The following is a 70,564-nucleotide window of genomic DNA, read 5'->3' as shown; positions in this document are numbered from 1 at the left end:
AGCCCACCAACCCAGGGAGAAATTACCCTAAATAGGAGATTGATGTATAATGCTGTCTCTGTGAACAGTATTGCTGAAAGTTCGCTGGCCGAGACTTCTTGATTGACATGAAAGCATTCATTTAAATATATTTTCTTTTGCTGAGTGCTGCTTGATTTTTAGCTATTGAATCTTGTCACATGAGGCTTGGATATACTTTGTTTGTAGTGGATAATATGGTATTTCTGTCTGTAGTTAGGCCAAATTGTTGTCTGTAGTGATCTGGTTATGGTTCAAACATGTCTGTTCTATTTTACCTACTGAAGTTCTTTGAGCATCAATTTTATTTTAATCTTCAGTGATAGAAGCTTGTTGTATCTGAAATATATCAGTAGATGTGTTTAGTGCTTTAAATTGGGGGTGCTGTGTCACGCAATGATTTGTCACAGAAATGGTATGTTTACTGTACAAGGCAATAAGTCATGCTGAGATACCATACTATTCTGTAAGAAGGAATGTTATCATTATGATTTTCTATCACATATATTACAAATTAAATCAAACATTTATACCATATATAGGTACACTTTGAGGGAAGTGAAAAAATTTCACAGAGTAATTTTTTAACTCTATTTGTTTTAAAATAGATTTTCCTACCTTTTTTTAAAAAGAAAAAAAAATGAAGGTATAATTTCTTTTTGAAAATTGAAAAGCAATAGCCTTCTTAGTAAACTGAAAAGGTTGAGTAGAACAAAGGCACTGGAACATATAATAAAATTCTATTTACTTTAGATTAATACTTTAAGAACTGTTTTGCTAACTTCATGTTTTAACATAAGTTATTGATTAAATGTAATTGGAGTTGAAAACCCAGGAAATATTTAGATTTTTTAAATTTTGAGGATAAAATTTAAAAATATACTGATTCAAAAATAAAGATTTCAGAGGAAATATAGTGTGTAGTATTTTTATTGAAATTATACTTTGTCTTCCCTTATTCCCTATTCCTGATTAAAGTGTATGAACACAGTACTTGAATTTGTGTTTGTGAGTGTGTGTGTGTGTGTGTGTGTATGTGTGTGTAAAACCATGTGCACAGCCTTTAGAGTCTACCTTTATTCTGATAGGTAGTTTCAGTAGTGTGGGAAGCCTTTTCAACTTATCAGCATAATTATTAATAATTAGAATTATTCCAATGTGTATTAAAGGGCCTCCTCTAATGTTATTTCTGCAAATACTCTTAAATGTACTAAGCATAAATCAGAGTACCACCCTATAACTTTAAACAGTATGTTAAATCATTGAATTACTACCTGTATGCAAAAATACAATACATTAAAAGATAACAAATGTAGCACTATGATTTATTTGTTTTTTTCAAGGTGACCTAAATTGTTGATTTTCATGCCCAACGGATTCTGAATGTATTATTCATACTGTCATTATATAGCAATTTAAACCAGAAGATTTGAAGTTTTATTTTCTTGCACTACAAGTAAGAGCATTTAGTCAACAAATTTATGGTTTATTTCCATGGGTTTACTTTTGAAAAAAAAACTTATACTTAAACTTTTGTATTATAAGTAAAGCTTTGACTTATTTTATATTCATATTTGTAATGTAATCTTTATTGTTTCAAAGAGTTAATATACTTTAATAAAAATAATAAATGTTTTAATTATTATATTATTATCTCCCTGTTAATAACTTTATTTCTTTGAGGATATTTATTCAAAAAGACATCACTTATTTGTGTTCAAATTCTGGGTTAAAAATTTTGTTGGCAAGCTAAGCATAGTGCCACACACCTGTAATACCAGCTATTTGAGAGGAAGAAGGATCCAAATTTGAGGCTATACTGGACAACTTTGTGAGACCTTGTCTGGAAAAAAAAAAAAAGGCTGTGGTATGTAGGTCAGTTGTAGAACTCTTGCTTCATGTGTGCAAGGTCTGGGTTCAACCACAGTACTACACACACACACACACACACACACACAAATGCTGGCAAGATACAAAGTATATATTGTAGAGTAAAAGTTATTTTAGATGTATGGAGATTCGTTTTTCCATCCACTTTAATAAATGAAAAATAAAGTAAGGTCTTATAGGTGGTATAACTGTGGATAAATTTGCAATTAAAATTCACTAGAGCTTCTAAGCCATTTAAGTCAAAAGAAGATATGATTACTATCAGAATAAACTAATGAATATCTAACAGTTGACTCTCTGAACATAATCTGGCACCCACCCCCACATTCACACACCATTACCTCTTTGACTTCATTGTGGACTGCTTTTTCCCTCATTCTCTCTGCCTCAGTCACGTTGGGCTCTTTGCTATTATTTGAAAACATATAATCGTGACCACCCCCGCTTCATCACTGCTGTTCCCTCTGCTTGGAGCACATATTCCCCCAGTGAAATCACATCTTTGTTCAAATAGTATCTAAGCTTAGTTAAAGTTTCCTTGGCAATCTTATTTCAAGTTACCCATTTCTAACACTTTTATCCCCTTTTCTTGTTTTATTTGCTGCCTAGTATCCTATATGCTTCATTTTGCTGTTTTTTTCCCCCATTGAAGCTTAGACTCTCCAAGAATTTTACTACGTTGTTAGTTGTGTTTAGCGGGCATTAAAAAAAATGCATGTATCCTGAGTAGCTATTCAAAAATTGCTTGTTGAAAAAGAAAGAGGGATTTTTCCCTCAGATTTTTGGATTTGGATAAATGTAATGAGATATCTTGGGGATGAGATCGAGTCTAAACATAAAATTCCTTTGTTTCATATACATACAAGCCTGAAGGCAATTTTATACAGTATTTTTTAGTGTTCCTGAATTTGGCTATGACATGTCACATGGGGTTGGGTATGGAATTTTCCACTTATTGCATCATGTCAGCACTTAGAAAATTTAACTTTTTTTTAAAAAAATATCTTTTTTAGTTGTAGATGGACACAATATATTTATTTTTATGTGGTGCTGAGGATGGAACCCAGTGCCTCACACATGCAAGGCAGGTGCTCTACCACTGAGCTAAAACCCCAACCCCAGAAAATTTATATTTGAGGAATTTCAAGTTTTTAGAATTTTGTATTGGGGTACACATTTAACACATACAAATCTTCAAGAGCACAGGAAGAGAATAATTGATATTACCTGTGGAATAGAAATTTTGAGTAATTTCTAAAAGATAGCATGTGGGTTTAGGAATAGATAAAATGTAATAATGTAAAATTACAACTACAGGGCTGGGTTGTGCCTCAGTGGTAGAGTGCTTGCCAACATGTGTGAGGCACTTGGTTTAATCCCAGCACCACATAAAAATAAATAAATAAATAAACAAACAAACAAATAAATAAATAAATGTATTGTGTCCATCTACAACTAAAAAAAGAATTACAGTGGAAGTGGAGTTCTAGGATTGCTCAAATCTCAGAGGTTACATAGACACAGAGTGCAGGGAAGCAGCATGGCAGTGAGGGCTGAACATGCAGTACATCACAGAGAGTATTCCACAAGAACTAATGCTACTGCAAAGTTAAGTTAGCTGAGGACAGAAATCCTCCATTGGAAGTCATTTTTGAAAGATCATTTGATAGATAATGGGGAAATAAGTCAAATCAGTTTATTAAATGCTATGTAATAGGCTGAAATTAGCCTAAAATTTAGTAATAAATAGAATATGATAGTATCACTGTGTACAGATACATAAGTGTGTTCTTTATAAGGTTGGTACTATTATTCCCATAATTCAAATGAAACAACTAAGTCTTAGAGTTATTAATGTCACATAAATAACTATTAAGTATTTTAAGTCAAGATTTGAGCCTATCTTCAACAAAATACTGGTTCTCTAAATGACCACAATTGTGAAGAGTTTTTTTTTTTTTTTTTTTTTTTTTTTATGGCGGCAGGTAGTGGGTACCGAGGATTGAACTCAGGGGCACTTGGCCACTGAACCACATCCCAGCCCTATATTGTATTTTATTAAGAGACAGGGTGTCACTGAGTTGCTTAGTGCCTCACTTTGCTGAGGCTGGCTTTGAACTGATCCTCCCATGCTGCGTCCACACCCTGCATCGAGTCATTTAAATATATATATATATATTAGTCGTTGCTGGACTTTATTGTATTCATTTATTTATATGCGGTTCTGAGAATTGAACCCAGTGCCTCACACATGCTAGGCAAACACTCTATCACTAAGCCACATCCAGCCGAATCATTTTTAAAGTTAATTTTTCACCCTTAGTTTTCATATAAGTTGGGACAGAATATACCACTTTTGAACAGCCTGGAATTTAGGATTACTGTTGCTTTGAAAATATTATTTAGACTAGACGTCAAATATACTCAAAATTGTAGAGAATAGCATAATTACCTGTGATGTTGATTAACTCATGGATTTTCTTGTTTAATGTACACACTGAGCCATCATCTCCCTTCTCCCCTTTTGACCTCCCTACTCAGCAATGATTTCAAGGAAAATCCCAGACATTAACTCTTTCTAAAGTCCATAGCATTTCTTCCACAAAGGTATCCATCTTGCCTGCTCTACACTTCAAGGTTTTCAAATATCTTATTTAAAACACTGGGAAATAAAATTACAATTGAAAGTTTTGGAGTTATTCTTTCACTTCCCAAAGGCGTAAGGATCAATTTTTAATTAACTTAAAGACAACAGGTGAATCAGCTAAACATGTTTCTTTTGATGCTTGACTGCCTCTTTTCTGCCAGTTGTTTACTATAATGAAATTATGAGAAAAACCTCAGAAATATTCACTTGTAATCATTTGTTTAAAAAATTTTGAAGACATGTCTTTAGTTATTGTTTGGCGTAGTCAGATAATGCAAATAATAGCTAATGGATTTGCATTTTTCTATAGATGATCTCTGTACCTTAAAATCATTTGCCCTTGGACCAATGTCCTATGAAGTCATGATTCCTATGTGTGCTTTGTGTGACATCACAGTGTAGGTGAATAATACTCCATGTGATGCCATCTGCCAAAGGCAGAGATGATGACAGCATGAGCGATAAAATGCTCCCTCCCCTTGCTCTCTTTCTGAAGTCGACAAACTCCATCTTTTCTCAAAAGTCTTACTAAAGGTGCATATCATTCTTTCTTCATTTCAATTTTAAAGCTTTCTTTGCTTTTTATGGAATAGACTGAGTGTTTAAGAGCAGCAAGTTCATTTTATATTTATATACAATTAATAGACATTTATAAATAGGTTTATGAATATTCAGGATATACGAGTGATACACAAGCAGTTTGGCTGTGAATATATCAAAGGTATTGAAAATAAATTTTGAAATATTACATTTTACTTTTTCAAAATTTGAGTTTAGGAGAAAGTTGAAATATAAGTAGCTCAGAATTAATTTTCAAGTTGAGCTCTTTATAGCTTTAGGTTCTACATCTAAAAGTCAGGGGTTACCTTAATACGTGTTGGTCAGAAGACAGGTTAGGAGGCATGAATCCTGAGTTGGTGGGGTTTGTACACTTCCTATGTTTTTTTTTTTTTAACTAGAGGAATTCTATTTATATTTTGTAAGCATCTGCACTATATTTTTGAAGAAGTGCTTCCCTATCTACAGTTGAAAATCAATAGTCTACAAAAATAGCACTCTGATGGAATCTTATGCCCTGGGGAGGGAATTCAGAGAATTACTAATCCAGACTAGAAATGGGATAGGTTCCACTTTAGGTGATATTAGGCTTGTGACCAGAATAGAAAGGACAAAAGTGAAGTATTATAATTAAGATAATATTCGTGGTGAACATGAAAATATTTTTAAGGATTGTAGCTTAACAAAAAATACAAAAAAAATGTGTTTCTCATTCAGGATAATTCAAATTTTTAAAAATCATAAACTGGGTGAGGTGGTTCACACCTGTAATCCAGCAACTCAGGAGGTTCAGGCTGGAGAATTGCAAGTTGGAGGCCAGTCCGCACCACTTTGCAAGACTCTCTCTTAAAATAAAAAATAAGTAAAAGGATTGGTGATGTAGCTTAGCAGTAAAGTGCCCATTGCTTTAATCTCTGGTACCAAACAAACAAAAGCCAATAAACAATCCCCCCAAACAATTCTCAACTTCTTTCAGATTGTCATTAAAGTAAATTAAAAACAAAAAAAAATACAAAATTAAAATCTCATTATACAAAAAAACAATAAAAGAAGTATTAACAGGTCTTCATTTGTTATAATAAGCATTTTAATAGAAAGAATTAATGCACAGAGTTACAATTTAAAAGACTGCAAACATACCAAATTGTACCAAGTAAGTGATGTCAGAGAATTATATTTTAATATTTAGAGCTTTTATGAGTTTATTCATTCATTTCCCCCCACATGTATTTATTGAAAAATGATGAAAATCCAAGAAAAAAAGAGTAACAGTTCCCCTCTCAAGAAAATGGGGGATGAAATTGCTGGGTCAGGTTTCAAGGCAAGGATGGACTTGAACTTGTATTTGAAGGAAAAAAGGACTTCATAGAATGGAGGGAAATTAAGGGGTGTTAGGCAGAGCAAGATATCCAATGTGAAGATGCCTTAAACCCTAAATAAATCCCAACTTTATGTATTCATACCTGAAGTTAGGGTTTTTATTGTTATTATTTTTTTTTGTTGTTGTTGGTGCTGGGGCTTGAACCCAAGACCTCACACATGCTAAGCATGTGTTATACCACTGAGCTATACTCCCAGCACCCAATGAGGGTTTTTGAACATCCAGGTTAACAATCAAGGAAGTTTTGATTAATGGTGTGTTAGGCTCAGTGGAAGATATTGAAAGCAGGGAACTGTGAAGTGTTGGCTGTAATTGTCTAAAAATTGAGGAGGCAGAAAGAATAGGACTTTGTATCTCAAGGTCTGACAAAAGGAAAAGTGGACAACAGTAAAAGCAAAGCAGATAAGGCACTGTGCTAAGCATAATGTATGGTTTCTGTTTTATTAAAAGTTTAATTAGGGATTAAAATCCAAGTTATATGGGTTTTAGGTGGGAGTATTATGTTCTGAATTCAGATGCATTTGACTCTCAGTTCTGCTCTCTGTCAAAAATACTATGATTTAATTTGGAGTTTCTAAGGCACTAACAGAAAAAGTGACAACTGGAATAGAGGCTGGTTTTAGGGGTAAAATGAGATTGTTTTGAGGTCTGATATACTGATAGGTTTTACAACAAGTATCTGGAAAGTGGCATTTTGCTTTAAAGGTTGGTGCAGTATTGGAAGTTATTTGTATAGATGTGACGATTGATAAAGACTTCAAGGGATATGATTAAGAGTTGAAGAAGGAAAGAGATGACAAGGGCTTGACTAAAAATAAGATTTTCAGGTTAGAAAGAAATAGGATCAGTTATTGAAAAGTCAGGGAAGGAGTAGAAAGTCATCACTAAAAACAATGATAAAGTGAAGATAGGGAAACATCATCTGATAAGATCTATCTGTGAACTCTTCTGAGATCTTAAAACAAATTGATAGAAATTAGCACATGTTAGCTAGGGAAATTTTAAAGAGAGGGCAAACTGGACCTCACAGCTTGATAAAAAAGAGCCAGTGGAAAGGGTTAAGATTGAAATACATTAGAAGAAAGGGAAAATATTTTGTAGAGGAAAAACGTTCTTAATTTGAAAAATACTGAAAATAGTAAATAACATCCATAATTAACCACAAAAGTTATGTAAAGGGCTGGGGATGTGGCTCAAGTGGTAGCGCGTTTGCCTGGCATGCGTGCGGCCCGGTTCGATTCTCAGCACCACGTACAAACAAAAATGTTGTGTCCACCGATAACTAAAAAATAAATATTAAAAAATTCTCTCTCTCTCTCTCCTCTCTCACTCTCTCTTTAAAAAAAAGTTATGTAAAATATGTCAAACACTTAAATTTTTTTTAAAGAAAGAGTGAGAGAATTTTTTAATATTTATTTTCTTTTTTAGTTCTTGGCGGACACAACATCTTTGTTTGTATGTGGTGCTGAGGATCCAACCCGGCCGCACGCATGCCAGGCGAGCGCACCACCGCTTGAGCCACATCCCCAGCCCTCAAATTACTTCTTCATATAGTTCATACAGCTCTTTCTAGGTCAATATACACTCCCAATTACATATCACATGTGTCATTCTTTTAAACATGTATAGAGTTCTTTTCTTTGCCAAGTTCATATTTTTTTTAGAGAGAGAGAGAGAGAGAGAGAGAGAGAGAGAGAATTTTTAAATATTTATTGTTCAGTTTTTGGTGGACACAACATCTTTATTTTATTTTTATGTGGTGCTGAAAATGGAACCCAGCGCCCTGAGCGTTATGGCTTGAGCCACATCCCCAGCCCGAAGTTCATAATTTTTATAGAAATTCATTAATTGAGGAATCTTTCTTGGCATCTTAATTCTAAAAACGTACTGCTGTGTTTTATGGACTTAACAATGGTCCCCAAATATGTTCACATTTTAAACTCTGGAACCTGTGAACACTGTTTTATGTGGCAAAAAGTGCTTTACAGATGAGATTATTATTTTACTCACCTTGGATGGATACTGATATGGGATTATCCTGGATTATGTGGTGAGCACAGGCTCATATCCTTATAGAAGGAGGGAGAGGGAGATTTAATGATAAAGTTGGGGGAAGCAGTGTCAGAGAGACAAAAGATGGTATGCCACTTCCTAGGTAGGAAGATGACAGAAGCCTAAGGATAGAGGTAGCATTCAGAATCTAGTAAAATCAAGGAAACAGATTCTCCCTTGTGTCTCCAGAATAAGCTAGTTCTGTTGATCCCTTGATATTAGCTATAAAAAACTCATTTTGAATTTCTGTCCTTCAAAGTATGAAAAGATAAATCTTAGTTATTTCAGGTAACCAAGTTAGTGGTAATCTAGTAAGACCTTATCTGAATTTAATTATGTCTGCAAGTAACCATTTCCAAAACAGCTCACATTCACAGTTAGGACTTGAACATAACTTTACATTTTAATTTTTTAGGAGGTACACTGGGGGATTGAACCCAGCAGCTTTACCACTGAACTGCATCCCCAGTCCTTTTTATTTTTTTATTTTGAGACAGGGTCTCACGAAGTTGATGAGACTGACCTCAAATATGTAGTCCTCTTGCTTCATCATCCTGAGTTGTGAGGCTTATAGGTATGTGCCCCTGTGTCCAGTTGAATGTAACTTCTTTGGGGCCTATAATTCAATCCATACACTCATTAAAATGAATCAGTTCAACCCGCAAGTTCTTTTTGAAATTTGAACCCTGAAATTGCTATTGCTTTACTCCAATGACAAAATTCTGGATTTGGGTTTTAGAAGGCCTCAAAGGAAATAGAAAAAGATGGGTGGCTATTTGAGGCTAATGAGCTTTATGGGGATTAGACTACATAACATGATTACATAACATGCAGCACATTACTCTTATGGAGTTTATAAAATGCAAAACTAAACAATATACTTTTACACACACACTTAGGATGTGTGTGTGCGATATCAATACATGAATATGCCTAAACAAAAGCAACAGAGTGATGGGAGGAGTATGACAAGATTCCACCATGTGATGTGTTCCCAAGTGTTTTTTATTATCCATTACTTAATATTTATGTATGTGTTTGTCAGCTTTTTTGTTGTCGTTGGGCGGCGGTTTACTGAGGATTAAACTCAGAGGCACTCACCACTGAGCCTCAGCCCTATTCATATTTTATTTAGAGACAAGGTGTCACCGAGCTGTTTAGCGCCTCCCTGTTGCTGGGGCTGGTTTTGAACTAGCAATCCTCCACAATCTCAGTTTTCAGAGCCACTGGGATTAGAGGCATGCGCCACCGCGCCTGGCAACTGTTCTCTTGTATGTATTCTTATGCAATGAAACACAGTACTCGAGTTAGGCTTTAATGTATACTTGTGCCTACATACACACAGTTTAAAATAATCAATAGAGATGATATAAAATTCGTTTCAAGAAAGGAGCGTCTTGCATTCAGCGTAGAAACTGACCCCGTCTCATCAAGCTTACTTTTCCAGGTGTTACTGAGAAAATCTGACAGATGACAGAGCATTGGGGAAACTCGCATTAATTATGAAAATTAAGTAAAGGAATCTGTACTCCTATAAGCGTCGCGCACTAACAAGCCAAGAGGCTTCCAGTTTGACAAAAATCATTCCCAGATTCCCAGGTCCCACGCTGCTTCACCACCTTCCCAATGAAATCCTTTTCATGCAGACTCCCAGAACTAGCAAAAGTTACCATATTCCAAAATGGCTGCAGTGCGCACGACATCCGTATAGCGCATGTTCGGAAGTTACGCAAACCCATAAGGTAGCGCGCTCCAGGAGGCGGGGAGGGTTTCCGCCTTTTTTGAAAATTGGGAAGATCCCGGGATTCAAGTAATTGCCGCGGTCGCGATGGCAGCCTTTGCCGTGGAGCCCCAGGCGCCCACTCTGGGTGAGTGAAAAACTGCTTTTCTTTGCTGGCAGCGCCATCCATGCTATAGGTTTGGAAGCGGGCAACACTGGACAGCAGTAATCTACAGTCTGGTATGCTGGTTTCAATTGCGAAGGAGCAGCCTCTGGGTCTCCCCAAGTTCCTAGTCGGTACCCTATTCAAGGCGTCGCCCCCGTGAACCACTGGAAAGCAGGAGGTACCAGGAGGGTGAGGAAATAGCTGTGACTGAACTGTGAGTTTTGCCTCCGTACACCGGCTGCGTCAGACTGGCCAGTACCTGAGACTCACTCCCACCAGCGCTGGAGACTGACGGCTGGATTTCGGGTTTCCGGGATTCCCGGAAGCGTCCTGGGGAAGGGACTGAGTAGCGTACACGTGGGTGGGCGTTGTCCCTGAGTGTGCGGTTACAGTCTGCTAGTTTGTCGCTTGTAGTTCTGTTTTGAGTCTTTCCCTCTCTCCGGCTCTGCAAAAGGAATCCGTTATTAATGGAAACGTGAATCGTGTGAAATAAAATCATCCAAGTGGTGGTAATCATTAGGTTGGCCCTCATAGCTAGGAGTTCCTAAGGTTTTTCCCGCCTTTACCTTGGGAAAGTGGCTGTTTCAGGTTTTTTCCTCTAATTAATCATGATATGATTTTTAAAGATTCATTTCCTTTTTTTTTTATTGTGAAGCCTTGTTAAAATATGTCATCTTTGAAAAAATTTATCCAGTTAATATGTTGATTCCTTTTTTTCCTTCTTGAGTTTTGCGAGTTTTGACAACCGTGGAAAATTTTAGAAGGGCGGGGGAACCTTTCTACTATCATATAAACTTACCTTAATATTAGATTATAACTTTTTGAGCTTGAAAAAGGAAAAGAGAGAAAGCAGACATGATACATATTATGTAGAATTATTTTTTTCTTTTGTAGATCTGAAGGTCATGGGAGGCTTCCCACGTCTTGTGTAATATAAGTTCCTTCTAAGAATAGAGTAACTTGAACTGTTTTGGCATGTCATAAACAATGCATAATGTCAATAATGCAGATACTCTGCTACATTAAAACTTGTGTTCAGACGTTGGTTTAGGTGTTTGTTTTTTATATATCTTAGCAGAAATTTTATTTTCAGCTCAAGGTGTTCAGTTCAACAAAGAGTGTTTTTGTGATTTCTGGTGTTGGGAAATGAATCTAGACCTTGAGCTTGCTAGATTAATACTCCACCGTTGAGCTTCATCTCTAGTACTCAACAAACACATTCTGGAGGGTATATTTGTTGGGCTTAGAAATGTGAATAAATCTATTCTTGTTTATTGCCTAGCCAGAAATCTGATATTACCTGATATTAATTGTTCAAGTCCACCTATTGCAGATATTCCAAGTATCTATTGTTATAACATTCTCAGTACTATACTAGTGTATTAAACCAAAAGTTTACTTGAACAAATTGTGTCAATTGCAGTACTTAATATTTAGGAGCACAGACTTTAAAACGAAATTTAAGACATATAGGTTTCAGTGGTTATGGTTCTCTCTTTAAGTGAAATTTAGCCCTGAGGGATGATTAGTGACAGAGTCCAGATTAAGAGCCTGTTGTGTCCTCTTCGCTCTGGTGCTTTCTACTGTATCAGTACATATTTACATATATCAGAATTTTTCTTGATCTAATTTATATACTTGCCATAATTTTTTTCCTTTGGGGGATGGGTGAAGGTAGGCTGTGGTGTTACTAAAAACTTTGTATTTTGTTTTGGCTTTCTAAACATGTTCAGAATACCTTTTCTTTAGTCTTTTTGCTTGAGCTTAATGTATTTTCTTTGGAAGTATGTAGATACCACATAATAATTGCACTGCAGAGTAATTACAATGTAATTATATTTCTTCATACCTTATTTCAGTGTTTATCCTTTTCTTGAATTACTTTGCTGTTTTCTTTCTGCACTTGTATCATTAATACTTATATCTATTATAATGAGAAATAAGAGGAAGAATAAATAATTGACAGGTTTTGGCTAACAAGAAACAAATTTTTGAGCCTCTTTAGAAGTTCAGTAAAAGTTAATAAAAGCCATATAAGGAAGATATCAAACATTTGACCTTTCTGAGTGCTGTGAATCATAGGCTTGTTACCGAGTTGAAAGTTTTCTTTTCATAAATATAAATTGTAAGTTCTTCATTTATACATTAATCACTAAGTTAATTAATATGTATACTGTAAATTGGGACAATTAATTTTGAATTGATGATTATGAGATATTAGTTCTTTCTTTAAATTGGATTTATATTAGGGAAACTTTTATTGATTATAGTGGTCCTAACTTTAATGATTTGAAAAAATGATCCAAAAATGAAAATTTACAACTCTTTTCAATATATTTCTGAATTGCCATATTTCACTGCGTAATCATCACAGGTTTTATGCCAAAGTTTTTTGCAAAAAAGTGGAGTGTGACCATTATGTGAAGCTTTTTTTATTTTTCTTTAAAATTACTTATTACTAAACCATCTTTGGCTGGCCATGGTGGCCACTGACTCCAAAGATTGAGGAGGGTCACAAGTTCAAGTCTAACCTCAGCAACTTAGCAAGGCCCTAAGCAACTTAATGACAGCCTGTCTTAGAAAATAAATAATAAAAAGTGTCTTTAATGCAAGAGTAGTATGCATGGAATGCTTGTGAATATCTTTTTACATGGCAGTGATGATTATGGTGAAATGCTGTAGGATGCCAGTTATCACTGTTATTGTATTAGTGTTTTTATGTGTGCAGGATTATACTTTTATTACATGATTCACTATTTTTGTGTGAGGGGAAAAAGAAAAAAGCTGAATCCATTGTTCATGATTTACCAAGACTTAGTGTAAAAATGTAGTATACTTTGCTTGTTTTTAGTTGTTGAATAGTAGAAACTGACCCAGAAATTGAAGTTATTCTGTTCATATAGGGATTTTTTTTAGATAATATATTAATTTATAAGTAAGTGTTGATTTTAAGACAGTGAATTAATATAAACAGAAACATCTGTGAAAGATTAATATGTTGAACACAAGATAATTTTACATTTTTCTAAAAATTTTACTAGCTTTGAAAATAAATTCAATTATGCTTTGTAATACTTAAGAATTTTGATTAAATTCTCAAACTTGTGCTTGATTCTCATAGTTTTGTTAGGTACTGTAATGCAAAGTTGTTTAATTTTTTTTTTTATTTTTTTGATTAGGATCTGAACCAATGATGCTGGGTTCACCCACGTCTCCAAAGCCAGGAGTTAATGCCCAGTTCTTACCTGGATTTTTAATGGGGGATTTGCCAGCTCCAGTGACTCCACAGTCTCGACCAATTAGTGGGCCCTCAGTAGGAATAATGGAAATGAGGTCACCATTACTTGCTGGTAGGTGAATTGCTTAAAATAGTTTTATAGTATATCGAAACTTGGTCGAATATTTTAAAAGAGCAGTGGTGCAGCATTCATTCTCATCAACTCATTTATCGATTTAAACAGGTTAAACAGTACCTCTATTATAAAGCAATTCCCTTATTTTAAGACTCTTGGAATAGAGGTTTAAATATTATAAGCTATTATAATTTCAAGAACCACTCATTAAAAATATGTGTGCTGTATTTCATGTGATCTAAGGTGCTGTATTACCACTAAGAAATAAAAAACAGTAAATATGATACAATTTTTAAGATGTCATTGTTTAAGAGATATATTTAAAATTATGTGAAGGGGTGTGGTACCTTTTAGAATTAATGAAATATATTCAGCTGAATTCAATTTAAATAAATTCATGTTAGTATATAAGAATAACACATGTCAAAGAAGTTTAATTAGAAAATTTGTAGACATGAATTCTACAAATAGTCATAATGAGTATGTTAACTTTCCATCACTGTGATAAGAATAACTGAGAAAAACAACTTAAGGAAAGATTTGGATCCTGGTTTCTGAGGTCTCAGTCTCTGATCACTTGGCTGCCTTGATCCTGGATCTCCAGTGAGACAGAACATGATGGTGGGAGGGTGTGGTAGAACAGAACTGCATATCTGATGGCTGCCAGGAAGCAGAGAGGGAGAGAAAGGGTCTGGGGACAAGTCTCCAAGGATATGCTTCCAAGCACCCACTTTCTTCAACTGGGTCCTTCAACACTTTCTACCATCTTCTAATAGTCTAGTTAGCTATTAATCAGGGATTAGTACAGATAAAGTTAGAACCCTCATCCTCTAATCACTTTCCAAAAGCCCCACCTCTGAATATTGCTGTGTTGGGGACCAAACCTTCTAACACATGAGTCTTTGGGGACATTCCAAATCTTAACAGTGAGTTAAGATTCTCATTTATGTATAGTTTTGTTTTTATGCAAAATTTGTATTGTCAGCACAAAGTATTGTAACCCAAATTGAACCCAAATTTTTACAAGATTTCTTTAGTAAAGTATGTTTTAAAAGAGAACTTTGAAGTGTTAGTTATGAGTAGTGAGAATTTAGTATAGAAATGGTAGAATCCCAACTGTGAGCTAATACAGTTTTAATAGTTGTTTAAATGGAAACCTTTTTTAATAGTCTTTTAAAGTATTAATTGTTATAAAGTAGTTAATTACCCTTTTTTTGGGATTGATCAAGGAGAATCATCAATTATATTTGAAGTAATTTTCTTAATTATTTTCTGGACAGACTTTTTATTTTGAACGTATTATTTTATTGTAGCTACCATCTATTGAGTGCTGTGACTCAGGCAGTATACTAATACTAATCATTTTATGAGCATGCCCTTGGAGACTTGTCCCCAGACCCTTTCTTTTCTCCCTCTTTCCTCTTGCTTTCTCTGCTTCCTGGCCACCATGAGGTGAGCAGTTCTTTTCTACCACACCCTCCCACCATAATGTTCTGTCTCACTAGAGATCCAGAATAAAGGCAGCCAAGTGATCACAGACTGAAACCTCAGAAACCAGGATCCAAAATAAATCTTTCCTCAAGTTGTTTTTCTCAGTTATTCTTATCACAGCAATGGAAAGTTAACATACTCACTATGAGTATTTGTAGAATTCATGTCTACAAATTTTCTAATTAAACTTCTTTGAAATGTGTTATTCTTATACTAACATGTAAATTCAGTTTATTTAAATTGAATACACATGTTTTGATGTGGTGTTTCATTTTTAAGAAGTCAACTTTAAAGGGTAGGTTGTCTTATTATTTTTTTTTAAGAATCGGCTTTAAAGGGGGTAGTAGTATCTCCCTCCCTATTTTTTTGGGGGGGTGCTGGGAATTGAACTTGGGGGCACTTGACCACTAAGCCACATTCCCCACCCTATTTTGTATTTTTAGAGACAGGGTCTCACTGAGTTGCTTAGCACCTCACTTTTGCTGAGACTAGCTTTGAACTCATTGATCCTCCTGCTTCAGCCTCCTGAGCCTCTGGGATTAGAGGCGTGTGCCATACTTTAAAAAAAGTATCTCCATTTTCCAAAACAGGAAACTGAGGCTAAGTGTAATGAATAATTGGTTGAGGCTCACTTATTAGGGACAGAGTGTAATGTTAAAGCCCTGGTCAGTCTCATTCCATAGCTTATGCTATACTGTTTAGGCACAGATATCAATTAGTCTTACAGAGGGCCTGGGCTGCTTCACTGTAGCATTGCTAAAGATATTTTTATGTTTAAAAAATTTGTCCTTTTTTATGTCTTTATTATCTACTTAAATATATTTCTACTTTGAGAAAAATAAATGAGACCCCCTTTAATTGTGGTAGTTAAATTCCATATTGGGGGATTATAGTCATTCAGGTATACATGGAATGACTTTTTTTTTTTTTTTTTGAGAGAAAGAGAGAGAGAGAGAGAGAGAGAGAGAGAAAGAAGAAAGAAGAAAGAGGAAAGAGAGAAGAGAGAGAAAGAGAATTTATTTTTTAGTTTTCGGCAGACAGAACATCTTTGTATGTGGTGCTGAGGATCGAACCTGGGCCGCACGCATGCCAGGCGAGCATACTACCGCTTGAGCCACATCCCCAGCCCTGGAATGACTTTTAAGTGACAAATAGGAGCACATTTTGTTTTTTGAAATGGGGTCTCACTATATTGCCCAGGCTGGTCTCTAATTCAAGTGATTCTCCCACCTCGGCCTCCTGAGTAGTTGGGACTACATGCCTATCTGTGGGCACAGTTTGTATTGATATATAAAGCATTTTGTAGATAAAGCAAAATTTACATGTTTTTCTAAAACTAAAATTCCTATTAACTACTTTTTCTGAAACCTTTTATTTAAGTGGTCTGTGGAACAGCAACATTGGCATCACCTGGGAGCTTATTAGAACTGCATGACCTCAGACTCCACCCTACACTTTCTGAATCAGTCTGAGTTTTACCAAGATCCCCAGGTGACTATTATGCATATGAAAGTTTGAATAGTCCTAGGAGACAAAGAGTTTGTTAGTATTTCAAGAACACAAATTTAAAAAATCTTACTAGAAAGATGAAAAATTCCTTTGCTTTCTTACCTGTGTTTTTCGTACATCTTAGGTGGGTCACCACCACAACCAGTTTTACCAGCTCATAAGGATAAAAGTGGAGCTCCACCTGTTAGAAGTATATATGATGACATTTCTAGCCCTGGACTTGGATCAACACCTTTAACTTCAAGAAGACAGGTGATGTACATATCCTCTTGGTCCAGATATTCATTTTATGTTTTTATGTGGCTATACAGTGAGGGTCAGTAATTTGAAAATTTTCTCTGTGGTTTGTTCAAGTGTAACTATGTTGCACAGAATAAGAATTAAGTACTTTTGCCATGAATTGTACTTAAAATGTAGTAGAACTCTTAAGTTTTTCTTCATGTATGTAGTTCTGTGGTTTTTATAGGCATGCACTCATGACTCCAACCTACTTAATATATATGTAGAATATGATTATGGTTTAAGTCATTCCAGTTGTTTAAGAAGATCAATATTTATACATAATTTTCTGAAAGAACAAATGAAAATCCAGGGTTTTGTCTACATATAAAACACTTGGCAAAGAATTGAGATCTTTTTTTGTGCATGTTTTTATTAATGTAAGTCCAATACCCCTTTTTTTTTCTTGTTTTCCACCATGCGACCAGCGCACTGGTTTCATTAATGAGGTTCTTGGCATAAAAGTTAGCCAAGAGATTGAAATAAAACACACAGACTCAGTTACCTTTTTTCTATGACCAGGTCCGAGACGGCTCCCCTCTCTGGTTCTTACCTCTAACCGCCCGGTAGGGCAGTAAGGATTACTCAGGGCTAGCAGGAGAGAGAGAGAGTGAACACACCAGGGAGTAGCCTTTTATTGGGGAACAAGAAATTCAGGGGAGAATTCCATCCAATGAAGGTTGAGGGGGGCCGCACTCCAAGGTCAGGATCAGTGATTGGCCCCCGGGGTAAGTGGTCAGTCACACCCCCACACGGATGGGCTCTCTCATCTGGAGAGGGCCGGGAAAGCTCCGACACAGTTAGCCAGAGTGCCTCAGACCCAAACCGGGAGTCGCCCAGTCACATATGAGAATGGCTCCCCACACTTGTTTACTTATTTTACTAAAATTGCTTCCTGTATATTTATGAGTTGATTGTTTAGTATGTTCCTGGTGTAGGTGTTTTGATGGTAGTGCTAAGTTTTGGTTGGTATAGGTGTTCTGATGGTGTTCTTTTCATTTTTGCATTATATTCAAAGTAGAGATTCTCAGTTTTGATGGGACTAACAACAATAAAGTGTCCTAATACTTAGATAGTACTTGCTTGCCATGTGCAGGCCTTGATCTTACAATTTCTCTCTTTTTTTGGAGGGGGTGGGGACCAGGAATTGAACTCGGGGGCATTCCATTGAGCCACATCCCCAGGCCTATTTTGTATTTTTATTAAGAGACAGGGTCTTACTGAGTTGCGTAGTGCTGAGGCTGGCTTTGGACTCGTGATCCTCTTGCCTCAGACTCCAGAGCTGCTGAGATTACAGGCGAGCACCACTGCACTTGGCTTTTTTTTTTTTTTTTTTTTTTTTTTGAGAATAAGGAAAAAGAAGGTTTATTGCTTGGCTAACAAAGGAGAAACACAGGGACTCTAGTCCTAAAGGCTGCAATTCTGCCCATCAGCAGAAACAGGGAGCTTTTAAAGAGGTGAATCAAAGCTGTATGTCATGTGTTTTCTGACTGGAGTTGTAATTTACTTGTTCATATGGCAGATAGTCATTTCTGAGATCTTCTGGTACCATCCTCTAAGTTGTTCCTATGATGGATGTGTGCTCAGGGACAGATAAATCTGCTTAGGATGGGGAAGAAAGGTAATCCTGTGTTTCCCCTGAGATTAGGGAGGAGAGAGATTAGGAAGGAGCAGGGAGAGAGGAAGAGAAAGCAACAGGTCTATTTTAAAAATAAGTTGTAGTGGCAGAGCAGCAAGGGTTATATTCAGAGTATAAAGTGGACCACTGTTACATTTCCCCACTGTCAATTTCTTTCTTTTCTTTTTTTTTTAAATACTTTTTAAGTTATACATGGACACAGTAACTTTATTTTGTTTATTTTTATGTGGTGCTGAGGATTGAACCCAGCATCTCACATGTGTGAGGCAAATGCTCTGCCACTGAGCCACAATGTCAATTTCATTCCATTTTTATGGAAAAACGAGTGACAACGTCTCCCAATTGCTTCCTACTGAAAGGGGGTGAAGTTGGGGGAAGTAACCCAAAGTCCTTGTTCTATATCAGGTGAGTGTGGATATTTAAGGGCATTCAGCATTAGAGCAGTAGAAGATGGCAGGTGACTGGACAAGGCATACATAGGGCAGGGATCAAGCAAGACAACAATAAAGACAGCAAATCATTACATTTTTTGTAAATGATTAGCACAAAAACAATTAGTAATTCATCCAGTCTCTGAAAACCATGAGGATAGTAACTCATAATCTCATCAGCTAAAAACAGATCATGTTCATAGTGTAGGAGTTTAGGAAGATTTGTAGGTCTTGGAAATGAGACTCAATTCAGGACAAATTTGTGACTCTTGTGATCATTACTAGGGACTCACAAGAACCTTTCCTTTATAACCTCCAGGTTACTTGTGGTAGGACTGGCGCAAGTGTATGTCTTAAGTTACATTAAAGAAACCGTTATTTTCCTTTGAAATGTCCATGTAGGACTGTGCTTTTAGGCCATACTCTTCTGCCAGGTATTTAAGACCAAGTTGGTCAAAACTGACCTTATTCCTATCTACTCTTAAGTGTCAGCTGAGATTCCTCAGAGATCATTCTTGGGGACATATGCAAAGCCTTCTGGTTCCTTTAGCTTTCTTCTACTAGTGAGGCCACTTGCCAGGAGGGGTTGGGGTCTGGCTGACTATATGACTTCTCTTGGAAGCATCAGGGACATTTCTGTTTCTGATGACTCTTCTCTTTGCAGAATGTGCACTGATTGGCTTCCTGCTTTAGGGTTCTCTCAATGTCTCTGATTAGTAGATTGGGTGACTCACCAGAGTTGCAGGGCCCAGAGAGGTCCTGTTGTTCTCTGGGTCCTGGCTGACCGTAAAGGGCAAGGGCTAAAATGTTGGGTGCTTTTTCCTTGGCCCTTTTACTTCCTTGACTTTGGTCTCCAAGTTTTTTATTTTAAACACTCAGCAAGCCAGTTTTAAAGAGGGAGTAACAAGTTATAACTTCAATTTCTATAATTTTACAGATACCCCTTTCATTTAATTGGGGTTTAGTGTTAATACTGGAAGTCAGCATTTTATACGATGGCACTATCTCAAATTAACCCAGACTGCTATCTTTTTTTTTTTAAATAAGCAGTACCTCTGCAAAATACTAATAGGCAACAGTTATAAAGTTTATAAGGAAAATACAAATTGAGATTAACAGTACAAAAATATATGCACTTTGTGTAATAGTTATGAACCAAGAAAAATAACTTTTATAGTCTTGAACCTTTACTTAGTTATATATTATATTCTCTGAGATCACAGTAATCTTTACAACAAAAATCAATCTTTTGAACACAACTTTAAATGAGATGAAGTCTAGCTTATTTTGGAGCCATTCTAACATGGAGTAAGGTGGCAGGCAGAGCCTTATCTCAGGTAAGGCAGGGTTTTTCACAAATAACACAATATAGCATTACATCTGAAGCATGAATCAAAGAAAGGCTAAGAGAGCTTTTAACTTTGTTTTTGTGGAAAAAGTGGAAGAATACTTTCATGTTTTACAGTGTCACCTTTAAACAGGTTAGGCTCTCCTCATTATGTTCCAAAAATGCATTTAAAAACCAATTCCAGTGTGAAGAGTAACACAAAATTGTATATATAACTTATTGACAACAGGTTACTTTATCTAGCTATAAAATATCAAATGATATGAATAAATATCAACCAAATTTGTTATTTCTATACAAATCCAAGAATTTTGCTACAGATAATTTTAGTTTGTGTAACATCAACTTGGCAAAGTGATCTCCTAAGCTTTACACTTAAGTTTAATTTTTTTTTAAAAGAGAGAGAGAGAGAGATAGGGAGGGAGGGAAGGGGAGAGAGAGAGAGAGAGAGAGAGAGAGAGAGAGAGAGAGAGAATTTTTAATATTTATTTATTTAGTTTTCGGCAGATACAACATCTTTGTTTGTATGTGGTGCTGAGGATCGAACCTGGGCCACACCCATGCCAGGCGAGCGTGCTACCGCTTGAGCCATAACCCCAGCCCCAATTTTTTTTTTTTTAAACAAAAAATACCTTTTGTTTTCATTTTATGTGGTGCAGAGGATTGAACCCAGTGCCTCATGCATGCGAAGGAAGCGCTCTACCACTGAGCCACAACCCCAGCCCCTTATTTAGAATCCAAAGTGTATGGTGACAATAATCACAGGTCTGCATGGGTTAAAAAAAAAAAAAAATCAAAGAATAGCCTTAATTTTTTTATACATTTAGGAAACAGTGTTAACTATCAGAAATTGACTTGGTGGAAGTAAACATATATAAGGCAGATGACAGTGTGGCCCTTCTATGTCAGATACAGTGTATAAAAGAACATTTGTTGCTTACCTTGCAGGTAAACTTAAAAAACTTTCATTTTATAAACTTTTACATAACACTTAGACAAGGCTCAGACAAATATAGTTCTCAAATGCAGGCATATAGCTAGTCACATATATTTTGGGTGTCAACAATATTGTTATAACCAAAATAACAGTTGTTTGTTTAACCAGTTACAAAGTAATCATTTAGGACTTTAAACAAGTAAAACCCTAATTTCTTTTAGACTTAGTTTCCCCAAGTAATAAAACCTAACCAATATAAGAAAATTATCGATAGATAAGAGTAGATCAGTGTTTCAGACTTTGTTTCATATTAGGACTATATATATATATTTTTTTTTGAGTTAATTATTCTATTTATTTCTGTTTAAAATTTAGTATACTTAAGCATACAGAATCTGGGGCTAAAGAAAAAGTACAAAATACATACTTTATATGTTCTTAGTCCATTGTATGTAGATCATTGAATCATAAATATACTGAAAACTTACACAAATGGACGATTTATCTTTTTTTATTATTAGTTGTTCAAAACATTACAAATTTCTTGACATATCATAGGACTATAAGTTAAAATAACCTCAACTGACTGCTAATTATAGCCAGTTTAATCACAAACAAACTTTTTGAGATTTACCATCCACGGACCTTCTGCAACTTAGTACTTTACATTCTTAGTTTTGTCCTCTTTCATCTTGGACTTTATCCCAAGAATATTACTTTTCCAGACAAAATACCTTTTCATACAGAAACATTTCTTTTACTTTCTTCTTACTAAAATATATTTCCATACCTGTAACTTTCTTTTGTCTTTTCTAGTTTTAGACCCTTTATTAATATTCTGAAATAGTCTTTATGAATGTTATCTGTGCATTTAACTTATACAACATATTTCATCCCAGGAGATGGTTGTATAATCCAGCATATGAAAACACTGTTTCTTAATCTTTTTTTCTCCCAGATTCACTCAAGGGGTTGGAGCACAGGGTATTTTTGAGCCTGACCTGTCCCCGTTATCATTATCACAATGCCATCAACTTTTTTTTTCCCCCCAAGAGAAAATGATATTTAACTAAAAATCTAATACATAGCCAAACTTTCAACAAGTATAAGAACAAAATCAAATCATTTTCAGAAATGCAAAGATGTTAAATATATATTTCCCACGTTCTTTCACTCAAGAGAATATTTTTGTCAACAAAATAAGGGCAAATCCCAAGAGAAGCCACTAGTTATAACAAATAACGGTATTAACTTGGGCATCTACTAAAGTGAAACCCTAGAAAACACATCTAGTAAGCAACACAACAGAACACCACAAGAAAGTAAAAAATTCTATATAATAGTTACATTAATAGAAAAAAATACAAATATGGAGACATGACATTTTAATCAACTAATAAAGTTTAAGATATCATTTAACACCCTTAAGTAACATTTAAAGAATAAAAAATTAATTGACTGACAATGGACTGAGAAGGAAATGTATTATTTGCTTACTGCTTGGTCTTGGACTAACAAATAGGTAGACCGTTCCAAGGAATATAGTAGTAACATTTTGTTGGATTTTTACCTTTTAAAAAAACTTATAAAAATGCAAAGACTTATTCGACAGACTGCATATATATTCAGAAAACAGAAAAAGAAAAAAGACTTCTTCTGTCCAAAGTATGCCATAGATATAGTGAACAAATAAGGCAAATCACAGATGAAGGAAAGTATCTACAGCACGTATAACTGATATAGGTAATTAGAATGTGAAAATAACAAATCAGACAAAAAAGAGAGAGTTAAAAAAAGAAAGACTCTGCAATTCACAGAAAAGGTAATTTAAATTATCATTAAATATTTCACAAGATGCTTAACCTCACTAGGGAAAACATGTATTAAAGACAATGAGATGCCATTTTGCATACAGCCAAATTAAAAGTCTCCTAACACCAAGTATTGAGGAAAATGAGAGTAACAGTTTTTCTCATACTCCGCTGGTTCATTAGAGAGTAAACTATATCAGTTGTTTGAACAGCAAAGTGGCAACAACCCTTAGGTTGAATGGACAAATTTATGGTCCAGCAACTCTACTTTTCGATATATTTCCTAGAGTAATTTTTACACAAGTGGAGAAAGAAATGTGTACAAAACACGTTCAGTTACATCCTCTGTAACTGAAAAATTGAAAATGACCAACATATCCATCTTTTAGAGAGCAAATTATGATATAGTAACAAGGAAATGCCATAAAGCCATTAACTTGACTTAATTAGAACCACCCATATAAGGACCTGTACAGAAATGATAAGCACCAATTCAGGAAGTGGAAGAAGAAAAATAGTACACTGGAGTTCTAACATTGGTTGGCTGATGGATATGCAAGTGTGTTAATAATTTTCTCCACATTTTTGATGGCTAAACTATTTCATGATGAAGAGGTTCCTCTATAACTGATGTTACACTTTCCTGTCCAAAAAGTCCAAGGATCATCCTTGAATTTATCCCTTGGAAGCTGAGATGGTAAAAACTCTACATCTTTTTTCCTTGGGACTTCCAGGCTATATTAGCTTCATCTTCTTCCAAGTTTACAGCTGTACCAATATACACTGTAGGCTTTACAGCTTCCTGGAATTTAAGTGGGAAAGACTGGGACAAACTGTCTATTCTATCTTCCATTGGTTTAGTAGGAACAGAGGGATCTGGTGTTGGCATTTGTAACAAAGTAGTCACTCCTTCATCAATCACATCACATGGGTGAGGGCTAAGTGGGGGTGGTTGAGGTGAATTTGCCATTTCAGTGCCATACATCTGAGGAGCCTTTGCTACATCATTAGTTCGGATGTTTAAAAATGTCACTTGACTATCTGAAACAATGCCATCAACTTTAACTGTTTCCCACTGTCAGTTGTACTCAGAGGCTTCTTTTGGGCCTTTTTCTTTTTTTCTTTTTTTTTTTATTGATTGTTCAAAACATTACAGAGCTCATGATATATCATCTTTCATACATTTGACTCGATTGGGTTATGAATTCCCATTTTTTCCCCAAATACAAATTGCAGAATCACATCGGCTACACACTCACATTTTTACATAATGGCATATTAGTGACTGTTGTGTTTTGCTACCATTGCTATCCCCTACTGGGCCTTTTTCTTATACTAGGTATATTGATATGCAGTGGAAGAGGCCCTTTCGATTCTTTTCTTTAGGTTTCCTTGAGGTCCCTTTGCAGAGGCTGCCTACAAAACACAGGTTGGTCTTAGTTTCTGTCTTTTTTTTTTCCTGGGTTCAGTTATTTATTCTGTCATTCTCCCTAGGCATTTAGTTTGCTGAAATACTATTATAGCAAGAATTGCTTTGCCCCAGTAATGAATATTCCCTGGCCAAATGGGTTCTCCTGTCAGATTTTAAAAGACTATTCCTGTCCCCAGGTCATAAACTGACAGTGCTAGAACCTATCAACTGCCACATTCTTTGTGGCCAGCAGCCTCCACCCTCCATGGGCCAAAGGGGATGGAAGGCAGGATAGAGCCAGGTTCTCTTTGGTCATTTTTCTACAGCCTAGGCAGCTTTTCTGGGATTTTTTTCCCTTCCAGTTTAGGGCTAGTGCTAGACAGGCTTATCCCTATAGGGGCCCATGCAGCCAAGATCTCTCTGCTGAAGAGACTACTGGGAAGATCCACACAGCTTGGCCCATGTCTTAAAGGGCCAGTAACAGACCAAAAAACAGATGAGAGGATCACCAAAACCAGGGCTGATAGATGGGAATCTTTAAAACAGGTAAACACTTAGAGATTTCTTCCATCTACTTTACCTTTGACAGACCAACTCCAACTGCAAGATTGCACAATAATCTAGAACTCTATTTAAATAAAACATTACAATAAAACATCATCTTAGACGTATAGGTGGCCCTTTCTTCAACTCATTTTACCTCTGACAGACCAACTCCAATTGCAAGATTGTATAAAAAAGAAATGTGGAGAGACAACCAGGGAGGAGCCCCCAAACCATGGCTGACAGATGGGAACCTATAAATTGAGCAGCTGTTTCCCAAGAGACTACCTATATAGAACCAGTGCAGTACTGGCCATCTCTTAAAAGGGACAGTAGCAGATACAAACAAAACAAGACAACCAGAGGGAATTCCCAGGCCCAAGGCCTACAAACAGATGAGCACCTAGAACAGATCAGAAGGGAGTACATATCCTTAGGTTTTTGAGTCCCATTTAACCATGACTCCTACATCAGTGGTGCCACAGATGTCCCCAGAAAGAGGGATCAGGTGTTCCTACAAAGAGGAACCAGGTGTGTGGAATCAAGTGTACACACCCAGGAACTTGACAGATGGCCCAGGCTGTCACGACTTTCCTGATTTCAGTCTGCTTTTTCTCAACGTGAACCGTGATGGTGAAACCTGTATTGTTCAGAGAGAGAAGGAGTGAGTTCCCTGAAACAAAAGGAGCTTCAGCAGCTGTTGGGATGGTTCCTTAGTCCCTCCCTCTACTCACTGGAACTGCTCCTTTAATTAGACCTGAGGCAAATTCACCCTTCTCTTAACTCTCCTGCAGTTGGCTCTCAGCAAGTTTGCCAGTACCATGAATCCTCAGCATGGATGTGTGATTCCTTGAAGAGCCAGGCCTACCCAAGAAATCTGGTGCCAGGGGCTGCTCTTGGGTCTTATATGGGGTGTCAAATTTGTTTCCTAAAGCTTGGTCGCTGTCCCCAATGCCAATTCAGTAATGAGGACATGGTTTTGAGAAAAAGGAAAAAGAAGGTTTATTGTTTTGCTAGCAAAGGAGAAACAACAGGGTGCTCCATCCCAAAGGCTGTGATTCTTAATCTTACAATTTCTATTATGTTATCTTACTTATTCCTCACAGTGAATCTGTGATATAGGTGTTATGAGATTTATTTTAATCATTAATGAAACTAAGACAGAAATATTAGGTTATTTGTTGAGGATAAGATTATAGTAGAGCCAGACTTTGTGTCTAGAGCCATTGTGTTTATCACCCATGCTGTGCTAGTGCTATTCCTGATTATCAGTTTGAATGGTAGTATGGATTCTTCTTTAATGTAGCAAGTAATCTTGTAATCACAGGGTGCTTTCCTCTCACCAAATTCTTTGTATTAGGTATTTGTGCTGTTTGATTTAGAGACTAGTTTTATGTCTTTTCTAAATCCAAATTGGTGAAGTTGTTTGAGAATTTTGGCCATTTATAGGCTTGATATGTCTAACACACTAGGCTTCCTCCTTATTGAAAGCAAACTTATTTATTGTTCTAACCAAATTACCTTCTCTTTTCAACATTTCTAAGTCTGCTTTTCAGTCTCATCCAGTAGTTGCCGCTAGCCAAGTGTGGCAATTGATACTTGAATTGTGGCAAATCCTAATTCAGATATACTTTAAGTATAAAATACATATTTTTTTTGTAATGTGAAGACTTAGAAAGAATGTAAAATATCTGTTAATTTTTCATATTGGTTACACATTGAAGTGATAATATTTTAGATGTATTAGGCTAACTTATACTAAATTAATTTTTCCTGTTTGTACTTTTTTATGGTGCCTATTAGAAATTTAAAATTAAGTACATGGCATGTGTTATATTCCTAATAGACTGTGGTATTCTAAATCTCCTAAATCCAGAATATCCCGATCAAGGATGATTCTCCAGATTAAGTAAATCTGATGTTTAATTTGGTCTGAGACTCACTAGCTTCTAAATTTATACTAGTTTTTTCATTACTCTTCTGATACATAAAGAAAAAGGTAGTTTACCATTATTACTATATTCAAAATATTTTTAAAACTCCTGGATCATAATTTATAGTGAATGTTTTTATTTTTTTAACATACTTTTTTTTTTTTGAGAGAGAGAGAGAGAGAGTTTTTGTTTTTAATATTTATTTTTTAGTTTTTGGCGGACACATCTTTATTTGTATGTGGTGCTGAGGATCGAACCCGGGCCGCATGCATGCCAGGCGAGTGCGCTACTGCTTGAGCCACATCCCCAGTCCCTATAGTGAATGTTTTTAACTTGAAAGTTGTTAAAAATATTATAGCCAGATTAGTGCCAAAATAGTGATGCCCCTGACACTTTGTTTAAACCTCCCTAGTCATGAAAGAAGATGGCATTAAGAATTGAGCAATAAAATTTGTATCTCTCTTAAGATTCTTTTAACATTTGGTTTTGGTTGCTTGATATAGCTAGATTTCCTTAATCTAGAACCTGTTTTTAAAAATTAGGGAGAATCTATTCTCATTGCTTGATTAAACAGTGTTGTTTTATTTATAGAAAGATTTTTAATTACTCCTTAATTTTTCCATATTTCAAGGGGCTAGTAAGGATAATTCTCTAGCTTTGTAACTTTTTACTGTTGATAGTAGGGGTATGCTGTCTTCTGTTGTGTAGACTGATTTGAATATAGTTTTCATGATTTATATCTGTTAAAAATAAAATTCTTTAACCTTTTTTATTCTCTGATTTTGGTTATTTCAAGTATCACCATTCTCCATTATTTTAAATATTTTACCTTAGGAACTAAAATGCCTACCATGTTACTTTCTATTAAAAAAATAGTGTTTTTTTTTTTAAACCTAGTATAACTTTCTTATTTTAAACGAATAATATGCTAAATGATGTAGCATATTTTGGGTTATTATTGGTCAACTTAAAAAGGAGGGTACTTTTGGGACTGAGAGCTAATTAGAGATAACTATAGTACCTGATAGAAATTCAGTTATCTTTTGAACCAAGCTTTCTAATAATTACTCTGTTTATATTGTGGTTAGAACTTTGTGTTTTTACTTTAACATTTGTATTTTCTTGTAGATGAACATTTCAGTAATGCAGAGTCCTTTGGTTGGAGTTACTACTACTACACCTGGAACAGGTAAGTAGCTTGGGCCTTGTGTATGTGTGGTAAATACTGTACCAGCTGTGTTATATCCCCAGCGCTTAAGTAACTCCTTTTTTAACAACAAAGTCTATTTTTTATTTCTTCACTAAGGATAATATAAGACCTTTTCTGATAATTTCCAAAAGCTTTTCTTTTACGTTTCAAACTTGGAGACTTTCTCAAATGTTAGTAAGTTCCTTTAGGATGGAAATACTTTGTATATATTGATTTGTATATATATTGGTATAGCTAGATTTGATATAGCTATATATTTGTATATATATTGATTGTTTACTTAATGTTTTTTCGTTTTTTATTGGTGCATTATAATTGTACATAATATGTTGCTCTGTACACAATATAATTTCCTAGTATTTGATATGCTAATATCATTCTCCAGTATTTCCCTCTTTTTCTCCCCCACCCTGCTACTCTACAGATCTTCCTTTAGTTTTTATTAGATGTTTTTGCTCAGCTTTCACTTCAATTTTTTTTATATATATATTTTTTTAGTTGGACACAATATCATCTTTATTTTATTTATTTATTTTTATGTGGTGCTGAGGATCCAACCCGGGTGAGCTAGGTGAGCACTCTACTGCTGAGCCACAACCCCAGCCCCCACTTTAATTCTTTAGGATAAATACCAAAGAGTGGTATTTGGTGAGTTGTATGGTGGTTCCCTTCCTAGACTTTTTAGGAGCCTCCATACTGATTTCCATAGTGGTTGTACTTATTTACAACAGTATAAGAGTGTTCTTTTTTTTTTTTTTTCACACCCTCTTAGGCATTTATTATTGTTTATATTCTTGTTGTCAGCTGTTCTGACTGGTGTGAGATGAAATCTTAGTGTAGTTTTGATTTGCATTTCTGTAATTACTGTTGGTGTTAATCATTTTTTCATATATTTATTGGCCACTTGTATTTCTTTTGAGAAGTGTGTGTTTAGTTCATTTGCTCAATTATTATTGTTTTTTATGGTGTTAAGTCTTTTGAGTTCTTTGTATATTCTGGATATTAATCTTCTGTCAAAAGAGTAGCTAGCAAAGCTTTTCTCCCATTCTTTAGGCTCTCTCTTCACATTCTTGTTTTCTTTGCTGTGCAGAAGGTTTTTTTTTTTGGTTCTGGGGATTGAACTCAGGGGCACTCGACCAACGAGCCACATCCCCAGCCCTATTTTCTATTTAGAGACAGGGTCTCACTGAGTTGCTAAGTACCTTGTTGTTGCTGAGGCTGGCTCTGAACTTGTGATCCTCCTGTCTCAGCCTCCTGAGCTGCTGGGGTTACAGGCATGCGCCACTGTGCCAGGCCAGAAGCTTTTTAATTTGATGCCACCACATTTATTAACACGCAGCATTATTTCCTGAGCTCTAGGGGTTCTTTTGAGAAAGTTGTTTCTTGTGCCTATATTTTAGAATATTGACCTTACATTTTCTAGGAGTTGCAGTTTCATGTGTATTTCCTATGTCTTTGATCAATCTTGAGTTGACATTTGTGTAAGATGCAAGATAAGGATCTAATTTCATTCTTCTACATATGGATGGTTAGTTTTCTTAGTACCATTTGTTAGAAAGGCTGTTGTTTCTCCAGTGTATGTTTTTGGCACATTTGTGAAGTATCAGATGAATATATCTGTGTTGAGTTTGTCTCTGTCTTCTGGTCTGTACCATTGGTCTATGTATCTGTTTTTATGCTAGTACCATACAGTTTTTGTTACTGTAGCTCTGTAGGATAATTTGAAGTCAGGTATTGTGATGGAAGCACAGAAGTGCTTTGGTTATTTGGTATATTTTATTCCAAATGAATTTTAGGATTGTATTTCTAGTCATATGATTGAATTGAACGTATATATTACTTTGGTGCTATAACCATTTTAACAGTGTCATTTCTGCATATTCATGAACATGGGAGTCTTTGCGTCTTGTGTTTTCAGTGTCTTTCCTTAGTGTTCTGAGTTTTCATTGTAGAGGTCTTTTACCTGCTTGGTTAGATTTATTCATAGGTATTTTTTTTTTCAGTCTATTTTGAATGGAATTTCTCAGCAGATTCATTATTGGTACATAAGAAAGCTATTGAGATTTTCTCTGCATATATTGAAATAACTATGATTTTTTGTTCTTAATTCTATTTATGTGAGTTACATTTATTAATTTGCATATGATTAATTATCCTTCCATCTCTGGGATAAAACAAACTTGGACATGATGTAAAAATCTTAATATGTTGTTGAGTATGTTTTGCCTAATACTTTAAAGGGTGTTTTCAACTGAGTTCATCAGGGATATTGGTCTGTATTTTTTATCCTTGATGTTTTGGTATGAGTGTGATACTGGCTTCATAGAATGAATTTGGAAGTCACTTCATCCCTTTCTGTTTCATGGGATAATTTCAGGAGTGTTGGCATTAGTTCTTCTTTAAAGGTCTGGTAGAATTCAGCTGAGAATCCATCTGGTCCTGGGCTATTCTTTGTTGGGAGACTTTATTATCGCTTCTGTTTCTTTCCTAGTTGCTGGTCTGTTTAGGTTTTCTACTTCCTCTTGATTCACTATTGACAGGTCATATGTGTCAAATGTATGCATTTCTTCTAGGTTTTCCAATTTATTGAAGTATAAGTTTTCAAAGTAGTCCCTAATGATATGCTGGATTTCTGTGATATCTGTGGTGATTTCTCTATTTTATCACTAATTTTATTAATTTGAGTTTCACCATATTTCTTTTGGTTTATTTGGCTAAGGGTTTGTTTATCTGTCATTGCTTTCAGCTTTGATCTTATTTCATTCCTTTTACTGGTTTTGGAATTGGTTTATGCTTGTTTTTTTTTAAGGGCTTCAAGTTGTTTATTTGGAATCTTTTGGATTTTCTTGTGTAGGCACTCATTATCTATAAATGTTCCTTTTAGAATTGCCTTCAGAATATCCCAGGGTTCTGATATGTTGTATCATTATTCTTGTTTGATTCTAAGAATTTTGTAATTTCTTCTATTACTCAGTTATAATTCAAAAGTGATTGTTAAATCTTCATGTGTTTATATAGTTTCTGTAGGGTTTTTTTGGTGTTACTTTTTAGTTTCATTTCATTATGACCTGACACAATGCAAGGAATTTTATTTATTTATTTGTATTCCTAAGAATTGTGTTATGGTTTAGATATGAGGTGTCTCCCCAAATCTCTTTTTTGTCTCAATGCAAAAGGGTTTAGAGGTGAAATGAGTGGGTTATGAGAGCCTTAACATAATCAGTGAATTAATCCCCTGATAAGGATTAACTAAGTGGTAACTAATTGTAGGCAAGTAGGGTATGGCTGGAAGAGGTGGGCCATTTGGGGTGTGCGTTTGGGGTTTATGTTTTGTCCTTGTTGAGCAGAGCTCCCTCTCTGGCTCCTGGTGCTGTGTCCTAGTGGCTTCCTCTACCATACTCTTCTGCCATGATGTTCTACCTCTCTTCGAGCCCCAAGGAATGGAGCCGGCTATCTATGAACTGAGACTTCTGCTGCAACTGTGAGCTCCCAAATAAACTTTTTCTCCTTAAAATTGTTCTTTTCAGGTCTTTTGGTCATAGCAGTGAAAAAGCTGACTAAAACAAATTGCTTTGTGGTCTAAAATATGGTCTATTTTGGAGAAGGTTTCATGAAGCAGCTGAATTCAGCTGTTGTTGGATAAAATATTCTATAAATATTTAATACATTTGTGTTACAAACTTTTTTAGGTCTAAAGAGTCTTTACTGAATTTATGTGAAGATGAAGTATCCTGTTGGTGAGAGAGGTGTGTTGAAATCGCCCACTGTTTTATTGTACTGGATCTCTCTGCAGCTTTAATTTGAGTAATGTCTGCTTTATGTTATTAGGTGCACCAACATTTGAGGCATAGATATTTATAATTGTTAAATCTTCTTGTTGGATTGTTCTCTTACCAGAATGAAGTAATCTTCTTTTTCTTTTCTGATTAATTTTGTCTTGAAGTCTGCTTTGCTGGATATCACAATAGCTACTTCAGTGTGTTTTGGGGCTCCATTTGCAAGGTGTATAAATTTCCATCCTTTTACTTACAGCCTGTGACTTTTATTGTCTTTAAGGTGAGTTTCTTGCACACAATGTATGCTGGGTCTTGTTTTTTTTTTTTTTTTTTTTTGCGGGGGCAGGGTGTCTTGTTTTTAATCCTTTTTGTTAGCCTAAGTCTTTTAACTGGAAAGTTGGGACCATTTATAATCAGTATAATTAGGAAGAAGTGTTCATTATTTCCTGCCATTTTGGTTTATTTTTAATGTTCAATTTGAACCAGTTTCTCATTAGCTTAGTTACTCTTCAAATTGGATCTGTCCATTTGTGATCACTAGGGTTTTTGATTTGTTTTTATGAAGTATTTCTTTAAGTATATTCTGTAGTGCTGACTTAGTAGTATGAATTCTTTTAGTTTCTGCTTATTTTGGAAGTTTTTTTTTTTTGAATGATAGTTTTGTTGGGTGTAGCAAATTTTGGTTGACAATCATTTTTTTTTTCATGTCTTGGAATACATCCATCCAAAGCCTTCTTGGCTTTTAGAACTTGTGCTGAGAAATTGAAGTAATTGTGATTGACTTGCCTCTAAATATGACATTTCTTGTGACTTCTCTTGTGGCTTTTTCAATTGTATCTGTATTCTTTTTTTTTTTTTAATTTTTTTAAATTTATTTATTTACTTATTTATTTTTTTTTTTTGATTTTTTTTGTATCTGTATTCTTTATGTTAGGCATTTTAATTATAATGTGATGTGGAGAGGTTCTTTTCTGAACTTGTATATTTGAGGTTCTGAATGCCTCCTGTATCTTGGTGTCCATCTTATTCTCAAAGGTTGGAAATTTTTCTGTTATTTTCCTGAAATTATCTATGACATAAGCCTGTGTCTCACAGCCCTCTTCAGTCCCAATAATTCTTAACATTTTTTAATATTGTCCCAGATTTCTTGTATATTCTAGTCATGATTACTTACTTATTTTCTTGAATACTGTCTGAATGTTCAAGGCCTGACACTTTGGCTCCAGCTCTCAGATTCTGTCTTCAGCATGGTCTACTCTATCAGACTTTCAGCTGAATATTTTATTTTATTTGATTTTTTGTGTCTTTCATTTCTGAGATTTTTCTTTAATTCTTTATAAACATCTCTATCCCCTTATTAAATTTCTCATTCATATCTTATACTGACTTCTTTAATTCATCGTTGTTTTTCTGTTTTGTCTTAGAATTAATTGATCATTTTAAAATCATTCTTTTGATTTCTTTGTTTGATATTTAATCTACTTTAGTATCTTTGGAGTCAATTCTTGGTGTTTTACCTTGTTTTTACAATTTGAGTTCCTATGTTGGGATTTTATGCATGTTGGAATGGATTTCTCTTCTGCTTTTGTGTGTGAACCTTTTAAGGTATATCTTTGTCTTGATTGAGAACTTTAGTAGTGCGGTATCAATAGTCGTTGTGTTAATAGTCTGTTTTTGCTGAAGGAGTGGATGTCCATGTGTGAGACCTGAATACTCCCCCAGGTCTTCCTACTGGAGGCCCGGTCAATAGTTTGGGGATTTTCTTTTTTTCTTTTTTTTTTTTTTTAATATTTTTAGTTGTAGATAGACACAATACCTTTATTTTGTTTAGTATTTTTATGAGGTGCTGTGGATTGAACCCAGTGACTCACACATGCTAGGCAAGCACTGTACCACTGACCCACAATCCCAGCCCAGCTTGAAAGGATTTTCTCTCTTCTATTCTTTGTGTGTAGAGCAAGGTGTGCTGTCTCTTGGCTAGGTTTAGTTTGGCAGCAGAGTCTCTACTCTGTGAATTTGTAGTATCCCTGTAGATTCCCAGCACCTCACAGAAAAGAGGACACAAACAATAAGTGCTGCAAATAGTATACAGCATTAAAATAAATACCCTGTGCTTATTATGACATCTACAATGCTAATTACCACAAAATTTGGAATGGCATGGTCAATAGTTGCTAAAAGCAAAAACAATAAATTATTGTGAACCCTACATTTGGCATTGAAGTCAATAGCAAGAGTCAGCTGTGTAATCCACAACATGTATGATGGGGGTATAAACCAAATAATGTAATTTATTAAGAGAAAAGAAAATGTGATGATAAGGTACAAGATAGTTCAGAATGTCCAAAATATGAAGAATGCAAATGTAGTAAGTGATGGCTATAAAAAAGGAGAAAAAAATAGATAACAAAGGGCAAGAGGAGCAAGAGAATTTGGGTATTAGTGGGAGAACAAAGGAGAGAAGAAGAAACAAACAAAATAAAACCAAAATAAACACAAACTCTAATCCTAAAAAGAAAAGGCAAGAGAAAATAACTGTGGTAAAGAAAATGCTAAAAATAGAGAAAAGAAGAATTATGCATATGTATGTATATATCTAGGAACCAATCAGTAAGGCAAGAACACCAAAAAAAAAAAAAAAAAGAAGTTTTAAATAAAAAATGAATTACCTTACACTGAGATGGTCAAAGCTGTGGATGAGGGTGTGTTGTCACTATTTAGACCCAACTGTCCTTTTTATTTCTTCGGCTACGTACATAGAGAAAAAGTACATGAGCACGTTTTTGTGAGGGGTGGGGGTTATTAAGCTTTTCCTCTTTTTATGTTGCTCACCTTGTTGCTAGCTGGAGTGTCCTAAAACTGAAGCTGGTTGAAATAGCTCTCAGTTTCCCTTCTCACCAATATAAAGTAGGACAAAATGGAAAGTACTGTTATTTGCATTTTGTTTGGACAAATCAGATCAATATACTCCCAGTGTGGTGTAGCTCCAGAATTCTATGAGTGAGGTTAAGGTGGCTGGGACTTAAGTCTAATCAGGCCTTAGGAACTTTGTTGGACTGTTTCTGCTCTGGAGAGATTATATCAACATATCCCTACAGCCAGGCAGATTCTGATCTCTGCTGGGAGTGTGGATCTCTAAGAATTCTACTCTTGATGCAGGGGAGTCTTTGCCCACAAATACAACCTTCTTAGGCTTAGTCTCTGTATTCTTACCTGCCTGTTCGGCCTCTGCACCCTCTTCAGTTGGTCACGTGAGCCACCAGACAAAAAAGAGAGAGTGAGTTGCATTCTTCTTCATATTTCTGTCTTGAATCCCTCTGGGTATAATCTTCTCTGTGCGTTTCACCCACTTCTGCCAGGCACACCCTGGGCACTTGTAGGTGCTTGCCAGGACTCTATGGCAGTGTTTACTATGATCTCCCAGGATCCCACAGCAGCAAGCTGCAGCTTGGCTGCCTCAACATGACTCCTGACCTCAGCTTGCCACTTTGCATTTGAGAAATACAGAGCACTTTCAAACACTAATTCACTGTGCAGCTTCTGGATCAGCCAAGTTCAGGCTACTTTTCTGATCTACAGGTTTTCCATGCTAAATTTGTCAGGTATGTTTCTCTTTCTGTTTGTATTATCCCTCCCCTTCATGGTGAACCATTGCTACTTCTGCTGCTGCACTTGGCTCTAGTTTATCTTTCTTGTTCTTTTTTCAGTGCATCTGAATTTCTGAGTCTCAAAGAGACTCTCTGATATTGAATTTCAATGAATTCCGTCTTTCACCCATCTCGCTGAGAAGCCCTACTCCTGCTGTTCGAATCCTGAGCAATAAAGCAATTGGAAATGCAGACTTCCTTTAATATGCCATTTTGAATCTCTGCATACTTAATGTTTGAAGTGTTTCCTTAGATACTCAACATTGTGTAATCAAAAAATTGGGAAGAAAAGGAATACTCACCCTAAATAATAAAGGTGTTATGAGAGACTATTAATGCATAATAGCTATGAATCTAAATGCTGTTGAATACGAATAGCCACTGATTATAACTAGTTTTTCTTGAAGATCAGTGACATTTTTATCACCACTAGCATCATCGTTAGCACACAGTTCTTCATATATATATTCATTTGTTTATAATCCCATTGAATTTTTCCAGCAAGATTTGAACATCTAATCATGGATCAGGCTCCTGAAGATAGTGAACAGGATAATTTTTGCTTTTATGGAGCTTAAATTTATTTATAGGATTTACATGTATAAACAAAATAAGCAAATTATAAAGTTTATTAGAAGGAAATACATGTTATGAAGGAAAAAATTAAGCAGCAAAGGGGAGTGGGGACTTATAGTTTTAATTAGAGTAGCATATTAGCTTTCCATTGCTGCCTTAATAAATTGCATAAATTTAATAATGGCTTCAACAACACTGTATTATTTTAAGATTCTAGAAGTCAGAGTTTTGAAATAGGTTGTATTGGGCTAATCATGGTGTTGATAGTTCTTTGTTAATTTCTGGAGGTTCTTGGGGAACAATTCTTTTTTTTGACTTTTCTGTTTCTAGAGGCTCCTCACATTTCTTGGTTCATGATCCCTTTTCTTCACCTTCAGTCAGCAATTTCACATCTCTGGCCATTCTTTTGTAGTCACATCTCCCTCTTTCTCTTTTAAGGACTGCCGTGAATATTTTGGGTACTTTCTGGATGATCCAGGATAATTTCCCTCTTCTAAGCCAGCTAATTAATTAGCAGCCTTAATACCATCTGCAATTGTAATTCCCCTTTGCCTTATAATATAGCATAGTCATAGGTTCTTGGGATTAGGTTATGGACATTTTTGAGGGGCCATTATTCTGCCTGCCACAGGCAAAGTAACATTTGCTCAAAAACATGAACCAAGTGAGGAAGGTAGGGAAAGTATTCTAGACAGAGAGAATAGCTGGTACCTGAGTGCATTTGGAGTGTTCAAGGAAAATGAGGTAGGTATGACTGAAATGGAAATGAGTAGAGGAGAGGAGTAGAAAATGAGATGAGAGAGGTAATGGGGAAAGGTGTGTTACAGGTCCTGGAAGGTCATTGAAACATCTGATTTTTTACCCAGAAAAGTTGGACAACAATTAGAAGGAGATTGCTGCTGTGGGAAGAGTAGTTTGGGGACTGAGGGTTAAAGTCAAAACAGAGATAGTATCAGAAACTACAGCAGTAATTCAAGAGATGATGACATTAAAAAAAAAAAAAAAAGGAGAACATTATAACAAAACAGGTAGAATTTAAGAAACAGTAGTAAGACAATAGATTTAAAATCAAATCAACAGTTAACCTTGCATAAATGCTCCAATTAAATGGCAGATTGTCAGAATTGATAACCAAAATCATTTCCCACTATAATTTGTGTCTTTGGGTTGGTTCTCCAAGTCCAGGTTTCTTTAAATAGTCTGAGAGCCCTCACTGGAAATGTCCTTAAAGACTAGATTTCTTCTAATAGTGTACTGAAAGCTTGCTAATGTCTTTTTTTATTTTAAACATTCCTCTATCCAGTTCCTGATACTAAAGCCACATTTACATTTTTAGGTCCCTTTTAACAGCAGCACTTGGCTTGTGCTAAGATCTGTAGTCATTTTCTATTACTGCCGTAACAAATTACCAAGAACCTAGTGGCTTAAACCAACACAACTTTATTATTTCACAATTTCTATAGGTCAGATGTCCAGGTACTGCTTGGGTTTTGGCTTGTAGCTCAGGTGTCAGGATGGTGGTTATTTAGTTTAGAAGTTCTGGGGATGACTTTCTTAAAAAAACTCATTGAGGGTATTGGCAGAAATCAGTTCCATATGGTGACTGTACCTTCATTCCTTAACTTGTTCTCTTCTTCATCTTCAAAGGCAGCAGTTGTAGATCGTGTCCTTTTTTATGCTTCATATTTCTCTGACTTTTCTGCCTTCCATCACTGTTAAGGGCTCATTTGATTACACTGGACCAATGGAATAATCTAGGATAATTTTTTAGTGTAAGATCCACTGATATTAATATAATTCCATCTGTAAAGTCCCATACTACTGTTTAATTGAATTTCTTGTCAGCCAGATCCAGGGATACAATTTTGGAGCATCTTAATAAATCTGTCTACTGTGTACAGGTGGCCCTCTGTATTTGTATGTTCAACTAACCACAGATTGAAAATACTTGGGGCAAAAAATTGCATCTGTACTGAACATGTATGGATTTTTTTTGGTTATTATTCCCTCTTCAATACACTGTAATAACAATTTATGTAACATTTATATTGTATTAGTTATAAGAAATCTAGAGATGATTTAGAGTGTTATGGGAGATTGTGTTTAGTCTTTTTGTAAATACTACACCATTTTATATGAGGGTCTTGGCATTTTGGTATCCTTGGGAGTGTCATGGGACTAATTCTCCTCTGATACTGAAGGATTAGTATGTATTGTGATCAGAATTCTAGAATGTCATCTCAGCCTTTTCAGCTACATAATTGAGGTGGAATTAGTTCCAGTATTAACAACCTTAACAGCCTTAACTTGATAAAACTCCTGTAACAAGTAGGTAGGTAACAGTGTGTTATTATATACACAGATAGAGACTATTCAGTTGTTTAATGAATTCTTAAGTAATCCTAGGGCCATTGGAAATGGAAAAGCATTGTATCAGTTCATTTTTTTTTTATTGCCAATAATAATACTGCAAAGTAAATAAGTTAGAAAGAAGTTTATTTTGGCTCACAATTTTGGTCCAGTGTTATACATTTTATGTTTAAAGGCTCTGTTTACTGGAAAATAAGTTTTTTTATTGTTGTCAAGTAGAACACAGGATTAAAGTTAAATATCTTTTTGTTAACTTTTTTCCTAATGCTTCTGTGAGGTTTTTATAACTATAGAAATCATTTAGGAAAGTACAAAAACTGTGATAGGAAGAGTATACCTGTCATAAATTGGCCACTGGGAGCCACTGCTGCTTCTACTTTGAATTTAAGGAATTGGTGTACAGAAAATCTTAACAGGGCATAAATGAAAAAGTATTTTTGTAAAGATCTGACAGATGTGAGACTAAAGCTAGATATAGGAAAGGGGCATTGACTTGAGAAAATTGAGGGGAAAAACCTAGTGTTCACTTAGCTTTTTTTAGTTCCTAATATTTAGTGTTAAATAAGTGAGAGTTTCTTATATAATTTATAAATTTTAGCTTTCTGAGATTGGTAGCTTTTATGAAGATATTTCCTGGGATACAGCGGCATGAGTGTTACTTGTTTTTTTTGTATCCAATAAGGAATTTTTTTTTTTCCTTTAAAATCTGTAACTCATGTTAAGATCTCTTTTAGGATCTTAATTCTGGAAAACTTTTTGGCATTTGACAAAATAAGAAATTGGAATTAAAGAATATTGTAGATTCTTTTTACCATGGTCTTTTATTGCCCTTGGTAAAGAAGATTGAATATGTTTGCTCCATTTTCTCCATTCTCTCCCTTATTTTTCTTTTACTGCAATTAAATTTTCCTCTGCCACTGCCGCTGCCTCCTCAATTTTTTTATAAGTTCTTTTCCTTATTTATTAGCTCTGTCAACTGTCTTCCTAAATAATACACCATTTATTAATGAATTAAAATCTTTGTCTTAGCATATTGATAACAGGTTAAATATCTTATTAACTGATATAGCACTTTCTGGCAGCTTTCTTTCTTTCTTTTTCTTTTTTTTTTGCTGAATCTCGAGGTCTGATAGTGTTCCCAGAAGTGGGGAGAAAAGAGACTCTTTGATCTAGTTTAGCTGTCCTATGTTCTGGAAAGCTCTTTTTCTTTAGTTCTTAAATTTCTTCATTATTAGATTATCAATTCCTTCAGGACAGAAAATCTTTCTATATCCAGAGATGAGTATAAGGGGACTTTAATAAATGTTCATTGACTGAATATGTTGATGGATATAGCTTGTAGTGAATTGCATCGTGGCCCCCAAAACAATATGTCCAGGTCATAATCCCTGGAACCTGTGACTTACTATCTGCGCCCTCAAAATATGAGTAAGGATCTAGAGAGGAGGTGTGAACAAGAAGAGTTCAAGTGTTGAGATGGCTGTGGCCTGAGGATGGGGTTGGGGTGGTGATTGTTGATTACTTTGGGTAGTCCCTAAATCCAGTCCTTTAAAGATAGAGGCAGGGAGAAATTTGACACAAAGGAAGGAAGAAAATACAGAGAGAAAGGTGATTTGAAGGCTGAAGCAGAAATTAAAATATTGTCAAAGTATATAAGCAGTCACCAGAAACTAGACATGAGCAATGGATTTTCCCGTAGAATCTCCACAAGGTGGCCACCTTTGTATGCCCACTACTGATCTTGGACTTGTGGCTTCCAGAACTGTGAGAGGTAAATTAATGTTCTAAGCCATCCAGTTTGTGCTAACTTGTTAACAGCATCCTTAGGTAACTAATATATATAGTATTTGGAGGCAATTGTGTCCTAATACCAATATCTCTTACTGAATAAGAGGATTGGGATATTTGTGTCCAGTTTGACAAGGCACATTTTTTCTTTAATAATACCAAGTAAACACTGACTTTATTAGTTTTTTTTTTATTGCTGCTAAACCATATTGTCACAAATTTGTGACTTAAATAAAATTGATATTGTTAATGGTTGTGGAGGTCATATGCTCAAGATACATCTTGGTGGGCTAAATCAAGTCATTGGTAGGGATTTATTCTTTCCTGGGAAGATCTGGAAGAGAATCTGTGTATATGGGGGTGCGTGTGTGCGCGCATGCTTCTAGAGGCTGCCTATTTCTTCACAGCCAGCCTCAACTAGTGATCCTTTCCTCTTATATCATTCTTTCTCTTTCTTTCCCAATTAAGGACCCTTGTAATTTTATTGGGCCTACTCTGATAATCCAGGATAATCTCATTTTTAATTTATTTATTCTTATGCCATTAACTATGGTATCATTTAGTGGTCTCCATTTATCCTGGAAGGGATTATATTTATGTTTTAGTAAAAATGATAGTTTTTAAAAAATCACATAGTATTTAAATTCTTAAAATGAAATATAGCAATCTTTTTTTTAAAATTGTTGGTGGTACTATGGATTGAACTCAGGGCCTCACACATACTAAACAAGTGCTCTACCACTGAATCATGTTCCCAGTAAAATATTGCAATGTATCAGTCTTTTGACTTATTCATCAGGAATCTAAATGAGGTGCTGTATCAGTTTTCTGTTGCCTCTGTAACGAACTACTACAAATCTATTGGCTTTAAACAACTTAAATTTATTCTCTTATAGTTCTGAAAGTTAAAAGAACAAAATCAGTATCACTGGCCTAAATTAAAGGTGTGTGTAAGATTGGTTTCTTCTGGAATAGGGAAAATTGGCTTCCTTGGATTTTATCACCTTCCAGCTGTTTTCTTCAGTTTTTGATCCACTCGTCCATTTTGAAGGTATAGCATTCTAATCTCTGTTTCCATCATGACATTACCTTACACTATAGTAAAATCTACTTCTCTGTAGTAAAATCTACTTCTGCCTCCCTCTACTAAGGATACTTGTTAGAGTCTACCTGAACAATCCTGGGTAGTTTCTCTACCTCAAGATTTGTTGTCATATCTGCAAATTCATTTCTCCATAAAAAGTAGCATTCATAGGTTTCAGGGATTAGGGCACGGTCATTTTAGAGGGCTGTTGTTTAGTTAGCTACATAGGTTACATAGATAATTCTCGATCTTCACATTTGTTAAGTTTTTTGTTTTCAAACATAAATAATGATATTCTATTTTATGCCCCCATATGAATGTAGTTGTATATAACTATGTAAATAGAGTTCAGTGTGCTGAGCTAATTAATAAATTATGATTTGTCCTTTTTGTAAAACTTGATTTTCCAATAGTTAATTATCGACTTGTTTTCTCCATTAATCTAATTTTCTGTGTGCCATTTGCTCCCTTTAAGCAAACATTCTATTGCTATGATACATATCTATTTATAGAAGCCTCACACAGTTTCAAGTACGTTTTTCTTTGAGAACTTCTCTCAGCCTGTCTTTTGATGGCTTCCTGTTTCAGTATGGTGTACAACTATCATCATCCTAGGAAATGCCTCAGTTTCTAGTATTGAGCCTTTTCCTTGGTAGCATATCTTTTTCTTTTCTTGCATACTTGTGAAGAACATATTTGAGCAACTTTCCCAGAAAGCTTTCATCAGAAGTAAAATTTAATACTTCATAGTGGAAATGCATTTTTAATTTCTTCATATTTGGTTGGTTGGGTATAACATTTTAGATTGGAATTTCACAGGTGTTGTTCCATTTCTATCCCCCAGTGTTTCATGGAAGTCATTTGTGGTGACAGTTCTTGAGAATTTGTGGCCTGTTTTTAAATTTTTTTATCTTTAAAAATATGGAATGCTTCATGGATTTTCATATCATCCTTGTGCAGGGGCCATGCTAATCTTCTCTGTATTGCTCCAATTTTAGTGTATGTTCTGCTGAAGTGAGAACATGTGGCCTGTTTTGGGAAAAATTTATGATCTCTCTATGGTTTGTGTTCTCAATTTCACGAATGTGTACTGGTGTGGGACTTTTTCATTTGTTTTGCTAGACACATCAAGTTCTGGGAACTTTCCTGTATTATTTGTTTGATAATTGCTTTCTCTGTTCTTTCTTTCTGGAATTCCATTTGTTTATGTGTTAGATCACTGTAGAGATTTGTAATTTTCTACTTTTTCTCCCTTATATTGTCACTTATAGCTGTATTTTACTTTCTCAGATTTTCTGAGTAAGTTTTTTCTTTTGCCTGTCATTTCAATTCCAAGAACCTTTTTTGTTGTTGTTGTTGTTGTTGTTGTTTGTAGAATGCACTTAGAAATGTAGCATTCTCTTCTTCCTGTAAAATGTCTTAGCAATGAGGTTAATAGTGGTCTTTTTATTTCTGCTCTTATTATCTGTTTCCTTTTTTTCTTTGGTTTTTCTATTCTTCCTCCCCCTCAGTTGTTGTTGGACAATGCAATTTATTGAATGAGGCATAAAAAGCTACTTGGAATTTTTTTTTGTGTGTAGAGTTCAACATTGGCTGGGGTGGAGGGAAGAATTGATGGAGAGAAGCTGTTTTGCTTCTTATTTTGCTTCACTGTAAGAAAAATGGATAATAAGCTGATTTTTATTTTTAGTTGGGGGAACCTAATTCTACCCTGTATAATTATTTTTCCTCATACAATTTTCCGAAGAATTCTTTAAGAGCCTTAAAGCTGCTGTTCTTGGGGGATTGGGATGTGGCTCAAGTGGTAGCATGCTTGCCTGGCATGTGTGAGGCACTGGGTTCAAAATAAAGATATTGTGTCCATCTAAAACTAAAAAATAAATATATATTTAAAAAAGCTGCTGTCTTGAATACATACAGGGACAAGTCTCTTATTCCAGTGTGCAGATTTTTCACTTGATCTCCTTACAGTTGTTCTGTGTTTTTGAGCTGTGTTTTTTTTTGGGGGGGGGGGGAGGACGACGAAATCCTTGTTCTCTTGGGGATGGAGTGGAAGAGTGACGGTTATCTGGTTACCTAAGGATTAGGAGAGGTCTGGTATCTAATCTTTTATTGTGCACATTTTAATTTTCTTTGACTTTTAGCATTCTTTCACCTGTGGTCTCCAAAATTTGAGACTTCCTTGAATGATTATCATTAATGTCTGGAGGTACAAGTGGTGAATACAGGTGTTCAATTCATCATGCTTTTTTATTTGTTTGGTTTTGGGGATTGAACCCGGGGGCACTTTACTGCTGAGCTACCTCCATAGTCCTTTTTATTTTTTATTTTAAGGCAGGGTCTTGCTAAGTTGTTGAGGGTCCCTGAGTTGCTGAGGCTGTTCTCAAACTTGCTATCCTCCTCCTGCCTTAGATTCCCGAGTTGCTGGGATTACAGGCATGCACTACCACACCTGATTTCAATTCTCCATGCTTAGTTGGATGTTGTATCCGTTCTTCAGTTTACTCGGGTACAGTGAATTGTCAAATTGCAGAGTCTGAAGAAAGAGTCCCAACAAGATTATTCTTACTTCAGACATCAGTTGCAAGTTTGGGGGGAGGTCCCTAGGGCTACCCTCACTTCAGACTGACTATAAATTTGGGGGTCCCAAGACTACTGTAAAGTTTATATTTAATTATAAAGACTCAAAGAACCTATTGAAAGGTTCTGATAATCACAGTTCTATTACAACAAAAGGATACAGATTAGTACCAGCCAAAGGAACACATAGGGCATAGTCTGGGAAGGTTCCATATGTGAAGCTTCCCTCACATTGTCCTCAGGGAGATGTATTTTCCTAGCGTTCATGTATGGTAGTGTCTAGAATATAACTAAGTAGGGAAGTTTATTGGTACATCTGTGTCTAGAGATTCTATTAAAGTTTCATTACATGGACATGATTAAACCATTGATCAAATGGTTGAGCTCAATCTTCAGTCCCTTTCTTATTCTCAGAGGAGGAATGATATGTGACTCAAAGCTCTTTCTTGAGTGACCAACTCCTCCTACTCAGAGTCACCTGGTGAGCATAAACTATCAGGCCTAGCTTGAGAAGCTCATCATGAATTACAAAGAACCCTCCTAATGCTCGGGAAATTCCCAGGGTTCAGAGGTTACTTCTAAGGAACCAGAGGAATACCAGAGCTCACACTGGGCAGAGGCCAAATTCTTCATGATGAGAAGGTAACATAATTGCCAGAAAACTTTTTGTCCAACATTTGTTTGCCATGTCTGTTTAAAATTTACTATTCTTTTTATCTTTTGTTTTCATTTATGTTAGGTCTATTTTGGAACAATTGAATCTGTTCTTTAATTGAAGACATTTTCATAAAGGGTAATAAGGTCTTTTGCCCTCTGTTTTAATCTGATTTTATGACGAATGTTTGAATAGTGATTTACCAAGGGAGACAATTACAGTCCAATCTAATGTGGTTTGATAGGTGTACTTTATTTTCGTCTTATAAAGCATAGCATGTGGGTACCAGAAGCCTGATTTAAAGGAAGTGAAATCAGTGAAGCAATTAAACATTAACCAGGTGGGGGGCAATTATGCTAAACTTATGTAAATAACTTTAGATTAGGTATAAGTAATTATATTTTTTAGAGTAGTTGACAGGGCAAAAATTAGATTGCTTATTCATTTGAGACTTAATTTTGATTTGTCTTCCTTTTAAAGGTCATAATGGTTGTCTCAGTTTGAGCCTTTATTTAATTTCTTGCTTGAAGGTTATTACATGATGTAGCATAACTAAATTGTACCTTCTTCTGGTAATTCAGGACATTTAAAAATTGTATTGGCTTCATATTTTATACCAAAGTGTATCTTTGATTTGTTAAAGGCATATCTTTATAGTAAGAACTGAATTTAGTTAAGGGCAGCTTTTGTATAAGTATGTGCTTCTGCTTGGTTCCTAAAGAGATACTTGATTATTAATTGATAAGCACATATACTTATTTTAGAGCATTATAGTTATACTTAGTAGTGAGTTTATTTTGACAAAATCATACATGCATAGATTTTGATTTAATCCATTTCAGTCCCTGTTCTACCTCTTTTTCTTCCCTTCCCCATTCCTCCATTCTCCTTCCTCTACTTGACTGATCTTCCTTTTGTTCATTTATTTATTTTTGATTGGTGATAAGCAGATAGTCTTAAAACATAACATTTATCAAAGTGGGATGTTTCGTTTTAAATCAACCTATTTTAGAAATACGTTTTAGAAATATGCAACTATTAGAAACATTTGTGGTGATGAGGATGAATAATTGTTAAATATATTATTATAGCATTTATGTATTTTAGGATTTCTTCAAATTACTTGAAAAAAAACTTAAAAAAAATAAATGTATAAGCTCAGTTGTGAAAGTCAGTTAATTTTGTAAGACCTTTGTGTAATGTGTTGGGATTCTGTCCTCTTTTATATACCTTTTCTCTGGAGTTAGCATTTGTTGTATACCTTCAATTGCTTAAGTGCTCTTACAAAATATTTGAATGTTGACTTTTCAAACTTTCTGACTGATAAATTCTTTTTTTTTTTTTACTTTGTTACTTGACTACTGTTTGAACATGAACATGTAGGTAGTCTTGAGTGTCCTTCCTTTTCTGTAGGATCTAGACAATATTCATTGTCCACTATGGTCCAAAAACTTTAAATGGAAAATTTTAGAAATAAACAATTCACAAGTTTTAAGTTGCATGCCATTCTGAATAGTGTGATGAAATCTTGCACTGTCTTCCAGCATCCTTCCTGGAATCATCTCTTTGTTCAGCATATCCCATACTAACTTTGTCACTTTTCAGATCTTTTGTTATTATATGATAGTACTTGTATTCAGATAATCCCTAGATCCTTTACTAATGACTCCCAAAATGCTGGCAATATGGTTATCCCAAAGAGAAGGCAGAACATGCTTTCTTTAAGTGAAAAGGTCAAGTTCTTAATTTTGTAAAAAAGAAGAAGAAGAAAAAAAAGTTGCACTGAAGTTGCTAAGATCTACTCTTAGAATGAATCCTCTATTGAATAGAAATATGAAGAATTTGTGGTTGAAAGAAGACAAAGGAAACTTTTGTTAGTTTTGCTGTTATGTGTCAAACTTCATAATTACTACCACAGTTCAGAATAAGTGTTAAGATGGAAAAGAAAATAAAATTGAGGTTTGGTACTGTGCATGGTTTCAGGCATCCCCTTCGGGGAGGTGGGTGGGTGGGTCTTGGAACACATACCACAGATTATTTTGGTAGTTTCAGTTAGAGTAGTTCAGAATTCTAAATTTGAGACCAAAGTCTAGACACTTATCATATAGCATAAAGAGTTATGATTTTTGAAATTCTTAAAAAAATTTTTTTTGTAGTTGTAAATGGACAGCCTTCCTTTATTTTGTTTATTTTTATGTGATGCTAAGGATTGAACCCAGTGCCTCACATTTGCTAGGCAAGCACTCTGCCACTGACCCCCAGCCCCAGATTTTCAGAATTCTTAAATGACCAACAGTTAGAATCACATTATAGTTTTTGTTTGATAACTTTAAAAAATTTTTTTGACCAGATTATGGTTTTGTTTTGACATTGTTTGGAGGCAAGTAATGGACATCATTTCTAGAAGTCTTTTATATTTGCACTTTTAAAGCAAAATAATAATTTATATTCAGGCCATCTGTTGTTGAAACAGTTAATGTTCGTGAAGTTCCTGTCTATCTACTATCCCATTTTATTCTGGGTGTAATAGGAAAGTCTTATGTTATAGGTTTGTTATCGCTATAATGACTCATGGAAAGAAACAGTATATGAACCTTTTAAAAAATGTATGTTATATACACCTGTGCCTTGCGTTCTGTACATGCGAAGTGGAGATGTTAGGTTCTATTTTATAGAATTTGCTGTTGTAAAGAAATATGAGTATATGTAAATCACCTGAAGTGTGTATCACTTTGTATATAGCATGAGTGCTCAATACATGGTAGATTTCTTTATTGTTCATGTTTTTTATAATTGTTATGTTGTAATATTTGGTAAATGAGGCCCAATAACTTGATCTACATATGACATTTAAGTAATAGGATTGCAAGGTGAACTGATTACAAAATTTACTCATGTGAATCATGTTCCTGGCCCTGTAGAATTTACAGTCTTAAAAGTTGAATACCAGGCCTGGGGTTGTGACTTAGCAGTAGAGTGCTCACCTAGAATGTGTGAAGTGCTAGGTTCAATCTTTGGCACCACATGAAAATAAATAAATAAAATAAAGGTATTGTGTCTGACTACAACTATTTTTTTTTTTTAAGTTGGAATACCAAGAGCTTTTCTCCTTCCAAATTATAGCTATCAGTGTTTGCTGTGTTAAAAATTAAAATCGCAGGGCCAGGGTACCTATGGCCACCTTGCATACAGACTGAGAGAGATCCTAGAATACTTGATAGTCTGGGAGAAATCCAGCTTCAGCCATCATTACTGTTAATGGTATTTAATGGAAATGCACTGTCAACAATTACAAGGTTTGTGCTGTGCAGTGAAGAAAGATAATATGTTGCTCTGCTACCAAATTGGTCATGAATTTTATCACTGAATAAAGATGCAAGTTAAACTTCAAGATTGTTCATCTTAGTCTTCTGGCAGAAAAAATCATGAAACTAATTGTTTCCATTGATTTGGTGGATTTATCCTTTAACCTAGATTCTGAGAAGTGTAAAAGGATATTTTGTTCCATCAAAGAAAAGAAGCCATTGAATTCTTTTTTTTTTTTTGGCTTGTCATCTTCTGCATTTCTTACAGTAAAAGGGCTGTGTGTTCACTGAGGCATGTGTGATGATGACATTTCTCAGATCAGCACCCTTTTTAGCATTCTGCTCTGGACTTGCTGGACTTGGGGCCCACTTATGACTGCAGCTGGGCTTGTCATCCACCAAATAGCTTGCAGTTGATGTCTTTTCCATCAATACCAACATATGATGTGGGTTACTATATGGTGGAGTGGGCTGGGATAGCCAGGGACATTGGGTAAGATAGGTGCCATTATTCAGGCACATGAATGTAACTTTTTCAGATAATAATAAAAAGAAGTCCTTGTAACATAAAAAAAGAAGACAAAAATTTAAAATGTGTTAATTCACTTAAAAATAATAAATTTGTTTCACAGAAACAAATAATTTTTTTTCTTTAAAAAAAATCCTGGGGATTGAACCCAGGGGTGCTTAATAACTGAGTCACATCCCTAACCTTGTTAATTTTTTATTTTGAGACATGGTCTCACTAAGTTCCTTATGGCCTTGCTAAGTTGCTGAGGCTGGTTTAGAATATGTGATCCTTCTGCCCCTGCCTCCTGAGTTGCTGGGATTATAGGTGTGTGCTTCCAGGCCTGGCTCAGTTTTTTTTTTTTTTTTTAAGTGAAAACTGTTTCCTAAGAGAAAATTTTTTCATGACAACACATTGTTTCATGCTTCTAAAATCTTAATGTTTGGCTTCATAAAATATAATTGGATTCTTGTGAATCTGCCTCTGCATTCAACCTAAATCCATGCATACACATCAGTTACCTCTGGAAAAGTCCATTGAATACTTTTGAGAGTGAGTATGAAAAGGCAAAATTATATTATTAAAATAATTTTGACTTGGCTGATCTCATGATAGGGCTTGGGGGAGTCATGTGTATCTGTATCACACTTGTAAGTACTGCTGCTATAATAAATACAAGTATTAACTAGATTACTGCCTAAGATTAGTCTCATGCTTTAGATTGCCTAGATAACATATATTTAATATTACCGTATTTTCTAATAGCTTAAATACAACTCCTATTAGGACCTACTTTACAGGATTATTAGAATTAAATACAGTTTTAAAGAATGATATGATAATAAGTACTTAATAAAACACTGTTTGCTTACTTCAAAAATTTAGTCCTGTTATGTCATCCTTGTTCATAATTTTTCATTGATTTCCTTACAGTGACTTGTAAGGGTGTTTTTTTTTTTTTTTTTTTTTGTTATGGTCTGGTGTGTTGTTATGTTCTGCTCTCACCTACTCACCCTGATCCTAAATACCCCTGAATCTCTATGTGAATAGTGGCCTTCTTCCTATTTTTATCCAACTCAAGTGATGGCCTTTCTCAGGGCCTTTGCACTTTCTATTTTCTCCACCTCATATTCACTTTTTCAGATATTGATATATTTTGTTCCCTGTCTCCTTTAACTTTTTCCTTTAGTGTCATCTCCGTGAAGTTTCTCTCTCTCTCTCTCTCTCTCTCTCTGTCTCTCTCTGTCTCTGTCTCTCTCTGTGTGTGTGTGTGTGTGTGTGTGTGTGTGTGTATGTGGCCCTTCCACAGAGTTAATCCCTATCTCTTTGATGATAATGATAATGATATCTCTATAGGACTTTGTTTTCTAACACACTAGGTATTTTCTTATCTTTATTCCTCTAGAATTTAGGCTCCTTTAGAGATGGTTTTGTTTTGTTTGTATAACTTGTTCACTGCTGTATCCTTAATACCTAGAATAAAGCTTGGTATATATTAAGTGCTAAAAAATATTGCTGCTATAAAAATGAAAGAAAATAGTCTGCTTCTTAGAAATACATAGTCCTAACTGGACAGTACCTCTGAGATAAAATAAACATATAAAGTATTTGGCGTGGCATGTTGGACACATGGAAATACTCATTAAATGGTAGATGTTACTGAATAATAAGGAACATAAGATTAAATCTCTTAGGCATAGTTAATGGCTGTTGGACTAAATAAAAATGCATTTACATTTTAGGGATTGGGCAAATACTGTTGAGGGACACATTAGAAAAATAAACTTGGAAATATATTTTGGAGAGTAAGATATTTGGGTTTTGTTCTGTAGGAGCTGTTGAATATTTCTAAGGCAAAAGAACTGTAATGAAAGTGGTAGGTTTGGAGGTTAATTGAACAGAAGTTCTTGAGGTTGACTGAGTGATTTTTCTCAGTTTTAATTGGAGATTAATACAATATTTAACAAATTTTTATTAAATAATAAAGCATTTGCAAAATCATAAACTATGTTCAATTATTAATGACTTTGCCTTGTGTGGTAATATGAAATTACCATTTGATTATAGCTGTATGTTTTGGAAAGTTTATATAATTGTTGACTTTTAATATACTTTTTCATTTAAAATTAAGATGTTTACTTTAAAATAAATGAAAGTGTTTAAATTGGCAACTAATTTACTAAATATACTAATGTAGGGCAAAGTATGTTTAGTCCAGCAAATATTGGTCAACCACGGAAGACAACACTATCTCCTGCCCAGTTGGATCCTTTTTATACTCAAGGAGATTCTCTGACTTCAGAAGATCACCTCGATGACACTTGGGTGACAGTGTTTGGGTAAGCTTTTGTCTTTAAAAAACAAAAAACAAAACAAAACCCTTTTCAACATTTGACTATGAATATCATCAAATGGCAAAAAAATAGAACTACATAGCAAATATTCATTGTATAGCAAATATTTAGATTCTATAGTTGTTAACAGCTGTGTTTGCTTTATCTATTATCTATTTGTCAGTCATCTTTTTATGTTGATATATTTTATAGTAAGTTACAGATATCAGGTAATATCACCCTGACACTTCAGTTTGCATACATTAACTAGCAATTCAAGGTTTGTAGTTTTTAAAAATCATTTATCTGTGTATGTATCTCTTCCCAAATTGTTTTCTCTTAGGCATAGTTAATGGCTGTTGACTAGGGTTGCCCCTTTAGATCTAAGGAGGTCTCTTTCCATTTTTTAGTGTCTATCTCTCTGCTTCTAGTGGTCTTAGCAATTTTGAAATAATAATCTTGTGTACATTCAGTATGTCACAGAGATCATACTTTCTAGTTACAGAAGTTTGAATATTAGAGAGGATTATAGTTCTAGATGCATTTCTAATTGATTTTTATAGCCAAAAAATACTTTAAGGAACCTTAGAGATCATAATGTGTAATCCTTTATTTTATAGTTTAGGAAACTGAGGTATAGGTAGAAAAAAGTAGTTTGTTCAGAGGTTCTCATCTAGTTAATTGCAAAGCTTGGCTAAAAACTCAAGGTCTTTTGATTTTTAAGTTGATACATATACTATTAGGTAAGGTTTATTTCTGAACCCATGGTTTGTCATACCTGATGTTACTAAAGATATTTTGGGAGTAAAAAATATAAAAATAACACATGAGATCCTCAAGGAAGAACACTGCACAGAAAGTGTTTAGTGGATTCTATGTATTTAATTTAAAATTTTAAAAATTCAAAAGGCATATAAAAATGTATGAGGAATAGCTTTTCATCCAGCTTTTGTTCCCAGCTACAATTTTTTTTTAAGTTTTTTTTTTTTGTAGTTGTATATGGATAGAATGTCTTTATTTGTTTATTTTTATGTGGTGCTAAGGATTGAACCCAGTGCTTTGCATGTGCTAGGCAAATGCTCTGCCACTGAGCTACAGCCTCAACCCCTGCAATTTGTTTTTAAGGCATTGAATGTCACCTGTTTTTTTGGGTGTGTCTCTGTTTGTGTGTATACACACCTATCTGTCCATCTATCTGTCCTTTCAGTGTGATTCTATGTGGTACTGATTTTGTTTAGACAAAAAGCAGGGTCATTGGTTCTCCTGATAAATTATGCTTAGTTCTGTATCCGTAGCATTAGGGATGGCTTCTTGATTTTTTTTTTTAATGTTTAAAATTTTATATTCTCATAAAATAGCTGCAAATTTTTGAACATGGATGTCCACTTCTAAGTTTGTTTGTTTGTTTGTTTGTTTTTTGGACTCAATAGTAATTGTGTCTCTTTAAAATTCCCAGTAATTGGATACATTTTTGAAGTGCTTATATTCATTTTTATATAAGTAAACTAAAGTAAAATTCTAGTTCTTAAAAAAGTGAATATTTTCTCACATAAATTTTAATGTGTTTAATTTTTCATTTATTTTTGTGACGCATTTTTTTTTAGAGTTCTAATCCAAGCTCTAGACTAACTGAAGTTAGTGGGTAAAGAATCTGATAGATGTTTCTGTAGTACTGATAGCTATTTCTGTTTTGAATGATTACAGTTTTCAAATAGAAAACAACTTTATTGTTTGGAGTATAAAAGTAATAATATTTCATTGTAGAATATTCAGACCATAAATAAAGATAAAACACTTTATAAAGAAGAAAATAAAAATCAGTTTTCCCATACAAAGATATGACTATTAAGATTTTTTTCAATAAAAGTAACTTTTATTATTATGTTTTTATGCCTTTATACATATACTTTGTTTTGCATTATAATTCTTAATACACATATGTACTACAATTTTTCATATCTCTGTACACAAAGTATGTTGACGACTATTAAGATTTTGATTACCATCTTTTTAAATGATTCTGAATCACTGATATTAGTGCTGAATTTTATTTTTGTTTGGGGAGAATTTTTAGGTGGTACTAATTTCAGAAGATATGACTTTATAAAATACTTTTGCTTCTAATAACTGTAGTATACATAAATATTTATAAAGACACAAATGCCATAAAATAAATTGTATATAGAACTGCAGTTTTGTAACAGTTTTTGAAAAGTGTGATAATGCCTTTGAGAATGGGAATGTTAGGTTTGTCAGAGAATGTGGAGATGGAGACGAGCTAAGTTAAAAACTAACATTAAGGTGTTTGCTTTTGGGTGAGTGTTACTAGAGTTGTCCCATATAGGAGAAAACAGGCTGATTAGGGAGCTCTTGTTAATGTTGTATATAGTTGGAAGGATAATTTGTCCTGAGACACTTGTAATTCTGTAATTTGCATTTGTATTGATAGTGGAAGTTAACTGTTTTGTCTGGACAACTGTTTTTTCAGGTTTCCACAAGCATCTGCTTCCTATATATTATTACAGTTTGCACAGTATGGAAACATCTTAAAACATGTGGTAAGGCTTCCATTTTTTTTTCAATTCAAGATTTTGGCTAAGTAAAGAGAAACCATGAATTGAGGGAAAATGCTTCTGAATTTTAATTTGTCTAAATTAAAAATATTTATTTAAAGTTTTGAAAGAATGTGTCCTTTGGATACAGAGGACTCAAGGTGGCATAATGTTTGATTTTTAGGAACAAAGAAAAGGTAACCCAGCCTTCCTTTCTTAACTCACAGTCTTTAAAAAAGATGGATTATGATAGATATTATATTACTTTTTCTCAATTTGAGCTTGCTTTATTGGGAATAAAAGAAGAGGAAGTTCCCGAGGTACAGTTTTCAGAGCTCTTTATCTTGTAGAGGGCTTAAAAAAAAATTATACAAGTTATACCAATTCTTTTTTCTGTTACTATAGACTCAACTCCTACACAAAGTCATATTGATGAATACAGTTTAAAAAATTCATTGTAACTCTTGATATGAGCTTTTTGTGAGAAACAATTATCTTTTGAGAATTACTTTTAGAAAAAATTTGCCACATATTCTGGGAGAATTGAGAGCTGAGTAGAGATTGTTGAAAGTGTTTTCATGTGATTTTTGATAATTTAATATACAACTTTTTATAGGGCATCAAATAAAAAATGAAAGTATACATTATTCTCAGGTTTTAGTTTTCAAATAGAGTTCATTCATTGAGTATAGATTTTGTATTTTATAACTTAAGAGACACCTTCATTTTTTGCAGATGTCCAACACAGGAAATTGGATGCATATTCGTTATCAGTCTAAACTGCAAGCTCGGAAAGCCTTAAGCAAAGATGGGAGAATATTTGGAGAATCCATCATGATTGGTGTAAAACCATGTATAGATAAAGTAAGTTTTTGGTAATCTAAAAAAAATAGCCTAATTTATATGAAGAGATTAACATTGATGGTTATGTCACATGACTTTACTGTGCCTCTTATTCTGAGTTTTGTAAAATGTGATATTTATAGAACTTTTTGTTGCAAGCCAAAATTATTTAATCAAAAGACTTTAGAGATAATCTGTTGTAAACCCTTCATTTTTCAGAAAAAAGAGGATATAAGTGACTTTTACAGAGACATGACGCCTATATTGTAGGGCTCTTGATTACTAGTCCATTCTGTTTTTGTGCAAAAGTAACATCAGATTTTTTTAAGTACCTAAAGGTCTGATCTTATTTTAGGATGAAACCTGATAGTTTACTTTTAAATAGTTGAAGCCTTTTGTTACTCATTTCTGTTTCAAAATACTTAAAAATATATTCTGCATATACTTATTAAACAGTAGATTATGTATAATTTAATCTTTGTGGCTTGTAAAAATCATTGTGACCACACTTTTAAACATATTCAGATTTGTACATAAACTAGGCACTGTACTTGTTGCCAGTATATACACATAAGCAAACAAAGCACACTACTTCTTGTCCTTATAATTTACTGTATCCATGCAATCATATAATTATTGTGTTGTACAATTATTGTGTTGTATAATTATTGTATTGTATTATGCCATTGTATTGTAAGATGTTCACAAACAGTAGAGAACTGTTTGTGGTTACTTGGCACTAAATAGCTTTGGACTTTGTTTCTCCCTTCTGTTTCATGTTTCTTCAAGAAACAATTCTTGAATTGTGTTCTTGCAGATTTTTCATAGTATGTGTTAGGAGATTATTATTTTTTGTGATTTATAGTTGTATTGAGGTTATTTGAGGTAAATGAGTTGAGATTCCTGGCTGAGCATTAGATTTCAAATGCTAGCCATGAAGTATATCATCTTATCAAGCCTAAAATTATTTGAAAGGTTAATTGGGTCAAAGTATGCCTCTTTAAAAAATTTTTTCTTTGGATGTATTATGTAATATTAGTAGGTTATGTTTATAAGCAAGGAATTATTTGTTTCTCCAGAGCATTATGGAAAACAGCGACCGATGTGCTTTGTCATCTCCATCTCTAGCCTTTACACCACCCATCAAAACCTTAGGTACACCAACACAATCGGGAAGCACTCCTAGAATTTCTACCATGAGACCTCTTGCTACAGCATACAAAGCTTCTACTAGTGACTATCAGGTATTTAAGGATTACATGATTACATAAGAGATATACTTGAAGGCTGAGGGCATAGCTTGTTGAACTTTAATTGGGTTGATATATATGCCATTATATTGGTGTTCAGGTTTTTTTGCCTTGATGAAATCTTGAAACTTTTTAAATTTCCTATTTTAAAGTTAGAATCTTGGCAACTTACAAACTTACCTTGAATTTTTAAGAAATGTCTTTGTTGGGGTTGGGAATGGTAGAGCACTTGCCTAGCATGTGAAAAATACTATATTGACCCCTAGCGCTTAAAATAAACAAACAAAAACTTAAAACGTTTTGAAGGTTTTTTCAGCTTTTTTCCTAACTTATATTTGCATATGGACTAGATGTCTGCTTTGTATATCACTGCCACGAGGGAACATTAAAACTCAATTAAATTAGCCTGGTGTGGTGGCACGAGCCTGTAATCACAGTGGAAGGCCAAGAATAGAGGATCGAAAGTTCAGAGTCAGCCTCAGCAAAAGCAAGGTGCTAAGCAACTCAGTGAGACTCTGTCTGTGAGACCCTGTCTCTAAATAAAATACAAAAAATAGGGCTGAGGATGTAGCTCAGTGACCGAGTACCCCTGAGTTTGATCCCCAATACCCACTCCTTGCCAAAAAAAAAAAACCCAAACAAACAAATTGATGACTAAAATATGATGTGGTATCGCAAGTGAAAAAGTTCAAGTAGCTTTGGTTATCAAAAGCTAGCTCTTATTATTCAGAATAGAAAAATTTCTCATTCCAACGTGTTTAAACAAGTTTGCTGTATTTTTTGAATGGTGGAAGAATTGTAACTCTAATTTGGTATATTATTGGACCTCTCTAATTAGCCAAGAGTTTTGAACTTAGCCAGCTGCAGCCGCAGGTCTAAAACACAGCACATAAATTACTTGTGCTTTGTAGAGTGGGTAATAAGTTCAGTTTTTTGATTTCCCTGAAGATTTGGAGATAATTTTATAACTGGTTTTCTTTAAGTCTATATTTTAAATCCCCCACTTCTTAAAAGTTTGTATTATTTGTTCAGTTTTCTAGTTAGGAGCACATGGTATTTGCTTTGTCAAGAGAATGAGACTTTGTCATTCTTAAAAGCATAAAGATATTATGAGTTTATATTTTAATCTTTAAAGTATACAATTGAGTATTATAAACACATTTTAGTGTTTCCCTCATAATTTAGCTATTGCCTGTTGCCAAAGAAAACATAACCTAACATTTTTTTCCCCCCATGTATGTGTGTGTTTTTGTATGTTCTTTTAATAGGTTATTTCTGACAGACAAACGCCTAAAAAAGATGAAAGTCTTGTATCGAAAGCAATGGAGTACATGTTTGGCTGGTAGTACAATAAGAGCTAAGAACTCAATTACCAAGGAGGTTGCTACAATGAAACAGAACTAGCAAAGTACTGCCAGTTTTCTTCGGTTAGTTGTATAACCACTCTTGGCAGTGTTGGATACCCGTCTTAGACTTCTTTTAGAAGCCTTTTTTCTTTAACGATACAGCCTGTTTGTAGCTCGCACTTTAAAAGATGCTTGAGATACATTTTGAAGAAAACTGAAGATCTCTGTAGAAAGATTTTTGTGCTTTCTGTAATAGTGCATGCTTAAACATAAAATACTCAGCTTTGATTATAATTAAATAATTGAATCTGTGGCAAGGCTTTGTAGTCTTCATGACAAGGTGGGTGAATTTCTTGAAGGAGAACTACAGTTGCTTCTACCAAGACACAAAGATTATACTTAGTAATTTGAATTATGGTCTTTTAATTTAGATATTATTTAATATTTTAATTGTGTATGTCTTGTCATGGATTGTCATCTTTCAGTATTCAGAAACCCAAACATTCTTTTAAAAAACCTACTACTAAAATGTCTTGATAATAAACTTTGTCAATTAAATTGAATATTTTTTGAAAGGGTGATTTATTATTGATAGTTGCAAAAAGTTTTAGGTGTTCACTGAAATAGATAAATATATAATTAACTTTTATATACCTATAATTTATTACCATTAATTTTTGCCATGCTTTGTTCTTTTCTTCCTCTTTTATTTTGTTAAAAGCACATTTCAAATACGATGTAATTTTAATCTAAATATATATCAAAACATTTCTATAAATAAGTATAATACCAATATTTCATTTAATAGAGTTCATGATTTCTAAATACTTAATATTCAGTTAATTTCAAAATTTCCCAATTGTCTGCAAAATGAAATGTTTATGGTTGTTCTTTTTCAAATTATGATCAAACATATATACAGTATATCTTGTTATTTTGCCTATTAAGTTTCTAAATCTAAGTTGGTTTTCTATTTTGCTCCCTACCAACTAAATACCACGACTTGTTGAAGGAGTTCTATGTATTGCCTACAGTGTTTCACAGTCTGAATTTAGCCGGTTGCTTTCTTGTTCATCATTATTTCATATTCTAGAAGTTAGATCTAGGGTATATAGATTAGATTCTGATTTCACTTTTCTTGGCAAGAATACTTGATCATGCTATCAGGGTTGTGGCTCAGTAGTGGAGCGCTTGTCTAGCACATGTGAGGCGCACTGGGTTCAATCCTCAGCACTACATAAAAATAAATAATGTTATTAAAAAAACTTGATCATAATGTAGTGCACTTATAGTCATAAAAGGCATTTAATTTTACCTGTGTTACTTTTAATGATGCTTAGCTTGATCATTGGGTACATGGGCAAAGCCTGACACCATTATTGGAAAGTTTCCTGTAACTTTATAATGCTGTTTTAAAAAGCTTGCATTGATGATACTTGCCTGAATAAGTTATTTCATTAATGACTGCTAAATCTGTCATTCGAGCATGGGAGCATCAAATGAATCATTGCTTTGAACTCCATAGCCCTGGACAGTGAGATTGCTGCTTCTGGGAATATTTCAGTGCTACGGTGTTGAAAGACACGCCGATTTGCAGGTGGCCACTGTTAATGGGGCAGATTCCATGCTTAGCATAGGGAGCTGTGGTTGTGGCTCAGTGGTAGAGTGCTCGCCTCATACATGGAAGGCCCTGGGTTTGATCCTTAGCACCACATAAAAATAAATAAATAAAATAAATTTGTAAAAAAAAATTCTAGAGATAGATGGAATCTGAAGCAAATTTGACCTCCAGGCTTAGCATAGAATTTATGGGTTTTATAGAGTTGAATTCAGACGCCTACTGCCCATGGGTGGAAGAAATATGGATGTGCTCAGTAAGTAGCCTTGAGGCACCAGCTGTCCAGAACTAGAGTAGATAACTCCAATTAGCCTGTTCTTCTTGACTTCTCTTTTTGTTTACCTTGAAGTAGTTTTTCTCATAGTAAATCCTTTTGATGTTTTTTGCCTCTAAATAAACCACGTGGGCTCTCTTTGTTAGAACCAGATTCCATCAGAGCTGGATCATCTCACCAGGCCCCGATTTTCACTTCATATCTTTGACTGAATTTCTTAAATTTCTCTTACCTTTAACATTTCTATTCTGACTCACTGCCATAGTTTGGGGAAACTGCATTTATGAGGTGGAATTTTTGTATATAGAAGAATCTTGTTCCACTAGGGCTATTTAGTTACCATGGTACCATGCATACAAAACTGCAGAATAAGTACTTAATCTTTTTCCTTTTTCATTTCAGAGTAATGTTTTGATGCCTTGGCAACTGATGGTGGTAATCCTTTGAGTACAAAAAGATTTGTTTTTTTTTTTTTTTTTTTTTTGGTACTGTGAACTTGTGCCTCTTTAAAAAAAAAATCACTCTTTATCAATTGCAGTTATTCTTTTTTTTTTTTTTTAATTTTTAAATTTAAGACAGGGTCTTGCTTAGGTTGCCCAGGCTGCCTTTGAATTTGTGATTCTCCTCTCTCAGCCTCTGTGTAGTTGGAATTAAAGGTATGAAGCTTTGTGCCCCACTGCATTTGCGCTTTTGTTCAAATTATCCCCCGTGGCTAGTAATAATCTCATAAAAGTAGTTCTTATGAGAAAAGGAAGTTTTTAATTGAAGTAATATTTGATCCTGCTATGTTTATATAGGCTGCATCTTTAATACGTTTTTATAAAGAGTAACTAAAACAGCATAGCGTATGGGAGGTTTTGGTATGCTTTCAAGTCACAGCAAACTAAAATAGAAGATTTTAGTTTTCTGAGATGAATGATACTAAGGAATGTACTGGAATGAATAAAAATTTATTAGCTGGGCATAGTAGTGCATGCCTGTAATCCCAGCCACTTGGGAGGCTGAGGCAGGAGAAACACAATTTGGAGTCCAGCCTGGAAAATTTAGCAAGTTCCTCTCGAAAAATTCAAAAAAATATAAGAAGGTCTGGGGATTTAGCTGTGGCAGAGGGTCCTTGAGTTCATTTCCCATAGTTCCACACACCCCTTTGCCCACATATGTGCAAAATCCATTTACAATTACATTTATAGAGTATTTTTCTTCATAAAACTCTTAAAAACCTTTCATCTTAAATAGGATTATATTTTATATTCTGCTTCATTTCATGCAGATCTCAATTATTTAAGGAAGAACTGGCTACCAACTCCATTAAAAAAAAAAAACCTTGTATTAGAGTTAATAGATTTTTTTTTAAAAGGCCTCTTTTTTGTTGTTAATTTTGGAGGGTTATTTATTTGCATGAGCTTTCAGAAACTTTCTGGATAAAAATATTTCTTAAAAAATTTTTTTTAAAGATGTTGATGGACCTTTATCTTATTCATTTATTATATGTGGTGTTAAGAATTGAACCCAGTGCCTCACGCATACTAGGCAAGTGCTCTACCACCAAACCATAAATCCCAGCCCCTAAAAATATTTCTTTGATATTCTTGGGTTTATTTTTCCCCCTAATATCATCTTACCTATCATTGTATCTATTACATCATTTATTTAAAAGTTGCAGGGGAATCCCAGGAAGCAAAGCTGCTATGTTTTCTTTTTTTTTTAAACAGTATACAGAAGCTACTAAGATCCAGAACTAAACTTCCTCTTACAAGTTCGGAAAGGCTGATTAACAGAAAAGTAACTAAGAATTATAGTCACTTTAAGTTATTAAAAATAGAGGATAAAGGAGCAAAATAACATATCCATTGACATTCAAAACACATCAGAAAGGAATACCCATAAAATAGATAAAAACCATGGTCACCTGCTTAAGTTTATAAGATGTGTAGAAAATGATACAAAATATGGAAGAATACCAAAATCAAAATTTGTGAAAATATTAATAATAAAGGAAAAACATCACTCAGACATTAAAGCTATACTAGAATAAACAACATCAAGAATACTACAGATAATACCTTAAAGGAAATGGAAGATAAAAATGGAGGTTTGGTTGGTTGGAAGTATATAGTTCAGTGTTATAGCACTTAAGTAGCATATATGAGGCCCTGGGTTTGATCCCTAGCTCTGCAAAATAAATAAATACACATATTCAAACATATACATACATACATACATATATATTAAAAATGGAGATGGCTGTAGAAATTAGAATGAACTGAGATAAAAAGGATTCATGGAGGAAATGACAACGTTTAGAGAAAAGCAAAAGATGCATCATATATACAGAATGGAAGTGAAGAATACTTGGCTTAAAAAAAATAAAGATTTAAAGGTACGTACCTTAGAATATTATCCTGGAGAAAACAATAGCAAGACATAAACTTTGGATTTGGCCAACTAGACAAAACTTGTGCCTCATATATGCAAGTGACTTGTAAGAGCAAATTAGGCAATAGTACTATGTCCAAAGAAAAAGATTAACATATTTAAGGTATTTTTGGAAAGGATATGTGAACACTAATGGAGCAAAAGTGATTCTTAGGTATAAAAATCATTGCTCAGACATTAATCTATAGCCAGAATTCAGGGAAAATGTTTCTCGAGTGCTTCCTGAGCAGTGGCTTAGAGAATGTACCTCAAACATGGTGAAAAATTAGATGTTCAGTCTGTGGTGAGCATTTAATTTGACACTAAAACACATCACTATACAAAGCGCTGGCCAGGCTTATTGCTGGAATTTCATTCAACTGGGTAGAATTTCCTTCATCAATTTCAGAAGGCCAACTTAAAATCTAATATGACAGCAGTCAAATTTTGGTTTGCAATTAAAATATCAGACTGGCTTATCTTTGGACTAAGTCTGGGTTTTCTCTCTGCTATCCACTGATGGTAGTAAACTCCTCTGAAGTCATACATTGTGAGGTTAGGGAGAGGTAATGGTGCGTTGGAAGTAAATGATGTTGAATTCTGAGCCACATTTTTGTGAAATTTGGAATCTTGGAAACAACTTAGGTCCCATCCTGAATGTACTATGAGTTACTACTATGCTGATCATATGGTGTAGTGGGTCTGATAATTTCCAGTTTGTGGGTATTATTAGTTTATGTTCACATAATTGATGTGCTATGATGTAACTTGATGGTCAGGTGTTACATCTCTGAGCTGCTTTTAAAACAGTGAATAGGGGCTGGGGTTGTGGCTCAAGTTGTAGTGTGCTCACCTAGCATGCGTGAGGCATTGGGTTCGATCCTCAGCACCACGTAAATGTAAAATGAACATATCGTGTCCACTTAGAACTAAAAAATAAATACTTTTAAAAAAAAACAGTGAATAGATATTTGCTGCAGAAAGATTACCCTTGCTTTGGAAACCTAGAGGTTTGGGTTATGAATTCTTTAATCAGGGCTTATCAGGGACTCCTTGTAGCATCCTTGTCTATCATAGATGTCTCTAGCATCATGGACTATGCCAGGTCATATGACCCAAGTGGTAGAGTTATTTGTATTGTAACGTGTACTTGTTCCAGAGTCCTCTTACTCTGGGCCCTACTAAAATCTTGTAAGTCACCTGAGAAATGGATTAAAGGAATTCTTCCATCTATATTTTGTTTTTTCAAAATTCCATAAGCCTATTAAGTGCACACATGCCCTCACACCCCTCCCCCTCTCCTTCCCTTCCCACTCTGCCCTCCCCTTCTCTCTGCAGGAGGAACAAGGCGCAATTACTTATCTTCTAGGATGGGGCTGGCTCAGTGTGCCCCAGACCTCTGGACCTCTTATAACTTAAGCAAAATGTTAAAACTCTGAATTTTGTGGCTTTTCTCCTACTCTCTGGCATGCATGTGACTTAGCAAAATTGTCCAGAATACTTTTCATTTATTCCTTTAAATTTTTTTTTTTCCTAAGGGGCTAGGACTGTAGTTCAGTGATAAGAGTGCTTGTCTAGAATCTGGGTTCAATCTCCAGCAAAAAAAAAAAAAAAAAAAAAAAAAAAAAAAAGGGTGTGTGTGTAAATAAAACATACATGTATATTAAAACATATACACCTAATGAAACTTATCATCTTAACTTTTCTATTTGGCAGGGGGTAGGTACTAGGCATTGAACCCAGAAGGGCTTATTTTGAGTCAGGGCTTTGTTAATTTGCTTAGGGCCTTGCTGAGTTGCTGAGCCTGACTTTAAACTTGCAATCCTCCTTGCCTCAGCTTCTCCAGTTGCTGGAATTACAAGTGTGTGTCATCAATCCTCCCATTTTGCCCATTTTAAGTGTAAAGTTGAGTGGTATTAATTACACTTATGTACAATCATCACTATATATATCCATAATTCTTTTCATCTTGCAAAACAAACTCTACCCATTAAACAACTGTCCTATCCACCTAATTTTTGGCAACCACTTCTTTTAGAATATTCTACATGTAATAAGATATTACCTGCAAATGGATAATTTGATGTCTTCCTTTCCAGTTTGTATGCCTTCATTTCTTTTTCTTATCTAATTGCTTTTGCTAGAATTTCTATTACTATGTTAAATAGAAGCAACCAGACTGGAGATCTCTGTCTTCTCCGTTATATTAGAGAAAAAGCTTGTAGTTTTTTTTTTTTTTTTTTTTTTTTTTTACCAGAGACTATACTGTTTTTTTTTTCCTCCCTCCCTCCCTCCCTTTCTCTCTCTTTCTCTCTACCCCCCCTCCCCTCCCCCTCCCTTTCTCTCTCTCTCTGCCTGCGGGTATGTGCATGTGTATTTCTGTGCTGTGGATTGAATCCAGGGCCTGGCAAATATCTTTCCAATGACCTGTATTCCCAACTCTGCTGTGGGTTTTTCATATGTGGCTTTTAATTATTCTCAATAATGAAAATTATTTCTATTATTCTTGTTGAGTGTTTTTATCATGAGAATTGTTGAATTTTATCTTTTTCTGTATGAACTGAGATGATCATAACTGCCCCCCGCCCGCCACTCCCATTCATTGATTTTTTTTCTTGCATTCCAGGAATAATCCCATTTGACTATGGTATGTAGTGATCAGGATAATGGGCTTTAGTTTTCTTGTCATGTCTTTCCTGGCTTTGATAGTGAGGGTAATGCAACTTTATACAGAGAGTTTAGAGGTATTCCCTCTTCAACTTTTTGGGAAAGTTTGAGAAGATTGGTGTTAGTTTTTTATAAATGGTATAGTTCACCAGTGACATCATTATCTCCATCCAGGACTTTGCCAAGAAGTTTTTTGAGTAATGACACAGTCTTACTTGTTTTAGATCTATTTACATTTTCTCTTTCTTCATAATTTAGTTTTGGTAGGTTTTGAATTTGTAGGAATTTGTTCATTTTATCTAGGTTAGCCACTTGGTTTCATGAAAACTTTCTCATAGTAGTCTCATAATCCTTTTAATTTCTATAGAATTGGTGGTAAACATCCCCCCTTTCATTTGTGATTTTAAGTAATTTTAATATTCTCTTTTTTAAATTGGGTATCTGGCTAAAGATTAGTAAATTATGTTGGTCTTTAAGAACCAACTTTTGGTTTCATTGTTTTGCTGTATTGTGTTTCTATTCTCTCTTCACTCATCTCCGCTGAATATGTGTTATTTATCTTCTGTTAGTTTTGCTTTTCCCCTACCCTAGGGACTCGGATGTTTTTTTTTCCTCCTTATGTTGTAAAGCTAGATTGTTGGTTTGAGATCTTGTTTTTTTTTTTTTGTTAAAAATTTTTTTTATTAGTTATGATGGACCTTTATTTTATTTGTTTATATGTTGTGGTAGGAATCAAACCCAGTGCCTCCCACATGCTACGCAAGTGCTCTACCACTGAGCCACAACCCCAGCCCCATGAGATCTTGTTTTTTAATGTAAGTATTTGTATTTATTAAAATTGCTCTTAGTATTGCTTTTGCTGCATCTTGTAAGTTTTTTTTTTTATTCCAAATATTTTCTTATTTCCCTGGTGACTTATTATTTGATCCACTGGTTTTTAAAAAGAGTGTTTAGTTTCTACAACTTCATGAATTTTCTATTTTTTTTCTGTATTTTATTTCTAACTTCATATGTGGTTGGAGAAGCTTTGTCTGATGTCTTTTTAAATCCATTGAGACTACTTGTGGCCTAACATATAATCTCTCCTGGGAAATATCCCACGTGCATAGGAGAAGAACATGCGTACTGTCATTTGGCAGAGTGTTCTGTATGTTTCTTGCATATAGTTGATTTATTATGTTGTTTAAATTTTCTGTTTTCTTCTATTTGGCTGGTAGTTTTATCCAGTATTGAGAGTAGGATATTGACATCTCTAGTTAATATTGTAGGATTGTTTTTCATTAATTTCTGGTATATATTTTGATTATCATGTACAGAGAGGTTTATAATTGTTCTAAATTCTATATTGAACTTTTAATTAATATATAATGTCCTTTTAATTTTTAACCTCATAACCTTTTTTTAAAATAAATATTTATTTTTGTCTGACTGGGCATAGTGGCACTTACCTGTAATCCCAGAAACTGAGGAGGCTGAGGCAGGAAAACTACAACTTCAAGGCCAGCCTTAGCAATTTAAGTGAGACCCTGTCTCAAAATTTAAAAAAGTGAAAAAACTGGAGATATAATTTGGTGGTAAAGTACCCCTGGGTTCACTGTTCAGTATCAAACAAACAAAAACCACCAAAGATTTTATATTATTAGTATAGTAGCTATATACTAATAGCTATTAGTATAGCTATTCCTGTTCTTTTGTTTTCTACTTAAATGAAATAGCTGCTCCCCCCCATTTTTTCACTTCTGGTCTGTTTGTATCTTTGGGTCTAAATCAAGTAGTATATAGTTGAACAATGTTTTTCATCTATTTTACCAATTTGTTTTTTGGCTGGAGTCTTTAAATTCATTTACATTTGAAATATTTATAAGGAGTGACTTGCTTCTTTCATTTTGCTGGTTTTCTCTATGCCTTATAGGTTTTTTGCCCTAATTTCCTGCATTATTGTCTTTTGATTAGTTGGCTTATTTCTTTCAAAGATTAAATTCTCTTTTCATTTTATTTTATGTACATTCTATAGCTCTTTTTTCTTTTAAGTGACCATGTGGATTACATTTACTATCCTAAAGTAAAAGTCTAATATATGCCAGCCTAACTTCGATAGCATATAATAAACACTCTGCTCCTTTACAGATCTGTCATCACCTTTTCAATTGTTATCACTAAATTACATGTTTATTTATCATGCACCCCAAAATATAGACTAAGAATACTTTAAAATATATTGTTCTTGAATTATGTCAAAAACAAAATTTGGAATTATAAATAAAAGTTAACAATAATACTAGATTTTAGAATAAGTTTTAAAAAAATCTAGTAGTTTCTTAAATCATGTAGAAAACAAAAAGTGGAATTACAAACCATTATTACAGTGATACTAGGTTTTATAACTGCCTATGTACTTAACCTTTATTGAGATTTTTAATTGTTCTTATGACCTTGAGTAATTGCCTTATATTCTTTTAGTTTTACCCTGCAAGAGTTTCTTGAGTGTTTATATCTTGCAGAGTAGATCTAGTAATAAATTCCCTCAGTTTTTGTGATATCTGCCAATGTCTTAATTTCTCCCTTACTTTTTAGGACACTATTGTCAATAGGTATCTTGGTTTTTCAATTTTTTTTTCTTTGAGCAATTTAAATGTAACAGCCCACTTCCTTTTGTCCTCCAAAGTTTCTGTTGAAATATCTGCTGATTATTTTATTGAGGATCCCTTGTAAGAAATGAATTGCTGCTTTTTTGCTGCTTTCAAGATTCTATGTTGAGCTTCTAGTGTTGAACCACTGGGGTTGGGGCTCAGTGGTAGTGCACTTGCTTGGCATGTGTGAGCCACTGGGTTTGATTCCCAGCACTGCATATAAATAAATAAAAAATAAAATAACAGTCTATTAACAACTTAGAAAAAATTCTTTGTCTTTAGAAAGTTGATTATAATGTGTCCTCGTGTTTCTCTTATTTGGAGTTCGTTGAGCTGGTCCTCAACTTATCATGGGTTTAATGTCCCGATAAACTCATCATAAATTGAAAGTATAATAAGTTAAAAATGTTATTTAATACACTTTACCTACCAAACATCTAAGCTTAGCAGTACACTACACTGTAGAATGAATTGTGATTATGTGGCTGACTGGGAGCTAGTTCTACTGGTGCTGCCTAACTTTACAAGAATACCATACCTGGTGGAGAAAAATTCAACATTTAAAGTATGCTTTCTACTGTGTGTGTATTGCTTTCACACCATTGTAAAGTTGAAAAATTGTACATTGAACAATTATAAGTTGTGGGCCATCTATATTTATTTTTATGAAACTTGGGAAGTTTTTATCCATTATTTCTTCAAATAGTTTTCTGCCTCTTCTTTCCTTTTGGGACTTCCACAATGCACATGTTGTTTCCTTTGATGCTGCTCCACAGGTTCCTTAGGCTCTATTCATATTTCTTTAATAATTTTTCTTTCTGAGAAAATTACCTCAGAGTAGGTAATATTCTGTTGTCTGTAGTTAAGATCACCAAATCTTCTGCCTGCTTTCAGATACCTATAGTGAATTTTTGAAGTTGTACTTTTCTGGTTTTTAGATTTTTTTAAATCTCTTGATAGTTCCATTATTTATACATCATCTTCCACATCTTCTGCTTAGCTCTTACGAGACAATTGTTCTTAAGTGTAGTAGACATATCATCTACCAGTTAGGTCTTTTTCATGACGTTTCTGTTTATTTTCTTTGAATGGGTCATACTTTCCTGTTTCTTTCCATGGTTTGTGATTTTGTTTTTGTTGTTGTTATTTATTGAAAACTGGACACTTGACTTTAATAATGTGTTAACTATGGAAATTAGTTTTTTACCTTTCACCAGGCCTTGCTGCTCCCTGCCTCTCTTGCCACTGAGGTTGTAAACTTTTCAGGGTTTTTTTTTTTTTTTTTTGAGTTTGTGCTGTTTCTTGGGTCTGTGTGTTTACTTCCTAATTTGTGTTTTATACGCAGTTGTTTTTTGCATGTCTTACTTTTTTTTTATTGGGGGAGGGTACTGGGGATTGAACTCAGAGGCACTCAACCACTGAGCCACATCCCCAACCCTATTTTGTGTTTTATTTAGAAATACGGTCTCATTGAGTTCTGTCTTCCTGAGCCACTTGGATGTCCTACTTTTTAATGTTTAGCTCTCAGAAGAGGAAAGAGGAAGAAATTGAGGAAACAAGAATGGGTGCCAGCCTTTTATTTGCCTTCTCCCAAAATTCTCTTTATCTGGAGAAGAGGGGGGCCTCCAGCCATGAGGGGGGAGGCAAAACATCAGTGGCTGGGGCCTCTTTGAAACCTCTGTGATCAGAAGTAACAGTCAATACTCAGAACACAAATCCCTGACATTGAAGGACAACATCATTTTGCCCACCTTGGCCCCCTAAAACTATACAGCTGCTTCAGAAGGAAAATATATATATATATATATATATATATTTTTTTTTTTTTGCACAGCATAGGATAAGGGTGGGAATGGGGGAGGCTCTATTTTACTAGGAGTTCAAATTGACAAAAAATAACTGTGATTTACTTTTCCACCTTTCCCCTGGAAGTTGCAAGCCTTCAGTGGACTTCAGAGTTCCAAAATAATTGTATTGTAGGTTCACCCTTATATGTTGTGCCGCAGTCTATCTGGGCACAAAATAACCGAGCCGCCACAAAGCCTTGTAGGTTCAAACAGCAACTCTTTATTCCCGAACTCTCACCAGCACTCTACACACACTTCCCAGGAATACACTCCCTCCACCAGACTTCGCGCGCCAATTCTCCTGGAACCCCTGTGAGAACTCAACAGGAACTCCAAATTAGTGGCGCCTGAGGCAGCAGGATCCGCCCTAATCCCAGAGCCACCCTATTCCCGGAGCAGGGTCACCTTTCAATCATTCCCTCTAGCAAAATGCCAGGCGTCATTCCGACTAAAATGTCGCTCTCAACATCTCCCCCCTTCTGTTTAATTAAACAACAGGCATGTGGCTTAGGGACTGTGCCTGTCTTAGGTTGTCCATTACTACATATGGTCCTTACCCGTCATCGGATGAGCTGACCTCAAGGTGTCAGCCTCCTGTCTTGGGTTGGTACCATTGTAATTAGATCTTACCCGTCATTGGCTACTGGTCCAGCATACAGCCATACTTGTGGATAGGCCTTTGCACCAGTGTGGGTGTGAGGTTCTTTGCCTCACCTCTGTTGGCCCCCAAATTTTAGACTATCACAAGCAGAAGGGAGGAGGATGCAAAATGCCATGGCATCAAGCCAAATGACGGCTCTTTTTGGAAAAATTGTACCACGGATGACACCATCAGCAAAGATACCCCAGCACTACCACAATTCGCTGCACCAACAGATAGTTCACAATGCATGCAAGTGATACATAGTCCAGGCAAGTTCTGCAAACAGTCAAAGCAGAGGAATCTATTAATATGTCCATTTCCTCCCAAAGTAAATCGACTCCTTGATTGAGCATCACTTGTTGAGTTATTATTCGTTGATGCATCAGTTTATACAGTTTGTTGGGATAGCTATCGCAGAAGCTGTAGTTTGGTTTTATCTTTTTTGTCTTCACTGGCACTGGGATGAAGATAGGAATTCTGGCAATGATGGCTAAGAAAAATTATGTAACATTCCAGCAGTCACTAAAAGAAAGCAATTTTCTAAACAATTTACATTATCCTGAACAAAATTATTAAATATAATGAAAAGGAAAGGTGAAAGTAAACAAAAAGATCTGTTAACCTCCTTTTTTATTCACATATTAAAACAATCCTCAACAGCTGTTTACCCAATTTAAATTAAACCATTTAAATCACATGAATAAAAAAAATATTTGGATCCATTTTTTCATGAGCGCTCCTCATATTATATATGGACATACGCACATACAGACATACAACACAAAACAGAAGTGCGCACACATAACACAATACATACAACACATAATAGTAAAGGCCTTGTAGCTTTTCACAGGTGGAATCTCCATTGCAATGTTTAAAAACTCCACAGTCAAAAAATAGAACTGAGCAGAAAAACATTAACCTAGGTCTGTATGAGCTCAAAAAATAAAATAAAACTTCATGATGTGGGAAAAGGCAATAATAAAATAGATATTGAAAAAAAGCATCCTGGTTACCACCTATGTTTGACTCTTCTTTTGAAATTCCATCCTTCTTCCTGTAACTTGCATAATGGATCTGAAGGTATTCCCACAAGCAAGCCCCAAGGTTTCTTATATTTGAAATAGGCCTTAAATGGTGTTCATTATTCATTAGCCTCCAGGTGTGGGAGAATCACTTTCACAGTTGTAAGAATGGCTAAATAGGAGTTCTGAATATCAGCTGTTATGGATTTGAGTCAAATCATCTTCTTTTTGGTCTCTAGAAATCGCTTTAGTTAATCTCTCTGGAATCCAAATCGGCTGCTGTTCTCCCTGTGGAAACACACAAACAGACCCCCAATTCCAGACAATCACTGGGTCAGGGTCTTTCCATTGTCCTGTTAGAATATCCTTCCAAAGTACCTTGGGCTTATGTACATTTTTTGGACACATATGCCTTTCCGTAGCACTAAGCCCTGATAAATCCAAATTTAAAAAGTTTAGAGTAAAAAGGGTTATTTTAAGTTTATCTTTGGGGGATATATACCC

General features: G+C 34.7%; 2 protein-coding genes and 1 non-coding gene across 4 annotated transcripts in view; 2 read left to right on the top strand and 1 right to left on the bottom strand.

The window, feature by feature from the left end:
* The window catches only part of Dusp19 (dual specificity phosphatase 19), an 18,888-nt gene extending 17,381 nt beyond the window's left edge, over positions 1-1,507 (top strand). The window contains exon 4 of the mRNA XM_076865806.2: positions 1-1,507. This exon is cut by the window's left edge and continues 2,129 nt beyond it. The gene's annotated coding sequence lies outside the window, so the exon portion shown is untranslated.
* Positions 1,508-10,307: 8,800 nt separating this feature from the next.
* Positions 10,308-57,504, top strand: Nup35 (nucleoporin 35). 2 transcript variants are annotated; one of them, XM_076866053.1, is made up of 9 exons: positions 10,308-10,414; positions 13,612-13,782; positions 16,910-17,037; positions 28,247-28,307; positions 50,815-50,956; positions 53,439-53,508; positions 54,238-54,366; positions 55,425-55,589; positions 56,864-57,504. In XM_076866053.1, the coding sequence occupies exons 1-9, from the start codon at positions 10,375-10,377 to the stop codon at positions 56,939-56,941; spliced, it is 984 nt and encodes a 327-aa protein (XP_076722168.1). In that variant the 5' UTR covers positions 10,308-10,374; the 3' UTR covers positions 56,942-57,504. The 2 variants fall into 2 exon arrangements, with proteins under 2 accessions (XP_076722168.1, XP_076722169.1); XM_076866054.2 differs by lacking the exon at positions 10,308-10,414 and adding an exon at positions 10,861-10,935.
* On the bottom strand, positions 42,485-42,591 carry LOC143407659 (U6 spliceosomal RNA). The gene has a single exon (XR_013092401.1). It is a non-coding gene; the product is annotated as a U6 spliceosomal RNA (small nuclear RNA).
* Positions 57,505-70,564: the final 13,060 nt, after the last annotated feature.

Source organism: Callospermophilus lateralis, chromosome 9 (genome assembly GCF_048772815.1).
Source record: "Callospermophilus lateralis isolate mCalLat2 chromosome 9, mCalLat2.hap1, whole genome shotgun sequence".
Classification (NCBI taxonomy): domain Eukaryota; kingdom Metazoa; phylum Chordata; class Mammalia; order Rodentia; family Sciuridae; genus Callospermophilus; species Callospermophilus lateralis.
This window is presented reverse-complemented; position numbering and strand designations above follow the sequence as displayed.

Coding starts and splice junctions, on each gene's coding strand:
- Nup35 (XM_076866053.1), top strand. CDS start 10,375: ATGGCAGCCTTTGCCGTGGAGCCCCAGGCGCCCACTCTGG. Junction 13,783..16,909: donor GAGGTCACCATTACTTGCTG/GTAGGTGAATTG, acceptor CGTACATCTTAG/GTGGGTCACCACCACAACCA. Junction 55,590..56,863: donor CTTCTACTAGTGACTATCAG/GTATTTAAGGAT, acceptor TTCTTTTAATAG/GTTATTTCTGACAGACAAAC.